Source organism: Fukomys damarensis, unplaced genomic scaffold (genome assembly GCF_012274545.1).
Source record: "Fukomys damarensis isolate Sample0158 unplaced genomic scaffold, DMR_v1.0_HiC HiC_scaffold_14, whole genome shotgun sequence".
NCBI lineage: Eukaryota > Metazoa > Chordata > Mammalia > Rodentia > Bathyergidae > Fukomys > Fukomys damarensis.
Genome location: NW_022900926.1, coordinates 43614110 through 43686198, shown reverse-complemented (window position 1 = coordinate 43686198; position 72089 = coordinate 43614110). Strand labels below are relative to the sequence as shown.

Sequence of the window (72089 nt, the reverse complement as noted above, 5' to 3'; positions counted from 1 at the left end):
GCAGGTAGCTGGGCAGGGCATAGATTAGTTTCCAAAACCAAACATTTGGCCAAGATGGTAAATAACCTCAGAAAAAACCTTGAGAGAAGTGACGATGTTGCTCAGAGATACCTAAAATCCCTTGTTAAGAGGGTCTAGTAAAAGACTGAACTTCCTATAGACAAGCAAGTTAAGGACCATTATAATTTCACATTTTTATGGAAGAAGATGAACCAAAAGCTCTATTAATTGCATTTTTAGTGATCTTTCTATAAAACTTAAAATTCCATAATTGTATAACTAAGCAAATATTGACCACTCACAGAGAGAATGAGCCTCAAAGAAGATTCTATGGTTGATAGATTCCAGTACCAGAAAGTGATTTGTGGTAGGTCTCCTACAAAATGTCAGCATAGATTGGTGGTACCTCACAAACTCACAGGCTGTAGAGCTAGGTGCAGAAAGCTTGAGGCACACCAATGGACACAGAAACTGAGTGGCTAGAGTGAAATATGCCTATTATGGACACCATTGACTGACAATGTACAGCAGAAAACACAGGGAAGGATTCAGAATTCATAGATTAAAGATATGATAGTGGAAATAAAATAAGTCTTAGTAGTGACATATTTGGTAGACTCCAATACTGCAGACTGTGAAAAGAAACCACTAATTCAAACACAATGAGGAATTTTTTAGGTACTTTTCTCTTTTTTGTAATTGGTGTTTTGGGGTTTAGGGTGTTTTTTTTTCTTTTTGTTCTTTTTTCTTTATTTTGTCCTATTTTCAGACAAAGTGCACTTCATATCAAAATTGATCAGAAGAGGCAAAGAAGGTCACTACATTTTGGTTAAGGAAACAATTCAAAAGGAAGAGATAACAATTATAAATATATATGCACCAAACACTGCCACACACAACTTCATAGAACAAACACTACTAGACAAAAGAGCAGATAATCATCAACTCAATTTTACCATGGAAGACCTCAATATCCAACTAAAACAAATAGATCAACCAAACAAAAAAAATTTTAACAAAAATATCAGAGTTGAACCACACCTTCAAACAAAAATTGATATCTGCCGAGTGTTCCCCCAACAACAAAATATATGCTGTTCTCAGCAGCACATGGCATTTGCTCTAATATAGACTACATAGTAGGCCATAAAGCATGCTTAAATAAATACCAAAGAATTGAAATTATTTCATGTATACTATCAGGTCATATGATTATGAGACTAGAAATAAATGGCAAAAGATATCACAGAAATTATGGAAACACATGATATTAAACAATACACTCTTGAATAATCAGTGGATCACAGGAGAAATCATGAAAGAAATTATACAATTCCTAGAATCAAACAATAATGTCAATACAGCATGTAAGAACCTATGGGACACAATAAAAGCATTCTTGCAAGAGAAGTTTATAGCTGTGAATGCACATATTAAAAAAAAAAAAACAGAATGATCCCAAATAAATAACTTAACAATGCACCTAAAGTTCCTTAAAATACAAGAACAATCCAAATCCAAAGTTAGTACAAGGAAGGAAATTATAAAGACCCCAGAAGAAATTAATGAAATTGAGACTTAAAAAATAAATGAATGAATCAAAGAAAGATATGCTTCTTTTAAAACATTTAGACAATCTTACCCAAAAAAGGAAAGAAAAAAATCCACATTAATGCAATTAGAAATACAAAGATGAAATCACAACAGACACTACCAAAACCCAGAGGATTATTAATTGATTCCCAGATACATATGAAGTGTCCAAACTAAACCAAGAAGATATAAAAACCTTGAATAATCCAGTGTTAGGCAATGAAATTAAGGCAAAGATAAGAAACCTACCAACTACCAGTAAGAAAAGCACAGGACCTGATTTCACTGATTAATTCTTCCAGAATCTAAGGGAAGATAGAAGGCCAATACTCTCAAGTTTTTAATGAAACTTAAAAGGAAGGAGTACTTGCAAAGTCATTCCTGGAAGCTAGCATTACTCATTACAAAACCAAAGAAAGACCTAATAAAACAGGCTAATCCCTTAAATGAATGAACATAGAAGCAAAAATCCTAAAAGAGATTATGGCAAACACAATGCAACAAATCATTAAAAAGATTATAGATTATTACTAAGTAAGCTTCATCCCAGGAGTACAAAGAAGTTTCCATATATGTAAATCAATAAATGTAGCATACCACATAAACAGAAGCAAGGACATAAATCACAGGATCATCTCAACAGATGCAGAAAAACTTTGACAAAATTCAGTATTTTTTATCATTTATGATTTTAAAAACCTGAGGTAAATAGATATAGAAATAATCTTATAAAGTCATTTATGACAAACCTACTGCCAACATCATATTAAATGAGGAAAAGCTGAAAGCTTTCCCTCTAAAATCTGGAAGAACTCAAAGAGGTGTACTATCACCACTTCTGTTTAATATAGTACTCTACATTAGCCAGAACAATCAGGGAGGAGAAGGACATAAAAAGGATTCATACAGGAAAGAAAGAAGACAAATTATCATTATTTTCAGATGATATTATCTTACACACAGAACATTCAAAAAACTCCACTAAGACTCCTAGACTTAATAACTAAATTCAGCAGTGTAGCAGGATACAAAATCAACACACAAAAAATCCATAGTGTTCCTGTACTCAAATAATGAACTCACTGAGAAAGAAATTAGGAATACAATAACATTTATAATAACATAAAGAAAAATTAGATAATTAGTAATTAACCTAACCAAGAAAGTGAAAGACCCCTACGAAGCAATGAAAACTACAGTACTCTAAAAAAGATTAAAAAGGACATCAGAAAATGGAAAGATATCCCTGATCCTGAATATGCAGAATAAACATCAAAATTGTTTTACTTCCACAACTGGTATAGAGATTAAATGCAATCCTAATCAAAATATCTATGACACTGCTCACAGAACTAGAGAAATAGTCATCAAATTCTTATGTAACCAGAAGAAACCCAGAATACAAAAAGCAATCGTGGGCAACAAGAGAAAAGCAGAAGGCATCACAATCCTGGATTTAAATTCTATTACAAAGCTATGATGATAAAAACAGCATCGTACTAACACAAAACAGACACGAATAGAAGACACTGAAACAATTTTGGTCAAATTCAGCCATCTGATCTTTAACAAAGGGGCCAAAAACATACACTGGAGGAAAAATAACCTCTTTAACAAATGGTGCTAGAAAAACTAACTATTCACATGCAAAAGATTGAATCTAGACCCATATCGCTCACGAAGTAGTAAGCTAAAATCAAAATACTAAATACTAAAAGAGAAAAACTCTGCTGGAAGATAAAAATAGATAAAACTATTGAAGACATAGGTGTAGGCAAGGAGTTTCTGAACAGAACTTTAATTGCAAAAGAAATAACATCGAGAATCAACAAAGGGATTATATCAAATTAAAAACTGCACAGCAAAAGAAACAACCAACGAAAGTATAGAAATGACCTACACAATGGAAAAACACTTTTTCAAGCCATTCCTTGTACTGAGAACTAACATCTAGAATAATTAAAGAACTAAAAACATAGGACCCTAAAATAAGAGACCCATTCAAAAAATGGGTACCTGAAATGACATTTCTCAGAAGTAGAAATATATGAAAACAAATTCAATGTCTCTGACCATTAGAGAAATGCGAATTAAAACAACACTGAGATCCCATCCTACTCCAGAAAGAATGGCTGTCATCAGGAAATCAAATAATAGCTAACGTTGGCAAGGTCGTGGGATAAAGGGACCCTTCCACATTGTCGGTGGGAACGGAAACTAGCACACCCACTATGAAAATCAGTATGGAGGTACCGCAAAAACTGAACAGACATTCCTTTCAAACCAGCTATCTTCTTCTAGGTATCTTCCCAAAAGAGTTAATGCAAATATGTAGTAATAAAATTAAATTTTAAAAAAGAATGTTACTAACTTAGACTATGCCTCATTTTTCTTATTTAATAATGAGGCTAAAGTTTCCCACCTCACAAAATTATTATGATGCCTAATGAAAAAATGCATGTAAAAATTGAAAAGTGTCCATTCTATGGTAACCACTGAACAAGTGTTAGTTTTCATTACAAAAGGCTCTGGAGAATAATCAGGGCGCCCTTATTTACATGTTGTAAAATACCTTCTACCTTTTTCTGTGTGTGTGTGGTACCGGGAATCAAACTCAGGAACTTGTACTTGAAAGGCAGGGGCAGTGCCACTGAGCTAAATCCCTGGCCCTTACATATTGTAAAATAGGAGTAATGGTATTATTACTTCACTGGTTGAAACTCACTCCTATATAACAAGAACTGTAATTTACCCATGTTATTGAACCCAAATCATCCTATATGATATATCTCACAAAGATAAGCAACATAGATCCAAAAGAATAGATTTGTCTCTTTTATTCTTAATTTGATTTTCTACATATTTTCTAATATAATATCCAGAAAATTTGTGTCTCATATGCATACTCAAAAGTAAGAGGCAGAAGCAAACTTTGCTTTCTTAATAGATCCTACTTGGGGTTTGAGGTGACCACAGAAGGTAATATGTCATTTAATAAGTGGTCTGTGGGAAATCTGGGGTTTTTTTCTTTTCAGATGTTGAGAAACCCAGGAATTGGAATCAACAGCAACCTAGAAATCCAGGAAGCTCTAGCCTGATGATTAGCAACTTAACAAACAACACTTTCCCATAAGCATGTTGTCCTTTCCAAGGGGGCAGTCACGCTCATATCCTACTCCTGCACTCAGTATTCAAAACCCTTCCAGAACTGTGCCTCCCAGACCTGGTTTCTGTCAAAGCTATTAACATGTGGTTGGGGGAAATGGTTACAGGGCTTCTGGTGTTGTCACCACTACAAACAAGGTTTTGTCCTTGTCTTTAGGCCATACAAAGGGCTGTGGTGTGTCACCTACAAATAGCATGCAAGGAAACCACAGAGATAAACAGTAGGGTCGAAAGTCTGAATTTTGTGACAGCCACAACCCCAGGAAAACTCATAAATCCATCTTTGGGCAATGCTTTGATTTACTTGACTTTGAAAAAAAATACTCAAGGGATTCCTAAGCAAAAACAAGGTGAACATGAGCCAAGAGCCCAAAAAGAAAGAATAAATCTCACTACATGCTGTGATTTCTGCTATCACTACAATGCCTGTGGAGTTTAAGAGAATAGATAAGAATTTTTCAGACATAACATCTTTTTTCAAATTTTTATTGGTTCTACAGATTAATGGATTTCCTTCTGGTAGGTTTGTACATACACGTAACATACTTTAATCATTCTCTCCCTCCCTATCAACTCGCCTTGCCCCACTCTCCCCCTTACTTTCACGTTTGAGGGGGAGTTCAATGTTTATTTTCTGCTCATATCTGTCCCCTCGATCACCTACCTTTGCTGCCCCTCCTCCTTGATTCCCTTCTTCATGTCTAATTATAGTCTCCCTTCTACTTTCTTGTCTCTTTTTTAGATTTTACATACCAAGGAAAACATTTTAATACAAAAATAGTCTTCCTTTGGCCCCAAAGCCTTCACACTAAACTGTATCACCAGCCCTTTTTCTATAATTTAGTTTGATGCAGTATCTTACTTAGTTGCTAAGTTTTCCCTGGCTGGACTCAAACTTGCAATCATCCTACCTTGGCCTCCTGGAAGCAGGTCAATGTTTTAAAGCACACAGCTTTAACATGTACCACCAGCTGAACATGTACCACTCCTGAAATTTATTGAACTAAAAATGTTTTTCTTCCTAATTATACCAAGGAAGTAAATTACAGTGAACAATTGGGTGGGGCAGGAGGAAAGTTAGGTGTTAAATCTGTACTTTTCTTGACTTTTCACAAATGGAAAAGTGGTAACAAACCACATATCTAGTAATATAGAGATCCTTTGTTTAAACCTACCATGTGTGTCTGTGTGTGTGTGTGTGTGTGTGTACAAACTAAGTGGATAAAGCAATTTAATAACCATGTAAATTAATACAGAGGGGGTGCTTCCCTGGAAGGAAAAGCTCCTCTCTATGAAGCATATGAAGGCCAGTGCTGCAGAGGGAAAAGAATTTACCAATAGTGAAGGAAAATAGAAAAGTTAAAGTTTATCGGTACCCTGGAAGAGCTGCAGGTGAGTTCAAAAGAGAAGCATGCCGACAGGGAGAAAGCAGGGACCTTTGTACTTGACTTTAATGTGAAGAGGGGATCTGGAAATGTCATCCCAGGGACACTCACCAGGTCACAGTGTTTCTACTGTCCATCCATCTTAGTTCTAAGGAGTGTCAGGTATCGTTGGAAGACAGGCATAATGTCTTTGTTTTACAGGGCACAGCTAGAAAGCCTTAGCAGAACTAGAAATAGTCTCTCCCAGTAAAACTGATTAACAAATATGTACAGAATGTTCTGACTCAGGTTAGCGGTCAAGGGGATCAGGCTAAAGTATATACAGTGCATATATGTTTGTACTTGAAAGGGAGTTTTCACAGCATACTGGGACTGGAAACGAAATAGTATTCTTTCAGATATGATGCCACGCACCTAGCACTGTATGCACAGCTTTTGTGCATAGTCAATGGACGGAAACGTTAATGTTATACTACAGGCTCACCTCACCGCTCAGTTTCTTCTAAGAAACAGTAGTAAAACAACCATAATTGCCCACACTTCCTTCACACATTACTATGGAAACATCACATTGAACACCTGCACCCTCTACCTAGCCCATTTCTCTTACAGGTGAAAACAAGCTGGACCCACGGGTGAAGAACACAGCCTGCTCATTCTGCTCAGCAAGGTCTCAAAACACCTGGTTCCAGAAAGCAGCCATTTGCTTCCTTCCAGCTCTTGTTAAGCAATTTGAGACTGAATGAGTGTCGTGCGCCATCTTGTGAGCAGGAGAGGTTATGCAATTTCCTTTCTTAAATGTAATTTTTAAAAATTGTATTAGTACATACGTGTTTGCAGTATATAATAATTATATTTATCATAGGGATTGGTACATGTATATAACACATCTTAACTGTTTTTACTTCCCCTTTCCTTCCTTCATGCTATTTCCTAAATGACAGATAGCCCTGGCACAAGCCAGGAAGGCAAGCAGCACTCAGGGATCCAGCCTCTGGTAGTTCCACGCACAATGTGTTTAGAAATGTGGGGTATGGAGGTCCTCTGTACTCTCTCCCAAGACCAGCCCTGGGCCATAGAAAGAAGCAACTGAAATGGGTCTTTACTCAACAAACCATGGCATTGCTGTAAAAGCAAAACGAAAAATTAGAAACTTGGTGCTGGTGAACCACTCACCTAATTCCACCAGGCCACACTGGCAAATAAAAAAGACAGACCAGGTGATCCATAAGAGTCCATCTGACTCTAACAATGTGAGTCCACCATCAGAAAAAAAAAGCCTTCTCTGATATTAACTTGCCTTCAGATTTCTGATCCTTTTGCACACTATCACTGAAGTTTCCTTGTGAAATACAGCCATACCATTGTCACTCCTATAACAGAGTACACAAAACTACTCAAAATTGGTCCATTTTCCTACTGCTTTTTGTCTACAGCTGTGTTCACTGGTTCACTCTAAAGAAATGTTTGCTATATGTTCCCCATTGTGTTCCCACATCAACACTATCAGAGCACTTGAAGCTATTTCCTGTCCCCTTAACATATCATGCCCTTGCCTATGTTGTTCCCATGCAAGGAATTCTCTTCCTTCATGGTCCTCTAGATTGACTAATCTTCGTCTCAGTGAAAATGTCATCCTTCCTGAAATTTCCCGGCTTCATTTTCTGTGTTTTCCTATCATTTCACACCTTGATCACAGTATTTAGTACCCTGCCTTAAAATTACATGTGTACATGAGTAATGAGCTGGTCTCTTGATACACTGAGAGGTGTGATTTTTCCTCCGAATTTCTCATCCTTCTCCTTCCCCCACTGTCCAGCTTGAGGGCCTTTTCCATGTATGGCCCAGGGGATGGAACTATTACTGCCAACATGACCAAAGAAAGGAAGATTCTTTGGACAGAATTGGACATCCAAATGGACTTTTGAAGCTCATAGAAATTTATGATAGCCACAAAAGTTTTTACATTTCCAGAGCCTGACCTTTTTAAATACAAAAGTCAGTGTTTATACCTTAAGCAGAAGATTCTAAAGTGAAACGAAATAAAGACTTTGCCTCCCCAGTCACTCTCATTCTCCTACCAACCAATGAAAGAATTAGAAATGTGAGCGAGGCTCCTGCCATCCGCCCATCCTCGAGCCAGGTCACAGATGGGAAGGGGAGCTTACATTCCACTTCCTCTCTGGAACCTGGAAGGTGGCAGCAATGCAGAACTGCCCTGAGCCAGCAACATGACAGCAGTAAAGGAGAAAATGTGGTGTGCTGGGTCTGAGCAAGGGAGGCAGAAGAGGACCTCTGAGCTTCCCAGAGAGGAATGAAGACTGAAATCTGGAAGCTGGTGTGCTCAAAAGAAGCCTACAGAGGAATGAAAGAAACACTACCAGTGACCCCCAAAGGACCCAGAAGTCATCACAGGAGGATGTAAAGTGACCACATGGCCCCAATGGCTGGGGTTTCAGAGATGGCAGCTGCTGACACTGGCCCTGTTGTGTATATTTCCTACTTTACTCCGTAGCTCCAGTGGAATGTAGCCAGGATTTGCTTTGTAAAAGAAAGTATCCAGAAGGTTCAAACATTAAAGTGTTACTTGGGAACCTGAGTTCTGTTTACACCATTTTCCTTAATTCTTCACATAACTAACACTCAGGTACCATTAACAATAAAGTAACTCTAACACCAGTGCTCCAATGAGGAAATACAAAATGCAAATGACAAGTATAAAGGATTTCAAGATCTTTAGGGCTGGGCTATAAGATCTTTTAGTACAAGCTGAGACTGGAAACAAGCACTTCAAACATTTTTCAGTTAATAATATTTTATTACATTATTATTGGATATATTAATTTTCTGCTAACTTTTATATAATTAATAGATCATAAATATATGGATAATTCCTTTTCAAATATAAATACCTACTACTTCAGACCAATATCGTTTTAGCAAATGCTTCCTATAGATGTTTTCGCCAGATCCTTGTCCCCTTTCTTACCATCCCACCCCAGCCTGCCCAGCCCCTTTCACATGCTCATGCATTATGATTATATTTTCTGTTTCCATTTCACCAACAGAGATCCCAGGGAATAGCACTAGATCACAAAGGTCATGATGATAAGGAGGTGGTCATCATATAACATGATGGGTATGGGCTCCTTCATGCTCCTCCATCCACTTTCAGCGTAGAAAACTGGAACGTGTCTGAAGCATCCTAGAAAAGTAATACTATACCTACTACAAAGCTTTGAAAATTCCACGCAGAGCTTATTAAAGAGTCTTAAGAAATGGAGAGAATGGGGAATCAGACAGGACTTGTTGCAGGGCACTGGATAAGAAATGGCACTGCTCCAGCTTCTCCAGCTGAGTTGATGTGCAGCTCTCAGGCCGCATGGTGAACGATGGGGGTGACACAGGTGCAGCCAACAGTCACCAGAATTTTCTCCAGCTGGAAGGAGTGAGCGCAGCCTTCGGGCTCCCTCCGGAGGACTAGGATCTCTTGCTGGATGGCAACAGAGTTCATGGAGCTGTCTTCCTGCCCCTGGGCATTGATACAGCCTGCATGTCTGCACCGGGCCTCTACGATCTCAGTGGGGAAGCGGTGGGGGTCCCGGGTGATGCTGCAGAGGGAGCAAGCCGAGGCAGAAGGGTGAGGCAGGGGAGGGAAGAACAGGGGTCACAGCCCTCCGGGCACTCTGGAGATACCAGGCAGCACAGGCACTGGGGCCACCCTCGGGAAGTTGCTTAACTCCCTGCCTTTCAGTTTGCTCAAATAGAAAATGCGTTCTCATATATCACTCTCATGGAACTGTTGAGAACGGTAATACAAATACCTATAAAATACCCCTCTAGACAACGTTAGCACCCAATTAATGTTAGGCCTTTTATGTTTATTTGCTTTATTGTGATAATTAGTCCTCATCCTTTACCTAAAGACTGAGCATCACCAGTAGGTCTTCCAATAAACAATCTATGAAGCCAGCCTCATGGAAAGGAAAACCAAGCTATCTGCCAATCTCACAGCTTCTCTTGACTACTCCCTCAACAGTCAACCCTGCATGGTGGCATAAAAGCATGGAAGCCGATTAGCTAGTTTGCCACTGTATAGACTCCTCTCATAGGAGAAGTTATGGAGCAACTCCAAAAGCATTCTTAATTGTCCCTAAATCAGTGCACTGATTGGTTTAGCATAGTTCTGGGTGTAAAGGATGAGAAGGCCCACCCTGGGTATGGGTGGCACCACCTAAAAGGCAGGTAGCCTGAAAGTGAAAAAAAAGGGATATAAAGTCCCACTGCTTTTGCTTTGCTGCTCCTGCTGCTGCTGCTTGCTCTTTGCTGCATTGTGCCTTCCTTGTCATCCTATGGACTGTTTCTCTTCTGTATGCCTCTCTGCCATGCTGACCTGCCTTAAAGCCATCCAACTATGGACTAAAACCTCTACAAATTGTAACCCAAATAACCCTTTCCTCCTTTAACTGGTGAGTGTCAGGTATTTTGTCAAAGCAGTGAGAAAATAACCAAGACAACGGTTAAGATAAATTAATATATTTTCAAAAGAATATGAAGATCTGTCATCCATACACTTACTTGTAATCCCACGGGGAGCTGGAGCGGTTCCGGAAGTCATGTGTGTTGGGAATGCCCTGCTTTTGATTAAGGATGCGAGTGTCAACCCTCACAGTGTTATCCTCCAGAGGAGGGCAGTTGCTAGGCTTTTGGAGGCCAGTATTGCCCACTCTGAGGGTTTTCCAAGCTGCCACATCCCTTAGGAGGACGATCCCCAGCATCAAAAGCAGTAAGGACTTGACCTGGAAAAGGAGAAGGTTTGTAGTTGCTTAGAGACACTGCTGTCCTGTGCTGCAAGACAATGCATGCTCTTATCATTCTGGGTCCTTTAATCAAACTAGGGCTTCACTCTAGACCTCAACTGGCAATAGGACCAGTCATACTATAGCAGGGTGCCCAGCTGAAAACTAACCTCATTAGCCTGGTGACTGAAGCCCTCTCTACTCTAAGATGCCTAAAGAGAGACAGATAGGTATCAAAGTCTGGGCCTGGGTTTAAATCTTGTCCTGGCTTCCCTGGTAAGCCCTTGATTTCTCTTCTTCCCAACTACCTAACTACACTTACTTCATAATAATTCTAAAAAGATTAAATGGAATGTTTAAGGTAAAGCACTCACAAATCTAACAAGAGTGGAGGATTAATGATATATTTTTGTTTTCATTCCAACCTCATGTCCCACAAATCCCCACAGAATCCTTCATCCCAATCATTCCTCCTCCTAGAGTCCCCCTGCCCCTCCTCTGTCTGTCAGATTCTACTCTTCCATCAAGGCCTACTCAGATGTGCTTCAATGAAAAATATGTTTACTACTTATCACTTGTGGCTTTCACCATTTATCACTCAAACAGCATTTTCATATTGCCTAGAAATGTAGAGTTTGTGTCCATGTTAGATTTACAGACAATGGCTTGTAAGTTCCTGCAGGACAAAGTGGACAGAAGGGGTTCTCCACAAGCACTTTCTGAATGAATGGATGAATGAATGCATAGAAGGATGCAATTAAATGAGCAATATAGTGCACAGTAGTTTAACTCAATGCCTCAAGAAAAACATTATGCAAACCCAACTATAACAAAGTCTCAATTATCCACGGTAATTGAAAGAAGCAGGGGCACTAATGTTGCACAACGGACAATATGGAATCTATTTCTCTTTAGCTTTGGAATGCGTATGTTTTATACTAACGTTGAAACACTAGTTTATCTGGTGTTACAGGAATGCACCAAGGAAGTGCTCTGTGAAGACCCGACCAAAAGAAGAGTTACAATCCTTGCCAGCTTCCCTTTGTCTCAAGCATTCTTTGCTCACTCTACCACCACCACTGACCCTTACTAGGGATGGCTGAAGCCCATTGTAATAAAGAACAGGAGCTGAAGCTGACTTGCTTTCATTCTCTGGGCTTGAAGTGGTTCAAGTTTGTGCTTCTCAGCTAGGGGTGATAATTATACATGCTGATAAGAAGGCCCTCCTTTTTTTTAATTTTGCAAATGCTGCGAGCAAAAAAAAATGTTAAGTACAAATAAAAAGGTCATGGTGTCAGCTTGCTGTACAGAGGTAGCTGACACTAAAAATAAGTTGAAAGCAAGGCCAACCGAGATAAGCTAAAATGAGGTTGATTTGCCTTCAGATAATCAACAGATATCTACATCCAGTACTTGACTGCAGTGTGGTAGCTAAAGGCTTGGTGCCTAGAGTCGAATGTCCAGGGTCTGCCGCTCACTTCTGGGACTTTTCCCAGGAGTGACTCAGTTTCCTCCATGAGAAAATGTGACGATTAAATGAGATGTGCACAAAAACACAAAGAGCCTTGCCAACCCATGATAAGCATTGCATATGGGTGGCAATCACTGACATTATACTAACACTACACAGTAGATAAGATTCATGTAACTCTGACTTGACAAAGTGCTATGAAGTTTCAAAAAAAAAAAAGGCAGCTTAAATTTGAAGATCACAAGATTGCTTCCCGTGCCTATCAATCACTTTCTTAGGTTTCTCAAGTAAATTCTTCCTTTGAGTTTTCTCTTTCCTCTTGTGCATCATGTTCACTAAACCACTTCTGATTTTCATTTTCAAGGTTTAAAAGTAACTGTGCCAGGCTGGGGATTTAGCTCAATGGTGCCACTGTCTTGTAAGTGCAAGGTCCTGAGTTCGATCCCTGATACCAAAAAAAAAAAAAGTAACTGTGTCTTCAGATCATGTGATTTAGTAAAAATTACCATGCTTCTACCAAGTCATTATTATTTTCACTTACATATTCTTCGAGTATTTTAGAAAACACTTTCACAACTCTTTAAACACCGTATTCTAACAACTGCTTTGTGAAGTACACAAATTTAATCTCACCTATCCACATTAGGTGAAGGACTTGTCTCAGAGGCAAAAAGCACCTTGACTGGGCTCACCAACAGCCTATGGCATTCTGGAGATGGACATCTAACCTATGTGTCAGCAGCCAGTGCTATTGCCACTGAATGTCATTAGTTATTATCAACATTAATCTTAGCTTTTCCCAGTGGAGGAGCCAAGAATTTTACACAGTGTGAGGGCTCTATCAGAATTGCACTAGTGTAGTGTTGTAGGTAACATGGTCCTTTGTCAGAAAGCCCAGTGCTGTCTGCGAGTCACTCTGTTGTGTCCATGGAGCTCTATTTGTTATGCAGTTCAGAGCAGGGAATCTGATAAGGATGCCTCTGCTTCTTCCAAGAGAAATTCAGAGCACTGTGTAGGCTTGGATTTCATATGCCACTTATAAAACAGGTAATCAGATAGTCCTCTCATCCTGAAGAATAGGAAGTGGAGGAGAAGCAGCAGCTGCAGGTGGGCTGGAACAGGACACAAATCCTTCTACGCTAGCTTTGTACCTCACTCCAACCGAGCCCCACTGAGAAACACCTGAACATTTGCATCTCTGCTCAACAAAAGTTTGTGCTCTCCTCGTATAGGAATAAGCTACAGTGCTTGGCCAGCCCCTAGGTTCATGAAAATCTGCCTTAACTACTTACTGAAGATGCCCTATCAATAGCATTGCCCAACTTCTGATCCTACTCCAATGCCCCTTGCACTGTCATGTTCCTTGTTGTCAACCCAACAGATTTCTCCAGAGAAACAAGAAATATAAATGGGTTCGGAGCACAGCAGTTTTACTTGAAATGTTTTAAATTCAGAAGTCTTGCTTCTGAATCATTCAAAGAGAAGCATACTATGCTTGGAGCCAGAACATCAAGATTCCTATCTTAATTATTTGGTTTACAGTATCCAGTGATGTTTAATAATCACTTAATTGAGCTCCTCTTCCTCTGTGTAGAAGAAAAAGTAATCTCTACTTCAGTGGGTTGATCAGTTTCAGAGGTAATAACAATGAGATTCATAATTAACACTTACTGAATGCTCTCTTTATCTGTACCTGTTACTGTATATTATAATAGCCAAGTTAAGTAAAAGCTAAGCATGCACAGGTTTTCCATAATAGATTTGCTTATTCTCAGTCATATCAATTAATCCCAAAATGGAGAAGCAATAGTTTTTTAACTGTACATTTGAGGAAAATGAAAAACAGAGAGGGTAACTAATCCAAAATTCCATGTGTCGAGCATGGGAACCAGGTTCGTCTGACTCCAAAGCCTATGCCCGTAAATACTGCACCTTGACACCTTCCCTGTAATCTCTAAAATAATATATAAACACAAAACCAAAGTGTTATTGTTGTCATATGCCATGAACCTTACATGAGATCCAAGGTCTTTTAAATTGTATAGCTTGTAAAAGGAGCAAAAAGACGGATTACATAGGCAAATAAAGTGATGTGTGATTTCCTAAGCCTTGTTTTCATACACTTCTATATTAAATTCTTCCCAAGATGTATATGACTAAGGTTAGGCAAGAGCCCATACCCAAGGAGAAAAGGGTAGATTCCCATCACACTAGCACCCGTCTTGACTCTAAAAAGAAGATGGTGGCTAGCAGAGATATGGGAAATTCCCTTTATCTAGGAGCTGTCCAAAAGCTCACCACTGGGTGGTTGTACGTCTACCATCTAGGGAAGGCAGCAGTCTTGGGAGTGTCATTAAACCCCCTGATGGCCCAGCTTTCTTGGGTAATATATGTACATGTACACAACCCCTCAAGGGCCACCATAAAAATAAGAGTTCATGGCCATCTGGCTCCATGTTTGGCCACCGGAAAGACCATCCGTGCCTCCCATCTGTGATAGCAAAGATTGCACATGCTACCACCACCTGGGCAGCAAACATCAGGCTAGGAACTACTTTTTGAACCCCATTATAACATTTTTGGTCATTTTTCTTATTCTCTATAAGCAAGAGTCAAAATTAAAAGTCAGCTTTTTTTTTTCTTTAAATAAATACTTTTAAAGATTCCAATGAAACCCACCTGCTTTTGTGAAATCCTAGGCATAATTACCCTTAAGGTAGAATTGTTATCACTACTCACCATGGTTGGGTTGTGCAGGCTTTTCATTGCTACTTCCCTCTGGTGCATGCTCTGTGCAAGAAGGTCGTTCTGAGTATGGCTTCCTGGGTATGCCTCTGTGTGTCAATGAGAATACCTGTTGGTTTTATAGCAATCAGTGCCCCTGTTTCAATTGACCTGTTTACTGTCTTTAAGTTGTGGTTGGCCCAGCGTCACTGACGAATGCAGTTTTTTTTTTTCTATTCCACTTCCTGAAGGGGAACCAAAGAGGGACCCTAAAAGAGGATGACAGAAAAAGGATCAAATCTTCCTGTTCTTCTACCCTACTTCTACCCCAATTACCCTCATGACTATGAAATTCTTAACTGACTACAGAGATGAACAAAGGGATGAATTACTGTCATGATGTTTAGGCTCTTTCACGAATTGCCTTCACCCTTGTCACGCACTGTATGTTCTACTTTCCAGTCATGCAACATGAACCATGATTTAAACAGGAGATAAGTCATTCTCACCAAGACTCAATATTAAACAAGAGGACTGTCTTTAATTCCATTTTATGGATGGGATAACAAAACCCAAAAAGAGCAAAACATCATTGAGAGATTCACAGATTATATCCCCAGGTGGTTTTGTGATCTCCCTGAACTAATTTTCTTTAACCCTGTGATTAGATCCCAACTAGTGCTTTGTAGTCATTATTCATATAATGGCTATTTACCCTGGCTAGCCCTGCTTAAGGATCTTTTTTTTTTTCACTAAAATGAATTATCACACAGAAGTCTTTAAATGCTCTTACTTGTGATTTGTGAATTTTTGAATGATTCTTTCCTTTTTCATATTAATTTGAAGTCAACACTTATTAAGTACATGCTCTATACAGATGTTATACCTTAGGGATATACAGATATTTTTTAAAAATGACTTTCTAAATCTCTGTTAGGACCAGGTAAAATTACAGATGCTCTAATTTAAAACGCAGACCATTCCAGCAACATGGTTATTTTCCTCTACTATAATATGCCTGAACAACTGCCTTCCACTTCCTCTAAGAAAAAGACGAAATTGTCCTTGGGTTCCTTGGAAGGAACTCCAAAACTGATCAAAATTCTGTGGTCCACATTGCTTCTTTCATGCCTGTGGAGTCTGTGCAGACTTTGCCTCTGAAACAATCAGAAGTTTAACTGCTAAGACAACTTTCTCAAGTCATCTCCTCAGGCATTGTTCCTTCCTCATTACAACTGATTTCGTATTTATCTATCTTGTACTAACTTAGCTGTTTAAAGGTGATTCTTCTGATGCTTCATCGATTTGGGGTAACTTGAACCCCTCATCCATAATCTCTACAGCCTCTTTCTCTAAATATATATCCCCAAATATACAATCTAAATGTAAACAATGTATTTTCTTTTTTTAAAACCATATATTTTCTATGCAAACAGATTCAAGATTAGTCTGCTTGCCAACACTTTCTAGCCAGACTGAAATCCCCAAGACCACCTTATAGAGAACTTTAAGGTCTCATCAGATATGACCTTCCGTGTACACAGTGAAGCTAGCTTCATGAAATCACAAAGCACGCTTTTAGCTTACAGCTTCACTTGTGTCACTCAGGCTACAAAAGCAAACTACGAAATAGACCTTTAATTTGGACTGCATTGAGACGGTTGAGATGCTCACTCTCTCCAGTGATCTGTGCCTTTCAGAGCCATCCTTTGATGCGTGGAGGAGTACACCAGCTATCTCAAAACAAGGAACAAGTAAATCACATGAACTGAGACTACTTTATTGAATGTGAGAAATTGATGGGTTGCAAAGGAAACAAAATAGCTTCTTGTGTAAGAAGGGAGCAACACTGACCTTTACAATAAGTCTTCACAAAGTTTCTCCTCTTGGGGCAAAAATAACTATTTTATCAGGACACCAAACTAAACAGAATCAACAATCAACATATCCAGATCATTAGGTCATCTAATATTTATTACTTCTTATAATGTAATCATGTGATAGCACTGGGGATATAATAATGAAGATATGATGCTCATACAGCTGAGTGTGGGGACAGTTTACAGACTGGCCTCGTAATCCCCCTGGATGACACTGTCACCAGCTTTGAATGTGAGAGTTGTCATTCGGCTGTCCAACACTTCCAAGAGCCTGCAGAACAAGACACTGGAAAACTCTGTAATTCTAGATATTATTTGCAAACAGATTTGTAGATGGTAAAATATTACAGCTGGTCAAACACTCAGATTTGTAAGTTTTTTGTTTGTTATTTGTTGACTGTGTTGGGGCTCGAACCCAGGGCCTTGTACAAGCTTAGGAAAGAGCTCTGCCAGTGAGTTACATCCCCAGTTGTTTTTCTGTTTTATTTTGAGACAGGATCTCACTGAATTTCCTAGGCTGGCCTCACATTTGCTATCATCCTTCCTCAGAGTCCTGAGTAGTTAGGGTTACAGGTATAAGAAGCAAGCTTTTTTTTTAATGCCTCGTGATGCACTCAGAGCTATGCAATTGAAAATTATGATGAATGTTAAATTTTTTAATTTATTTCACATTGCATTAATAGCCCTCACTTTGAACACAAAATATTCCCCCTCACTTTGTTTTTTTTTTCTTTTTATTGAGTTTATTGGTACATTTTAGGTGTATAGTACAGTTACATTCATTATTGGGATTTTGTACCTTACATGACAGGTCTTGGTTCTCATTTTTTCCCCTTGTCCCTGCCCTCCCTTCACCGTCCTCCCCTTACATTCATTATTGGGATTTTGTACCTTACATGACAGGTCTTGGTTCTCATTTTTTCCCCTTGTCCCTGCCCTCCCTTCACCCCGTCCTCCCCTCCCTATTTACAAACACTTTATTTCCATTTTTTCATTTTCTCATTTAGCTCAGTGGTTCCACCGCCTGCTTCCCCCTCACTTTAAATACAAACTGTCATTCTTGCCACTTTCTGAAGCATTTATAGAAGCCCTTTTTTGTGTCTTTAGCTGCAACATGTGACTGCCTCAATGTCTTATATCAAATCAAAACATTTACTTTCAGCCGAGCGTGGTGGCGCACGCCTGTAATCCCAGCACTTGGGAGGCTGAGGCAGGAGGATCACTGTGAGTTCGAGACCAGCCTGGGCTACCCAGTGAGTTCCAGGTCAGTCTCAACTACATAGTGAGCCCCTATCTCAAAAAAAAAAAAAAATTGTACTTTCATGGTCATTTTGACTTTGTGGAAGAGTCAGAAGTCACACAATGCCAGTTCCAGTGAGTATGAGTTATGAGGACGCTAACGCTTTTACAAGCCTGTCTTTCCAATGGGTGGCACTCAGAAGCTACATTCACCATATTTTTTTCATTAATTTTATTGGTACATTTTAGGTATACAATACGGTGTCATTCATCATTGGAAATTTGTGCCTTTACATAATATATTTTGGTTCATGTTTTTCCCCATTCCCTGCCCTCCCTTCAACCCCTCCACCCCTATTTACAAAGACTTTGTCTCCTTTTTTTTTTTTGCTTTCCTCATATTTGTTCCTATTTTTGACACTCAAGAAAGAGGAGAACAGTAGGATAAGCCTGTTTGAAGCAAGGAGGAGTATTTTGAGGGCAAAATATGTGGCAAAATTATTGTCTACACAATAAACCTTAAGAAGCAGATCTCGAACCTAATAAACTTGTAGCTCTAGAGAAAGAAACTGGGAAAAACAGAATATTAGCTGCATGTATTAGATACTATTTTCTGCTTTTGACAGAGAACACAAGAAAGACATGAGCTCAAGAATGAGTTGACAGGTTTCCTAACAAAACAGAAAGAGAATTTTTAAAATCCAAAAATCTAGCACCCTGAAAGATGAAAGAAACAACTGTTTCTATCCGCCAAAGTAAAAGGCAAAATTGTAAAGCTTTTGAGAGATAAATACCTACTAAAACTTTTCAACCAAATAAATGTTCTAAGGGTAAGAATCAAAATGAAGCATGAAGTAAGTCCTTTTAATTGGATAAAAGGACTCAGAACAAAATGTAGTTTAAATGTGGAACATAATTCTAGTAATCTCTCATTAAATCAAGAGATGAATGAAGAGTTATAGAAATGAAAGAGCAAAGAAATACAGCTGTTCTGGGAATTGTGCCTTAAAAAATGTTTGACTAAGATAAGAAGTTTTCAAAGTTTTTGAGAGAGCTCCCAAAAGTAATCAGGAACCAATCTTCAGCCCCCAGTCACTGAGGAGCAGGAACTAAAGCCCAAGAAAGGTTTATTAACTGACACCTTTTCATATGTGACCAAAGAGGTTACTAGGAGGGGAAAAAGAATTTAAACTTCCAAGGAAGTAGATCCAGAGTCACAAAAAACAGAACCAGGGTGCAATCAAAGGACATTCAACCCGTCTGGCTATGAGGCTTCCACAATCCAGCTGAGCAGGATTTCAGAGCTAATGCAAACCAAAACTCCTCTGCACCTCCCATTCTTTCTGTTTCCAAGGTGAAGTACTTAATGTTATTTCCCTACTTCCACGCTACCCACCCAGACCTTATGTAATGAACTGTTTGTTGTATACCGCCTGGAAACCCTGCATTTGACAGAGATGCTCTAATTGGAGGGAATATTTGGGTCTTCCTTGGCGAGGGTGTAAAGATGTTTCATACACAAGCACTGAGAGCCAAATATACGGTGAAAAGAAAGTTGAACAACAGTAGGCATTAATATGAGCACCAAAATGCTGTTTTGCTGTACCTCCAGCAACAAAGTATAATACTTTTTATGCTTCCTTACTATGCAGCTTGCTTTGGCCAATAAAATATGAATGAAAGTGAAGTGAGTCACTTCCAAGCAGATGGTAAAATCCATATATGATCATTCACCACTTTTCCTGCCTTTGGGACTATGGAATTACGTGGGGAAATTATAGCATGGTAAGAGGGTAGCACCTCCATCTCTCAGCATCTCTGATTGAGCTCACTGAGCCCTCTCCCTGTTGACAGTGAGGCCTGGCATTGGGCCTGGCAGCAAGGATGGGAAATGAACCTCCAGTCTTGTTAATCCCTGGCACTAGGAGATTATTTGTTTCTGTTGCATATCTGAATCTAAACTGACTGGTGTAAACATTAAAGAAGTCTGCAAGATTTTCTCTTTCTTTGTACTTTTCATCCGGCTCTGATCTCTCATTAAAATGGTTAACAGTGTTATTATATACTAGGTTTAAAGGGTATTCTAAAGAATTAAATTCAAGGGTGGGGACAAGGGGAAAAAATGAGAACCAAGACCTGGCATGTAAAGGTACAAGATCCCAGTAATGAATGTAACTGTACTGTCTACCTAGAATGTACCAATAAATTCAATTTAAAAGAAAAAAAAGAATTAAATTCAAAAAATAAACAGGCTCTCAGTATCTTATTCACCAAACAAAAGCTGTTTGTATGATTTATTTTAATTCTAGTCTTATGTTCAAATGATAGTAAAACACTTCTTTCAAGTTTCCCTGGACTCTATATGTTAGCAAATTGAGTATTATTAGATCATTAAGGCTGACTCAACGTATCATGGCTTCTATTCTCAGCCTGTAGCTCTTTTCTCTCTCAAACACAAAAATTCTTTAATCTTATGAAATATGTGGTGTTTTTCTCTTTTTATTTCCTAGAACAAGATGTTTATGTCCCATTGCCTTTCATAATCCTACCTCTCTGTAACCTACTGAAGAAAAAAAGTGTGATAACCTGACAGCACGTTACTAAGCAACTACAGACCCCACAAACCCCTTTTTCCCTCTCTTTTCCTTTTAATGACTGTGGGAGCCCGCTGGCATTTGACATTGGAAAAGTAACTTCTTCTACCATTGAGGCATTGACACAATCTATGACTCTATTTGGCTTTTCTGAGATGAGGGTCTCAGCTATGCAGATGAGATTGGCCTGGAGCTCTCTGTGTAATCCAGGCTGAGCTCACTGTATAATCCAGGCTGGGTATATGGGATTATCCAGGCTGAGTTTATGGGATTACGGGTGTTGACCTGGAGCTCACTGTAATCCAGACTAGTTTTATGGGATTACGGGTGTGCACCACCACGCCCGGCTCAAGGACTTTGTTAAGTTTGACCTTTGATCTCCTCCCTAATATTGCTTGATGTTTCCTGTTGGCTTGCCTTTAAAAGGAGCTGTTTCTGTGTAATAAATTGGACCTCTTGTCTCCACACTATTGAGTGTGCTGTCCTTTCTCAATCCTCACTCCCCAACTCAGGTACTTTCGTGTTGTGACGGCCAGACCGCCACAAATGACAACGAATATTTCTACTTTTAGGATCCTCTGAATTAAGTTTTTCTTACTTGAGACAAATATTCAAATTCATTAGAATCTCCACAAAATCACACCATAGCAACTTAATCCTTCTTTTAAAATGTAGTGATTATTTGCTAGATGAAAATGCAGCACTAGTTCTCATAGCTCACTGAAAAGAATGTTTTGTGCTGTTATTTCTTTCTTCTTTGTAAGAGAAGCTTTTGTCTATGTCCTGTACTCTGAGTAACCACTTTGAAGATAATGGTGCACAGTGCATTAACTATTGTTACACTCTTATTATTTTGTTATGAAATTTTATTTTCATAAAATAAAAAAAAAGAAAATGCAGCATTGGGGTCCTCTTATCAGTGATATTTATGAGACGAGGAATTGTTTGGGGTTTAGGTCAACAAAGAATAAAAGTTTCCTGTCTGAGTTGCTTCCCCATTGCTGGGACAAAATTACCAACTACAAAACCTTGAGGAAGGAAAGGCTTATTGTGGCTCATATTTCAGTCGGTAGTCAGCGGGCTCCAAAGCAGGATGGCCTGGAAGGAGAGCTGCTCACTGCATGGTGGCAGGGAAGCAGAGAGGCAAGGGGGGAACAGGAAGGAAGGTGTCCTCTTCTGGGTCCCGCCCACAGCGACCCACCTCTGCCAAGTAGACCTCACGTCTTAACAGCAAGTCAGGTATAATGTCCCCATAATTTTATAACCTACCAAAAGCTTCTGGGGATCCAGATATAAACCACAATGCCCTCCTTCTCCTCTTTCCCCACTAATCTCTGTAGTCTCCCCTGCCGTCTCTCTCCCTGTCTCTGTGTCTGTCCGCCTGTTCTATGTCTGTCCTTCCCTCCCTCCTACCCTTTCGCTTCTACCACTTTCTCTTTTTAAAAAGAGTATACTTCCTGACCTGACTTAAAAAAAAAAAAAAAAGAATTGCAGGGTGGGGAGAGGGGTTGGCATCAGAGAGGATCAGAGGCAGAAGCTGAGAAAGGAAAGGAGAGAAAAAGAAGACTTAGGAAAGGAAGTTCCCAAGATTGCTACATGAGAATCCTGGGTGGAAGAGGGCTTAAGTCACAGGAGAAATATCCACATCAAATGAAGGACCCTTTACAACTGATCTATTCTTTGGACCTGAAGCGGCTTTTGCACATGAAATTTCTCCATCAACAAAAACATCATTTATTAAATAACTACTCTGTGCTAAGAGGAAAAACAAAGTTCATGATAAAAAAAAAAAAAAAAAAAAAAAAGGGGCTCAGTTTGCCCTGAATTTCAGAAGAGATTTTGAACTTGGTCTTTTGAGCAATGCTAGAACCACTAAGACTTTGGAAAAGGAATTGAGGTTTTCAGTTGTACATGGGATAGTCATATCAGGTCCGGCAGAATTATGACTTCCCAACTATTTACTTGGAGATCACTATGATTCAAGGGGATGTGATTAGGTGTCAAGATGACAAAGGATGGACTTGTGATGGTTCAGCCTGTCAACTTGATTGAACTGAGGAATATCTAAGAAATCAGCAAAGCACACCTCTGAGTTACTCGAATGTACACTCGTGTGGATACACATTACTCTGCTTGTGTCTGTGTCACAATGACTGTGTTTGCAGAGATGACTGTTATGTGGGGCAGAGGACTAACGGGGGAGACCTGCCTTGAAAGTAGGTGGCACCCAGAGGGAACAAACGTAGAAAGAGGAAGGGTCCCAGTAACTTGTTCTCTTCCTCTCACTCCCCATCCATGTCTCCATCCCTCCGTTTCTCTCTCCTGGCTGCTATGAGGGGAGCAACTCTGCTCTGCCATACACTTCCGCTGATGTTCTGCCACATCACAGGCCCGACAGCTGACCGGAGACGGAAACCTCTTCAACTCCGAGCAGAAATGAACCTTTTCTCCTCTACCTTGCTTTTTCTCAGTTATTTTGTTGCAGTGATGAAAGCTAATACAACTACACAACTTTTAGGTTTTGAGTCTAGTATTCAAATTATTTCCTTATCTACATTGGCCTTTAATTCTCTCATGACTTCTAGGTCTAAGGTAGCATTCTCCATGTACAAAAAAGGCTTATGATGTCTACATAAAGTGACCAAGACGATAGCCTCAGGTGGGAGGCAGCAAGCGTGGGGTCCAGCAAGTTCTGGAATAAGAAAGCAAGCACTACCCCTGACCTACCAGTCTAGGAGGACCCGGCTCAAAGTTTTGATCCCAGGACCAACAACATCTAACTTGTTGGCCATAATGAGCTTATTTAAAACACAGTCTTGGACCCACACCCTACACAAACTAAATCAGACTGTGATTTCACAAGATCCCCATGTGATTCACATTACATGAAAGTCTAAGATGCACTGCTTTAAGGAACATCAGGAAAAGAGCTACAAACCTCACAAAATTGCAGTGGGCTTATTGAATGCAATGTTTTCTAAAACTGAGAAACTGACAATCAAATATCCTTGAAAGGCTATTGAGATAAGAAGGCAAAAAATTTAAATCTCAGGGCTTCACTTCCTCCTAGCTAAAACCATACCTGCTCTATACTCTGGAAGTTTCTTTGGCAAATGTGGGTATGAAGAGAATAGGAAACTGAGGCTGTTCTGGGTCAAAATTCTGCCAAGGCTTCCCTGGCATGGCCTATTCTAGTAACAGTTACAGCTCCACAATGTATCATGCACACATTGACTTGGCAGCCAGGCCCATTTCCTGCATTGAGGTGGATGGAATTAGTCAAAACACCACCAGAATGTGATGCCTGGGGAAAGCCCAGCTGAGTGTCTGCTAAATACTGTCGAACTTTCCTGGCTTCCTCCCACTGAAGTTTTTCCTAAGCTTGTTTCTACCAGGGTTATGCAGGACCAAGGATCAGCAACTTTTGCCCCTGTACTTTCCCCAACAATCATACTGACAACCAACAAAGCTGTGGGGTCATGAGTTGGGCTGGCAAGTCCCAGGCCAGAAAGATGACCTTTCATCCATTCTTGGCCCTAGATTAAATTACCAATCCCTTACACATTGGCTCAAATCTCTTGCATATTTTGACCTAATTTATTAAAGCATATTCCTTTCCCAAAACTTCCATGTAAACTATCTTAATAATGTTTTTCATCACTGAGACACCAAACCCACAAAGGAAAGGTTTATCTAGGCTCACAGTAAAGGTTTCAGTCCAGTCTGCTGGCTCCAAAGCAGGACAGCATGGCAGAGGGGCATGGTGGAGAAGCCGCTTAAGGGAAGAGCCAGGGAAGGAAATAAACCTTTCCAGACCATGCCCCTCTTCCAGCAGACCCCATCTTCTAACAGCAAGTGAGCTATAAGCTCTCATGATCTGGATGAAATGATCCAATCACTTTCTAGAAGTCCTGCCTATGAGCACAAGAGGCTCAGGGGGATAAATAGATATAAACTATAACATAAAGCAAACTAGGTTTTCAGGTTTTGCTCCACAAAGTGTTATCTGTTTCTGAATCCTCTCTCTCTGCTGGTTAATTTCTTATTCTGGAATGACCACTTCGGTTCTCCGCTCATCTGAGTTCCATGCAAACTTCCAGCCTCATCCACACCATCTATGAGCTCCTACTGAAAATCCTCCTGTGTCTTTCCCTCTTCAGAACTCTGTTTGCTCTTATGCCATATAATTTATCAGTTAACTAGAGACAACCTTTCTATTGCCCATTTGAATGGCTATTTGTACAGTCTTTGGCTTTTTAAGTTTTCAAGTGTTTGTTCCTAATGTGTTCTCTGGATTTTAAACTCTCAGACGATGATCTGTCTCCCCACCCCATTTAGACCTCTGGAAAATCATTCTATCGATAGCTGATGCTCAATAAATATTCACTTCATTTGATTTTGTTGATATTATTTCCTCTTGCATCCACTTCCTTACTGGCTTCAATTCCAAATATATTATGTAAGTAGCCAAATTATTTAAGGTGAGGATATTTTGGAGAATACTGACAGTAATATTTTCAAATATTGGGGAAGTTTTTCAAAAGGGAGAGGGACTGAACTGTCATCAGATGGTCACACAAAGGATTGTTGAGCATCCGGCAGTGATGGTCCCGAGGAAGTCATGCACAGGGGTGGCCTTTTGAACTCGAACACCTCCAAGGTCCCTTCCACTGTAGGACCCTATAGAAGCGAACAGAATACTAAACTCACCACCTCAGTCATGCCATGGAAGTAGGAGCACGTGCACATATGCAGGTTCACATGCACGTATGTATGAAGCAGGGTTAAACAGCTCTTGTCCCTGTCTTTAGGTTTCCTCCCTTTTTGTTGAAAAAATGCATGATTCCTAATGCTAAAAATTCTGTGTCATGACTGTTTCTCATGAAAATCCTGATTAAAGCGAGAATGATAGGTGGAGGAGGAGGACCAGAAAGAGCACTGAGACAACCACATTTGTGAGAAATGTGTCACTTTCACTCCTGCCTGGATGTGACTCAGAAGGGTGATTCTTACATTCTCCTAATTTGGGTAGAAATGCTACAGGACAGGATGAAATGGGCCTCCTGCGAGGGACAGTTCTGCATCTTTGCAAAGGTGACAGCCTGAAGGATCCAGGCCAGGGCAGGACTCATTCCGCTGTTCTGTGCTGCATTTGATGGAGGTTAAGAAATAGGAAGATGGGTAAGGAAGGACATGGGAAAATATAAAGACTCTGAGAAGGTTCTTGGCACTGCAGACTTATTTAAACTGGGGAAAATGCTTCTTGTAGAATGCATGTGTTGGTGTTTCAATTATGCAGATTTTATGCTAGGAAAACAACTCAGGAGAAAGCCCTAGCTGTGGCACTTGACACCCTACAGAGCACCCCTGGAGCTGGCACCCCAAGTTAGAGTCTTTCAGGCAGGCAAAATAGCTCACCTTTGTTGCCTGCTCCACTAGACGTCAGGAACTGCCCAGATCTTTACAATCAAGCGGTCTCAACCCCGATGATGGAGGTTGAATGTCTTTCCTACAGGCAGCCACTGTGCAGTTTGGCTCCAAGCCTCTTGGTGTCTTGTCTCCGTTTACAAATAAGAGAATGTCTTTCTCCAATTCCAGGGCTGTTTTTCTCTGACCTAGCACTAACATATTTTTCTGGGACAAAGGAGGGAAATGATTACCTCAGTAGCCTACATGTTAAAATCAAGCCATATAGTTTAGTTCACAAAGCATTTTCAGAAACATTTTTTATTTGGTTCTCAAAGAATTCCATGAGGAGATTATGACAGATCTCTGCAGCACAAATTAAGAAACTTGAGATTTACAGAGTTCATGAAATTGTTCCAAGTACCACTACTATGGCATTAAATAGCAGAGCTGAAACCCCAGATCTTCAAGCCCAGAGAAGGAAAACTGCATTCCTCAGAGGCAGGCTGGAGAATAAGAGAACACAGTTGCCAGAACAAGGTGGAAAGGCAGGGGCTACCAGAGGATCAAGCTTGTAGAAAGCAGCATCTCTGCCTGCTCTCTGTAATGGTGGGAAACAAAACCAGTCTTTGCTTTTTAAATTCTGAACCCTTTGTATGTCATATCCTATATTATTTTTGTACTAAGATAAATGAAAACAAGATCAGGCCAAGTGGTTTCAATGACAGCTGTTAAGATACCTTCCTCTATCAACTTCTCACCTCTTGTCTTCAATTACATAGTGAGGGGAAGTTATCTTTCCTGTATTTGCTACATTAATGATAGGGATTTTTTTTTTTTTTTAACAGGATTTCACTATGTAGCCCAGGCTGGTCTCAAATTCGCTGCTATGCTCCTGCCTCTGCTCCTGAGCTCTGGGACCACAGGTGTGTGCCACCACACCTGGCAGGAGAATTTTTAAACTACCTCAATAACTGAATTTCAGGTACTACTGAAGAACAAACACCAGTCATTGTCAGACGGGGTTCTTTCCCCTCAGGGCAAATTCTTGAGATGACTCAGAGCTCAAGCAGCTCTGGAAGGTCTTTGATTTTATCTCGGAGCACTAGTACCCAGACGGTCATCTTGTCCAGCAGCTTCACAGTTTGCTCATTGCAACATAGTAGGTACAAATCAAAGCAGCCCTAAATGTAAAAGCCAGACTCCACCACCCACTAGCTATGCGATCCTGGGAAAATTATCTAATCTTCTGGACCTAGTTTCTATAAAGCTGGGATAATAAAAATCCTGCCATAGGAAGGTGGAGAAGATTTAATGAGGTCACTTTTATGGTGTTTAGGATACCGTAACATGGCCACTCCTCACCTCACCACCTAAGTGCATGAAGAAGTTGTTTCTGGGAATCAGCGTTTGCCTGGGATCCTGGAAATTGAGACACATCATTCCAGGTTGACTCTAATTTGCTGAGTATGACCCTTTAGAGTTAAATGTGATACATAACATTTGCACTTCAGCAGTCAGATCTTCAAAGTCTAAAAAATATTGTTTCTAAACTCCTACATACTGCTGATTACAGTTGGTACATTAGGGTGATAAGATTATTTTTTGTTCTTTGTTTTTCCAAAGATTCCATTGTTTTGTTAGTCGTGGTGTTTCCAGCCACTTGGGCCCATAACTCAGCTGTGTTTACCCACTCCATTTAAAGGAGGCCACATATTTTGGTTAAAAGGGTTTATTCAAAGCTATCTTGAAGATGGAGGGGCCCATCTGCCTCAATCACCATCTCACTGTGTACAGGCGGGTAAGGGTCCTTTTATAGTAAGGAACAGAGGGGAGAGGGTTCAGACACACATCTCAGAGTGCCTGCTGTGAAAGGAAAACAGGCTCTGGGCATCATCAGCATCAGCATATTCCATCACTTCTTTTGGGATGAGGAGAGAGGAGAGGGCACTGGATATGTGCTCAGTAGGAAGGAACTTGGAGGAGGTATTTCTCTAAAAGAAAAAAATCTAACTTTCAAAGTTCCACTTTGCAGTACCAGTTACAATAGTACTTTCAGAACGATGGAGCTACGAACACAGTTGAATTCCAACTGTGTGTCTTGTTTGGGGAGATTCTTATTGGGCTTTAGTACAGCTTTAACTCCAGGGTCCATTCACTGAATTAGAAACAAGCAAACTCTGCAAGCTGACCTTTCTATTGCAAGGTACTCGGCAAGGTTAAGTAGTTGTACTTAAACATAGAAGGCTTAGTTTGCTGCAAAAAACTACCTGCTGGGAGAACTATTACGAGAATGGTAAATCTCAGCAGAGGCTAATATCCATCCTACAAGCTGTGGGACGATACTCAGGACTTAATAGTAAAAATATTCAGGAAAAGAATGTAGAATCTTAATTCTCTCCCTTGAGGAAAGACTGAAGAGAATAAGCTAGGATCGCACGCTGGTTAATAATGGACCAGACAGAATCCAAGACTCATCACTCAGGTGTCAGACCTGAGAAAGAAAGTAAACTAGGTAGAGATTTCAGTAAATTGAAATTAACTTTTTTCTAAAATCTTTCTAGGGATTTAGTAAAATCCCTTGAGATCACTGGAAAAATCCTTTTTCTTATTTTCTAAACAACACAGTATAATGATCACTTACATAGTACTAACATTCTACTAGGTATGAATAATTCATATTAACAAAGAATATGGGAGGATGTGTGCCGGCTGTATGCAAATACTTGGGCATCCTCTGAGGATAGGACGGGATGACTAACAAGGTGACGAAAGACCCGTTCTGGCCTGCATGTGGCTGACTCAGGTTCTACAATGATGCCAGGACTAATGCTCCTTGTGAGAAGTGACAGTGGGCATTGAGTCATATGTACAATTACCAGAGGGACCTCAGAGACCGCCTAGTTCAACACTCACTTTCCAGACAAAGAAACCACACACTACCCTCTAAGGATGTGGCTGACCTCGCCTAGCACGCACGAAACTGAATGACACCACATCGGAAAAGCAACCTGAATGCACTAGCGCAGGGCATTACTGTTTGCCAGCTGCCGGCTCTCTGGTGAGTTTCCTCTGCAGCCTGTGCCAACCATCCCACCTCCCCCTTTCAGAAAGAAGTGGTGCTACCTGGCCCCCTGAGGGGAGAGGATGGCAGGGAAAGGGTAAACGACACAGAGCTGTTCCTAGTACTGAGTATCTTGAGGCAGCCAGCGTATAGGTGACAGTGGCAACCTTACCCCACTGAGCAGCCCCCCTGGACAGACCTCACCTCAAGAAGTCTGGGATCACTTCAGACAGCAGCATTAGTGTGGATACTCAGGAGAAATGAGAAGAAAATAACCAGCTGATTCTTTGGTTTCTACAAGTCCCGCTCCTTTCCCCTCCATGTTTTCTGAATGACCCTACTTTATAAAGCTGTTGTAGGAAAGCAGAAGAATCTGCTGACACAAGCTTTAGAGGATGGTTTTCCCTGTGAGAAGTACTCAAGTCCATGCCACACTGACTGGAGAAGAGGTGATAGCAAGGACAGCGAGGAGAGGGAAGAGGTCAGGGATACCACAAGAGTGAGGGTGTGCTGTAGTCAGGGTTTAAAAGGGAACAGATTTAATACAGGACACATAATTTACAGGATAATTTTATAATATTCACCCAAAGAGTCAAATGCAGAATGCAAGAGATCTAGCCACATACCAAGACCTGAAAGATCCAGCTAAGGGCCTGGATGCCACAGCAGTGTCCCACACAAGTCCAGCAGAAGGCCCAGAGTCCAAGGCAATGTCCTCCACGAATCCAGCCAGTGGCCTACAGCCCACGGCCACATCTCATGCTTGTCAGTATGAAGGCTGCATCGGGAAGGCCCAAAGGACAGTGGTGGAAGCTAGAAAGCCTTTGCCATCAGGATGAAAGATCTGTGCCACCAGGATGAGGGATCTACACTGGAGCCAGGAAGTGATGCTCAAGGCAAAGATCAAGGCTCCCATGAGGAGAGCACCAGCTATTCCCAGTGACAGTGAGGCCCCGAGCTCCTTTGACAACAGCCAAGTTCGAATCAGGAAAACCAGCCATGACAAGCTTCCAGAAAATCAATAGCCAACAATCGTCCCCTTCTGTTCTCTTTTTATGCCATTGGCAATAATCCTCAGGTGGGTCTTCCATGCCTAAACCACACTGATTCAGGTCAGCTGGTGCTTTCCAAGTTGACCACAGGGTCAATCAATTTATTTTGGGGTTTTAGAGGGGCACACGAGGGACTGACCCGAGGGCCCTGGGAACGCTAAGCAAGCACTCTACTACTGAGCTGTACCTCTATCCCCTATTTGTTTGATGAAAGCATTGTCTGAAGTACTTATCAAAATGAATGCTCCTTTTATTTCCGTGGGTCCTGGGAACTGCAGTAGTAATACTGCTACCACAGAGCAGTTACATGCGAGGCAGGCACTTGTTACCTGCTCTCCTGTTCAGACTTCATCTCAGACTCATCCTGGAAGACAGTGATTATTCCAAACCTGAAATAAACAGCAGCTCAGATTTTACCAGAAGTTACTTGGTAAGTCAGAGACTAACAATCTAGCAACTCTCACCAAATGGACTATTTTGAAAACTATCTTTTCATATTGACACTTCATTTGTCCAGGAGAGTTAAGGAATAAGGTACCATGATTTTTCAAGATAGAAAAACTTACTCCTCTAAAACCTACCAATTATTTGCACTACTTCACTTGGTACAGCTACTTGTAAGCAAACTTCCCCTCTAGAATGAAGCTTATAGGAAACAGTATTGTTTTATGACCAGTTTGGGTCAGTGTGTGGCAGTGGTGATGCCTTCAGGGTTGCTGGACTGTGGGCTGAGCACCTGCATGAATCGCTCATTTAGGTTCCTAAACCAGGTCCTGCAGAGAACCACTTGACAATTACCAAATTCTTTCATGTTGCTTAAAGTTGGGACACTATACACGCAATTCCTTAAAACTAATATATTCACTGAGTTTCAGAAGAATTTTTTTTTCCTTTTCGGTACTAGGGATTGAACTCAGGACCTGGCGTTTGTGAGGCAGGCACAGTGTCACTGAGCTAAATCGGTGGCTGAATGAAGTTATTTTAACACAATCAGCACCTACTATTGTACTATTATTGTGTGGTTGGGATGTAGCTCCGCAGTGCAGCACCTGCCTAGCATTCACAAGACCCTGGGATTGATCCTCAGCACCACAAATAACCAAAATAGAAAAAAACCACAATAACATCAATTGTGGCAGCTGAACATACTCTATTCTTTGGCCAGCTGGAAGAGGATGGAAGTGGTCAACAAGGTAAACCCGTGCTATGGTTTCAATGCCCCACAAGCCTGTGCTCAGAGGTGGCTGAATAATGAGGACACTCTATACTTGTCAGTAGATTCGGATTAATCCAGAGCTAATGTGCTGGTGGGGTGGGGTCCAGCTGGAAGATGGGGCTCACCTTGGGTGTGACCTCGAAGGGTACATCTCCCTCCCAGGCTCCTCCCTTCTACTTCCTGACTGCCGACATGAGCAGCTTTGATCCACCCAGACCCTTCCTGCAGACTATGGACTGAATCCTTTAAAGGCTAAAATAAACCTCTCCTGCTATAAATTGTGTATGTCAGATACTTTTCCTGTGAGAAGACACTGACTAAGACACCTGTAATTACCAAAAGGATGGGTGCACTTATTTTCCCCTTTGTGCCTATTTCCTCACAGGAAAAGGATGATCTTTTGGAACAGATCATCAGCAGACACCCCTAAAAGCCCTAGCCTCTTTTCATAGTAGTATCCATAAGCAGCCCCAGCCTTCCTCCTGATACTCAGGGTATCCCTCAATTCCTGTTACTGTATTATACCCTCACTTGGTACCTAACAAACTTTATTTTATGCTCACATATTACACACGCATGTTCCTAGACCACTGTAAGTGGCTGTGAGCTGTACATCCTACTGTGGATCCACTGCTAGAACTTGCACCACTCTGACTCACTGCCAGATTCAAGGTCCAGTTCCTCCTCCCGGGACTAGGGCCTCCTCCTTTGAAACTGTGTTCTAGATTACCCTGAATAGGACTTGGACTTCACATCTGTGAAAAAAATTACCAAGATGGAACTGAACTCCCCAATAATCTCATCCTCCCTTAAAAAAAATCTCTTTGTCACTATAAGCCAAAGAAAACCTTCTGCTTTGTGATTTCAGGTTGAAGGGCTAGCCCCAGCAAAAAAGGAGAAGTACCTCAACATTCTTACAGCCGAGAGCAAGCAATTCTCAGAGCCACATCTGCCACCCAGGAGATAGCCTCCAATCTCTATGTGACCCAGGCCCCCATAAAGTCACCTTTTTTTTTGTTAATTTAAGTAATCTTAAAAGTTCTTTGGAAGCTGTTCAAACCACACAACAGTAGTAGTCTTGTTCTGGCCCTTCCACAAACTTCTATACAAACAGGCTAATAAACCCCAAAGGCTGGACACTAGGTAATTTCCAAAGTATCTTATAGGAGGGTCTCTTTACGGGTAAAAACACATGATTTTGAGAGTATGTGACAAAACTCATCATTTTTCTACGTTGGGGTTTTAATCCTGGCTCAGAAAGACCAGTCATTTCTCCTGGACTTTCACTCACTGGCCTCCTGTGATCATGTAGCTATTCCACATCAATGGGGTTTGGTTTGCTCAATCAGTGGTGATAAGCGCTGGTGTTGCTGAGGGAGAAAACACATAATCCCCAAAGAATTCACAGCAGGCTGCTGCCACCTTGTGGTGTCTTAGTGCAAATGCAGTAGCAGCAAATCCAGCAGCAGAGCTTTCCAGAAAAACGAAAATGTGTATATAAAAAAAGCACAAGGTATTAAGGCATAGTGTACAAAGCAGTTCCATTTATTCAATCCCCTAAATAGTTAGGGCAAAAACACATATTAGTCTGCAAAAAAGTTTTGTTGGCCTGCATAGCCTGAGTCAGCACCTCTACCAGCACAGAACTCAAAGCCTTTTCCAGACCAAAGTGCTCAAGAGAATTTTTAAAAACCCATAGAAAAACATAGAAAAGATAAACAGAAACCCTCTGTGCCCACAAACATACTCCAAAGTCATGTTTACATAAAATAACACTGGATCTGTTGGGAGATGGGGAAAAAAATTACCAAGATGGAACTGAACTCCCCAATAATCTCATCCTGGGTGTACGACCCAGTCCTTCTGCCACGAAGATGCAGAGACCCAGTCCCTCCCCACTTCCTGCTCACCTTACCCCATGACAGCTTTCATCACCCACTCCCAAAGCTGCCAGCAAGTCCCAACCCATCTGCATCACCTTCTGCTCCTCAACATCAGTTCAATTAAACACAGCTGTTTGGGGAAGGAAGGCAAAGACAAGGATGGGGGAGAGGAGGCGCTCAGAGAGGAGCCCTCAGATAAGGAAGACGATGCCCTCAGACACCATGACCTGGTTGGCATCCTGCATCTTGTCCAGTGCAGCCTGGATCTCCTCTGCAGAGAAGGGCTCTTCCTTGTCCCGGTTGACGGATTCCGTGAGGTGAGTCAGGCCCACGGACTGTGCATGAGCTTCCCGGAACACATCCAGGAGGGCTACCTTGAAGGCCTTCAACCTGCCCGCGACGGGAGAAAGGGTGGACAAGGTTAATCATGGCTAAGGAGGCTAAGGAGGCTTTTACAGACAGAAAAAAACGTTTTCTGAAACTTTAGTAAAAATTCATCTCAAAACAAATGCCAGAATTTTTAAGAAAAAAAAAAACTGTTTTATGAGAAGAATCCAAGGTTGTAGGACGATAAGAAATTTTTTTCCTGACCCCACAAGAACGCAATAATTCAAATTCCCACCAAGACAGTAAAGCAGATGGTAAAATGCAGAAGACAGCTGGGTAAAAACTATAAGGATTTTTTACTATCCTTGCAGGCTTTCCCATAAATCGGACAGTATAATCAGAGTATAAAATGTTTTAAAATCTTAGCGCAGTGATGTTGAACCTTTAGTTTCCAGTGATAACAGCCAGCTGCAGTATGGCTGTAGCATGTGTGCCTTGGGTTCGCCACTGGTGGCCCTTTAGTCTGAGCTCTGTGGGTGCTGCACTCCCTCCCTCCCTCTCTCTGGGGCCAGTCCTTACCTTGGCTGGAACTGACAAAGTACAAGGGAACTTCCCCAGCTCACCTGGACTCACTCAGCTCCACCTTCTGAGATTCCTGGGTCTCCTGCAATTCTGCAGTCTTTGAGGTCTCCTGAGAGTCTGCAGTCTTCGGGGTGTGCACTTCAGAGGGTTAAAGGTTGCGGAAATGGGGATGACAGCAAGGTCAAACTGTTTCCAGTAGCATCAGAAAAAGCATCTTCGGCACTCTCCACCCCTCACTGAACCCGTGAAACTCTCGCTTCCACTGGTTCTTATAAGCCAGGAAGAACCATTAAGAAATGGAAATCCCCACTGGGATGACAGAGATTCCCTCAGGCAAGAGATCTTCATCACAGGGGTACTTATATTTAGGTTTTGCAGAAGATGGCAGTTTTTCCAGGAGGCAAACAATGAACAAATCCTATTTTCCAAAATTTTCACTGTGGGTTTTCCCTGAAGTTAGCTTAGAACAAGCCTCTTAGACACAAGTTTCTAAACAGGAAGCCAAACAGGAAAATACAGAGCATAGAAAAACTAAAAAAAAAAAAATCAGGAGTCAGAGCAACAACCTCTTCAATCAGCTGAGGGACACTTGCTCACCTTGAGGCATTTCCTCCTCTGTGTCACTGAAGTCATAGGGGTCATAGGAATCCCCATCTTTGGCATCCGACTGACGAGTCCTCCTCCTAAAATACCCACACAGCAGCTAAGAAAAAAAACACTCAGGGGAGGCCCACCCTGTACCTCTGATCTCCAAGACAAGGGCAAGAAGCCTTCTACAATCAAAGTGAAACACCAGACCTAGGCCTGTACAAACTGCCACTTTTTTCTGAAAGACATTCTCCAGATTAGAATGAACACAAATAGGCCTATACCTGTGGCTCTTTTTCCCCATCACCCACCCTTATAAATCCAATCATAGGAACAAAAGGAAAAAACAATCTCAGGAATTTTGAAGTGTATTATTCAAAATCTTCACTGAGTAATTTCTGCTCCTGCTATTTAATATGCCTTTAAAGCAGGAAATGGGATCCAAATCATCATACTAAATTCAACAGAGGAATTCATTACCTCCTTCCTTTGCTCAGGTTATCTTCATCCTCAACCCTGAAGGTCCCTGAAAACCTCATGTCAACAAGCAGCACCAGACCTACCTTCCACCATCTCCAAGACCCAGCAAGAGTCCTTCCATCTCGCTTTGCCTTGCCCCACCTTACCTTTTCCTCTTCTGCTCATGGTCCTCCTGGCTTTTTTCTTCTTCATCCTCTGTTTCTGATTCATCCTCACTTCGCTTCTTACGTTTCTTTTCCTTCTCCAGAACCTAAAAATCAAGGCAAATGTGAGCACTGGAGGGGCCAAATATGGCAGGGAACTGAATTAAGAACTCTGAATAAGAGCCCCTTTATACCATCAGTGGAAACGACTGCCATATGTCTAGTGACTTGCCTAGCCTCTCCTATCCCCAGCTTCCAGGACAGGGGCAACGGGAAAGCCTGAAAGGCATCTTCCAGCCTGAACCACTGGTAGTATACGCATGACTATATCATCAGTGGCTTGTATCACTGGTGGTACACACAGATCGGCTCTACTCACTTTTATTCATCTTTGTAGAAATAAAAGTAATATTTTATTTGTTACTTCATTATTATTAAATTAAATAAGTTTTACAAATAAAGTTAATAAACAGACTAATCAATAGACAGTCATGGTAGTGAGGCCTGAATTCTGGCCCCATCCTGAACATGTTAAAAAATGGTGGGAGGTTTCTCACACAGTCCAGTACTCAAAAAATGTTTACCAAGTAAAGAAACAAATGAGGTGTCCAAACCATAATGGTAAGGTGGAAACAATTCATTTCTTTATAAATCAAGCATTTAATTGAAGTTTAGGACAACCCCAAGGCTAGCAAAGAGGAAAAGCTTATCACACCCAAACTAAATCCCCAAGAGCTACAATTTACCAGGTGGGGGAAAGGGGTGGGCAATGAAGAAAAGGGAGTCAAGGCACCAAGATCTGTGGGCTCTAAAATGACAGATGCAATGTCACAAACAGAAATCAGGGAGGAGGAGGGGTAGTTCAACGTTTTAACATCAGTGTGTGAGGTGCCAGGGGAACACCGGAGGAGAGTGCCCGGGGAAGATACACGGGGAAGGGGAAGAGGACGATTACCATCGAGGCAATTACTTTGGAAACAAACTTTTTTAAGATGCAGAGGAAGGAGAGTGACTGAATGTGTGGCACATCAATTAAACCAAAATCTCTAGGAGTCATCAGTATTTTAGGTTACACAATATCAGGGTATATCAGGATTAACTGAAACCTACAGTACACAAGCCCCATCATAAATAGGCAAGGATCCCACTCAGAAAATAGCGATTCAGAGAGAAAAGCACCCTGATTTGGTGACACCCACCTCGTGAGAACCACTTTCTCTCTGGACTTCAGTATCAGGTGCAGCCAAGGCTGAGAATCACTGCATGTTTAGAGGAAGGAGCCGGGCAAACTGAACACTGGCAGATAAATGCAACTTTCTGCTTTGTTTGCTGTGTAGTGCTAAGGATTGAACTCCAGGCGTCAAATGTGCTAGGAAAGCAAGCTTTTTACCAGCGAGCCACATTCCTCGCTCCACTGTTGCTACCTTCTGCTGAAAATCCTAATGCAGATGTCAGCTATGGAGAACTGAGAAGCCAGCACACCGTGACTTACTAAAAAGAGCCTCTCACACCCAGCCATCTGCATCCTCACCTTCTTGAAGTAAGCATACTGGACCAGCTCCACGGCTTCCTCAGCATCCTGCAGGTCCACAGTCTTGCTCATGCGAGCCTTTGCATGGGCCGTGGCCAATCGAATCAGAGTCTCCAGTGTCCGTGCTGTAACCGGAGATGTCTGGGGAAGGAACAAAAGATTATTTACACAGAATTCTTTGGCCAAGCCCACTATTTCTACTGCAGAGAAAGGCAAACAAAGACACTACCAGAAAAGCTCCAGGAGCCAAGCAAAGAATGCAGAGCTCCCTATTCTCTAGAATAGAAATTCAAAGAGTAAGAAAATTGATGGAAAAATGTATGTGCGAGTGCTGGTTGTGTGCGGGGGCGAAGAGGCGAGCAAGGGAGGTGAAAGTTAGGTATCCAACAGCTGGAAAGATTAAAAAGTTAAAAATCATACAAAAGCGACAGGATAAAACTCCTTACAGGCCTCCCATGCACAAGAAGTTTGCTTTAATATTCATTTAATATTTAATCCTCTTAACTCAGAGAAGTTTTACAGATCAGAGAAGTTTTACAGATAAGAAATCCAAAAGCATCACATAATTTGTCCAAGGTTACACCAAGGGGTGGAGCATGAGAGGCAATTTGAGGACACCTTTTTAAAAGTTCGATATAATCACTGAAGTCCAGAGAGAAACTGGTTTTTATAAGCAAAGGGTACACCAAAGTAGGGTGCTTTTCTTCTTAAAATGCTATTTTGTCTGAATGGGATACTTGCCCTAGTAAATCATAATCTGTATTTACGACTAAGTTTCTGTACTGCATATTTCAGTTAATCCTGATATCGAACCTAATTTTACGGATAAGGAAACTGACCTGCAGTGAAAGAATTAGTACAAGGTTCCAAAGTTAGTTGCAGGCTTGGGATCAAACATAGAGCAAGTTCTTTCCATCAAGCCTCCCCATCTCCCATATGTGACACTTCAATATCCTTTCCACTTTGACTTGAAAGTTTTCTAAATTTCTATTAATATCCACACACCAACATAAAAAAAAAAAAAAGCCTAACATTTAAATACTGTACACTCCCCAAATCTTTCAATGATTTCAAAAGCTACCAGAGTTTGAAGGTTACATACTCCATTACAAGTTCCAATCTCTGAATCACCTGAAGACCTGGTGAAATCCTACCCTGAACTAGTGGAACCAGAAAATCCAAATCAAGGGATTCACTACTAGGCTCGGTTCTTGGTTCAGTGAAACATGTTCTTTCATACTGGAACAGTTCATGTGTGGAGACAGTTAAAAAGGTGCTGCGTAACGTAAAGAAGACAAGCGGCAGCCATGCATAGCAGTTGTGAGGAAGCAGCTTTGTCTAAGAGCTTACTCTCCAATTCCACCAATGTTGTGAGCATGCTGTCCCTGGGGTGTTCCCAGCAGGAACACCAGAAGACACAATGGGTGTGAGGCTGGGCAGATCACCTGGGATTATGTCTAAATCTAAGAGCCTATCCAACTTGGGTCTTGCTGCTGTGAAATCCTGTAAGCACAACGCTCCCAAGTGATTTAGATACATTCAAGGGCAGTTAAATTAGCTCAGTAGAAACTGCTTTGAGTAACCATCATGGTCGCCTTACTCCTAGTTATCGTCAAAGTCCAGACCAAACATTGCACACTCTGAGACTCCTTCCTGACATTCATATCCTCCCAACCATGGGACTAGGAAAAATCAGTTATCTTCTTCATCATCACTCACATTCATGCACTCCTTTACAAGTATCACACTGACATATATATTTATAAATATGTATTTGTGATTTTCCTATCTTTCTCCCTTCCCCTCAACTCAAATCTGAGCTCTTTGAGGATAGCTGCTGTTATTTCCACCCTGTGTGAGTGACTAGAACAGTTCCCAGAAGTTACTCATTTGCTGAATGATATGCATGTTTCTCTGGGGTCCTTATTTCATTTTCCTTTGTAAAACGAAATGATCAAAACTGCATCAATAGGAGCCCTTCAGAACAAGAAATAACAAAATTCAATGCTTCCAAAGCTCCAGATGGCAGAGATTCCTGCCCCAGCCATGTGGCTAAGGGTCCTCCAGGGCCATACTGCCCTTGGGCACTCACCCTGGCAGTATCCGAGCTCATGCTGTCCTGGCTGCGCAGGCGCGAGTACTCTTCTGCAATGTAGGCAGCAGACCCCTGTGTCAGGACGGGCTTGATGATTTTGGCCACGTGGATGTACTTCTTCATGAATGCTGCACTCACCATCTTCTCCCTGGACATTCACACACAGTGAGTTCCACTTCCCTGACACACCTGCCCACCCACCTGGGATAGTGGCTTTGCCTCTTCTCAGAGAAGTCAGAACCAAACAGCAGAAAAGAGATGCCTGCCACGTAGAACCCATTTTCACAAATATTGTTTATATGGAACACCGACAAGGCTCTTTCACATGATTTACATTTAGGTGTTATTTTTAAGTTAGTTTAGGTAGGAAGTAGAGTGTAAGTCTTATCTCTTATTTTATAAGTAGGACACCTTATGAGTTAGGGAAGTGAATGAGGACTCAGATTCTGTTTTCTGACTCCAAATTCTGGGTAGTTAAATAAAACAGCTTTGAGGATTACGCTTCTTACTGCACCATAGCCAAAAACAGAAACTCATGATCCCACATTTCATGCTTTGAGCATTAGATCACTGGTCTCCTTCAACTAAATCTACCTGCAAAGTTTCTAGTGTGACCCTTCATCATAAATTCCTCACAATGACATGACAAGTACAAATAAGAGCGATGACACACATCCACCAATGGGCACATCATCAAAACCTTAGAACATCTGACCATGGACTGAATCCCCACAAAGAACTGGCCAGGATACACAGAACTGGTGTATCTGTGGACCCAGAAAACAGGCCCACATGGTTATGACCACTATGCCCTTGGTCTGAGCATAACTAAACTCAGACATATGTGTGTCCTAACAGGACACAAATCTCAAGTTCCTTCAAGGCAGAGATAAAAGGAATTCTCACTTTTTCTTCTTGGTCCCATGTAGAAGGTTGTCATGCTTCTCATAAATCTGGGTCTCTTGCTGTTCATCTTGGTTAAAGTTGGGATCATCTGTGGCCAGGATATCCACAGCACTACCCAAGGGCATAGCTGGTAAACACAAGACAGGAAAAAAGAGAGGAAGAGAGTTTAACCTAAGGGAAACTGCTTCTTCTATAGCACACAAAGGTGAGAAACCAAGAAAGAAAAAAGCAAAGACCAGAAGAAAACAAACTCATAGAAATGATAAATGAAGGGAACTGTGTGGCCCACAGAAGATATTCAAAGGTATTCTAGAACACAAAAACAGACAAACATGCTTCTTGGAATAGCCTCCAGAGAGCAAGGAAAGGACGTGGGTAAGCAAGTGAGGGCATCCACAGCATCAACCAGGACACTGAACCACTTCCCCTGGGGTGGTCCTGGGACAATAGTATCTGTTTAGGATCTTTCCACAGCACTGTTCTTCTCTTGGCCTCACCATCGCCATCCTGCTCCCCGGGTGCTCTATAACGGTGCATCCTAAGGACATGGTCCGAGATCTCCCGATCCTGCTCAGGATCCATCTGATCCAGCATGATGAAGAGCAAGTCAAATCGAGACAGCAGTGAGTCCTGAAGTCCAATGTTCTCCATTGGGGTCTTATACTGATCATACTGGGGACACAGGAAAGAAGGAAGTGGAGGCAATATTAACAGAAAACGAAATGACGCTGGATCGATTCTGAGAGTAGGACTGGAAAGTTAGATTATCAAAAATAAAACAGATAAGAAGCAGTGAAAAACTAAAGATTTTAAAGCTATTAAAAATACAAAAAGCTCATAGGTAAATGGATACATATTGAGGATATACTTCTAAGTGAAATAAATAAGTCACACATGTAAATACAGAATAGTTTCTCTGGTGTGAAAAACTATAATAGTACATAAGATCCTAATGAGATAAATGACCATGTGAAATAGGAAGAAAAGGGCTGAAGGTGTAGGGAAAGTGGGAAGGGTAGGGGAAAGAAATAAGAGAAATAATAAGAAATAATAAGGGAAAAGAAAAAAATATGAGAAAATGAAAAAATGGAAATAAAGTATTTGTAAATGGGGAGGGGAGGAGGGGGTGAAGGGAGGGCAGGGACAAGGGGAAAAAATGAGAACCAAGACCTGTCATGTAAAGGTATAAGATCCCAATAATGAATGTGACTGTACTGTACAGCTAAAATGTACCAATAAACCAATTAAAAAAAATACACAAAGCTCTCTTCCACTTGCAGCCTTTCCCTAGCTGAAGCCCAGGTAACCTGGTCTAACTCAGCAGCACATCTCCTCACACAGGAGCTGCTCAGACTCTGTGTGGTGTCACACTCAGCCTTCTTCCCAAGCTTGATTTTGCTCTTCTCATTTCCAAGGCAGGATCAACTCTGAGAGATGATTGCTCCTCCCCTACACAACATAAAGATAGGGCTAGCGGGTAGGTCACCGGGATCTATGGAGTTTCCCACTGAGAGGATAAATCTCAACTAAAGACAGCCAGTGACCTATAAAGGATAACGTCTTAGCAATCTAGGGAGCTTTTCCATGGGACTTAAGGACATATACTTTATCTTTCAATTTTGGACCTGTTGGGTTGATGTCTACCACTCATATACACTTCAGAGTCAAAAGCATTTTAACAATCCGTGGGTAAAATAAGAATGATTTTGGCCACATTTCAGATGCTGCCATTTTCCTAATCATTCTTCAAGATCAAACATACATCACCATTAATTTAAAAACCTATGGTTCTCAGCCCAGGCTACACATTATAGCCTTTCTAAATCATAGCTAATAACAACTCCAACCCAGAGATTTCAATTCAGAAACTCTGGGCCAGGAACCATATACCTGCATGTTTAAAGAGCCACCATGTACTGTGGAATTATACACTGCCAGTGCACTGCTTTAGCTGTGAGTCAAATCCCAGCCCTGCCATTTTCTAGTCTGTGGCTCTTGAGAAAATTATATAACCTGTGCTTCCAGGTTCTCATCCATAAAGTATCTACCTTGCATTACAGTAGGAAAGAAGGTGACAAATTTAAAGCATACAGAAGTACTAGTGGGCTGGGGATTTAGCTCAGCGGTTCGGTGACCTGCCTTGCAAGCGCAAGGACCCGAGTTCAATCCCTGGTACCACAAAAAAAAAGAAGTACTAGTTAATGGAAATAGTATTATGATACAATCTTTAAAAAGGGCAACTGTCAATCTCTGCCAAAACAAAAATGCATGTTAACACTTAATTCAGTAATTCTACTGATTAGTATTCAGACTAATCAAAAGTATTTTAAAATACAGCGAAAGGGATATTCACGACAGCTTTATTCGTAATAGCCCGGTTTGCGGATGGGGGAGACAAATGCCCATCAAATGGAGAACAGTTAAGTTACTATGGGTCTATACCAGGAAGGGCAAACCTATGACATCTATGCCACAGCAGGCATGCAGAGCCATCTCTGTGGGCAAGCGAGCCATGTCCCCCCAGCAGTGCCCCAGGAGCCAAGCCTCAGTTAACAGAGCACACAGGGGCCGAGAGCATGCTCAGAAAGAAGTGGCCCAGTGATGACAGTGCAAGCAGTTTGCGCCAAGTGCCAAAACTCTCTTAAAAGGTTCGCCACGGTCAGGCGTGGTGGCACACACCTGTAACCCTAGCATTTGGGAGGCTGAGGCAGGAAGTTCACAGCAAATTCAAGGCCGGCCTGAATGACACAGCTAGACCCTGCCTCAAAAATAAAGAATAAAAACCCAAAGTTCACCATCACTGGTCTATCCAACAGAATACTGGAAAATCATTTTTAAAAGAAAGGCAAAACTCAGAACTGCAAGTGGAGTAAACAGAAAAGATTATACCCAGGCATATCAGAGCCATGCTAAAAACAAAGATAACGAGGTAATTCTTAACAAAAAGATAGCATATTTGCTGGTACAGTACACCCTTAAATTTTTTGTTTTTTTAACCTCCAAACAGCAGTGATACCTCTTAGAAAAGGGACAGCAAAGAAGAAACAAGGTTTTTAATTTGCACATTACATCTTGGTTTTGTTCAGAAATTCTCCTGTCCTGACCATGTCGTAACTTTGAATTTAATGGCAATAGTTTCCTTGGATTCTGAGACCAAAGATCACTTTGTCTCTTTTGTATTTCTAAAGAAGTTGTTTATGAACAGCTTTCTAGAAGAGTCTGCTGTGTAAAAATGGGTCAGGAGCCAGTGCTCCAAACTGAAGACAGTAAGTTAATGAATTTCTTTTAGTCTTCAGCCCATTCTCCTAGAATAAACTCAGCTCAGTTATTCAGCAAAGTCAAATGAAGTCAAGGACAACAGTTGAGGGCCTGATTCCACTCACCCTGCCATAGACAGGGTTCGCAGCTGCCAAAACACTGCAACGGGCATTCAGCCGAGCATGGATGCCAGCCTTGGCGATGGTCACTCGACCCTGCTCCATGACCTCATGGATGGCTGTGCGGTCCATGTCCGACATCTTGTCAAATTCATCGATGCAAACCACACCTCTGTCAGCCAGGACCATGGCCCCTGCTTCAAGGCGACGCTCCCCTGGGAAGAAAAGGGGTAAAAAGTCAGGTATGGCATAGGTCTCACTTTGACCCCTAAAAGCTAGCCTCTCATAAACTTCCTTATAGAGTCTCTCTCTCCATCCTCACCCTCAATTGATGCTTAACTAGACCTGTTTTCACCAGGCTTTAAAAATCCTTCCTCTAGTTGATAATAGTCCAAACTTCATTTTTATTATACTTCCAAACTGCTAAGCTTCCTGCTTTGAAATTCTTTCAAATCACCTTCTAGGAAATATTCTTGTCACGTGTCACTCAAAATCTTGAATAATTCACTCACCATTGCAGGTACTCAGTCCTGTAAAATCTAGCCCAACTGCCCTTTCAACTGCATCCCCAAACACAAGCCAGTACTTGAAACAAACTCAAAGAATCTGCTCAATGCCACCCTGGCCTTTTCCAACGACTCGGACACCCTTACCTGTTTCCTGGTCTGTGGTGACAGCAGCCGTCAGACCCACTCCAGAGGATCCCCGGCCAGTGGTGGGGATAGCGCGGGGTGCTGTGCAAAGCACATACCGCAGAAGCTGAGACTTGGCAACTGATGGGTCTCCTGTGGGATGGGAACGACAAGGATTCTCTAGGAATTCTCTCCGACCCCACCAAGTCCTGCTTGTCCAGCACAGGTCTTGGCACAACAGAGACACGTACTAACTGGCTGATTTTTTAAAAGATGCATTTTAGCCTTTTGCAAGCTGGGCGTGGTGGCGCTTGCCTGTAATCCCAGCACTCGGGAGACTGAGGCAGGAGGATCACTGTGAGTTAGAGACCAGCCTGGGCTACACAGTGAGTTCCAAGTCAGTCTCAACTACATAGTGAGACCCTGTCTCAAAAAACCAAAAACAAAACAAAAAAAACCAAAAAACAGTTTAGCCTTTTGCTCTCTGATGGGACTAACACTGCCAGGTACAGAACACATAATTTACATATTACAGGTCCTCACAACCCCACTCTTCATTGTTAAGAGCAAGAGTCTCAAGTAAATCCCCAAGAAGACCATACCTATCAGAAGAATATTGATGTCCCCACGGATGTGGCTGCCATTCTCTAGGTCTCGTTCCACCCCTCCCAACAGCAAGCAGAGAATTGCCTTCTTGACATAGTCATGCCCATGAATACTAGGGGCCAATGACTTGGCCAGCTGGTCAAAGATATCCTAGAGGAGAAAGAACCCATGGAGTAAAGTGCCGAGTAAGCACCAATGAGGTTTCCCAGAGCTCCACTTTATATTTTTGCTCAGAGAAAATGCTTAAATATATAAATGTAAATGTTTTTAATTGTTAAGGTGTCTGCTATTAATCACTTTAGCAGACCACTGTCAGAGCAGGTATCAAGGTATCCCAGATGCCAAAGTTTGTTTACAAATTTAATCTTCAAGAAAAAAATTGTTCCCGAGTTCAAAACCTTTTAGGCTTTATAGGAATGTACACTGCATTTTACCAGTAACCTTTACAACACATTTCTACATTTTGTTCAATTCTAAATGGAAACAGCCTGCCTTTAAGGAGGGGGGTAGCAGTTGGAGAACTACAACAAAAGTAACCTAACATTTTAAATTTAAGTAACAATGCTGATATCTTTATTAATAAACCTCCATGGTAACGCTGATATTCTATCTCCCATCCTAACATTTGCATTAGGTTCACTTAGGAGTCCAGCAGGTGGCTAAATAGAAATAATACAGACCAAATAGCAAGCAAATTCATTCCTTTACTGATTGGAACAAAACTGACAGAAGCTAGCAACAAATACCTCAGAGGGAAAAAACCTGGACCCTCCTCCTGATTCAGTACAAGACAGCCATACACTCAAACAAAACTCTTGAAAATCCATTTCCCACCCTCAAATCCCTAAAAGACGCCCAGACCTTGGAACGAGTTTTACTGAACTTCTTGATCTTGGCGATATCCTCAGCAGAGAATGAAGGCTGAATGTCCTTGCTCATCTGCTTCACATTACAGGCAATCAGGACAGTTCTGGGACAAAGAGGAGGGCAAGAGGAAGAAGCCTGTTATAGTACTCAGTCCCCAAAAATCAGAGGCCAGAGCTTCCAGCAGCAGTAAGTCATTTAGGCTATTAAACCAGACCATCAAATCTGGGGGAAAAAGCTGTTCTGAACTCAACAACCGAGTCTCAGTCCATGACCCAAATAGGCTGAGGACCCCACCTCTGAAATTCATTTATACCTGCTGACTCACAAAGATTCAGATAGAAGAAAAAACGGGAAGGGTCTGGGAATAAGAAAGAAAAGTCCCAGGAGGCTATAATCATAGCATCAGTAACTCCTGCTCTTGGCCTAAGATGGTTTAAGTGTCACGGCTTTTACCTAACAAACGAGAGGTAGGGAGGCTTCCCACCCCAAAGGCAAGTGTACTCTGTCAGCTAGGGCTCTGTGAAATATGGCAAACTGCAGGAAAAATAATTCCAGAAACATAACCTACCACCAGTATTCCAAACACTTCATGGCAGTCCTCTTACCTGAAGGTCCCTGAGGTATAGCCTCCTTTCTTTCCAGGAAGGCAACGGTAGGTCCCGACCACCTGGACTCGGTCACCAGGCTTCACTTTATCCACCAAGTCGTCATCCAGAATGACATCCACAGAGCGGGGCAGCTGGCCAGCTGGTGCCTTCTCTGGCATCTCCTGGATGGTGATGGTCTGATGGTCCTTATAGACAGAAAGGCCATATTCTGTCTCAAGGGGGTTGTTCTCCTCATCCTAGAAAATGGCACACAGAAAAAGTTATTTTAGTCTGGTCTTGAAAATGCCACTCATTTAGTATAGGAAATGCAATTCAGCGATGACTTCATGAAATTTTAGAATCTAGGAATAAAAAAAAAAAAATCCAAGTATCTTCCCCAACTTCTTCCATACCTATCTGTGGCTCAGTAACTGTCAATGGAAAGGACCACACATACTCAGATGGAACCACAGCTGTATTAACGTTTAAATTAGGATTCTTAGTTGTCACCTCCCAACAATACACCCAGCCATAAACCCATCGATGGACTAATTCAGGATCACACACCATGACCCAGTCACTGCCCAATAAAAAATTAATTAAGTTAGGATTCTTACTCCCCCTACTAAAGGTGGTGAGTACACGGTTACACTCGACAGTTTTTCCGCTCCTTGGTAACACCCAAATCAACATTCACCCAAAGCCACTGACTGCAAAACTCATAGCAGCCCTATTCCTAGTACATTAAATCCTGACAAGGAACACTCAAGTTGCAAACTTTCACAGATATGAACAGACCCTGCATTACACAGGTGCAAACAAATCATGAAAGCAGCTCACATGTCTGGCAGACATTGTCACAGCTGTGCTGCTGTGTGCTTGCTGTACAGTGTGACAGCGTATAGGAGGACAGTGCTTAACCAGAGGCAGCATGTCCGGAAGCAAGGGACAAAGTGGTGGTGATGTGGACATTTGGTTTTTTTATGCTTTATATTGTATATTTATGTCAAAGGTATGTAAGTCCCATTTTGTTAAGACTTTTGAATGAATCTGACTTACAAATGTTTTCTCAAAATGGAACTCATTTGTAAGTCAGGGACTCACTGTAAGCAGAAATCCAAAGCACCCCTGTCACCAGTAGTACAGTTAAATAAATGTGGTAGAGTCACATAAATACTACACAACAATCTGCTGTTAGGCATTATGATGGTGCTGCCCTGTGACTACTGGGTCAGTAAAATCCCATTTCCTGGTTTGAATGCTGCTTACAAACATACACAACTTGTAAAAATGCATCGAGTTATACACTTATATTACAGCAGCTTATATGTATCTTAAATTTTGTAAGAAATTGTACTGATATTTGAAGTTTTAAAAACAAAAGAGCTATCATTTACTGAACACTTGCTATGTGCCAAGAACTTATTATTTTATAAAATTATCTCATATAATTATAAAAATCTTATAAAACAGGTATTTTCTACATTTATGGGCAAGGAAACAGACTGGGAGAGGTTAAAGAAGTTTCCCAAGGTCACATAGTAAGTAGTAGGGCCAGGACTCATGCGAGTGAAACTCCACAGCCCAGGATCTTAAGCACCAAGGCAGATTATTTCCAGGAGACAAAGCCCAGTGCATCTCTTCTCAACCAAAGAAACTGGCCACAGAAATCAGCAGAAGAGTACTCCTTGAAGAAGAAATTATAAAAAGCAGAAACTTTAATAACAAAGACAGCAGGGTGACAGAAAATGTAACTGATAGCCAGGTGTGTTGGCGCACATCTGTAATCCCAGCACTGAGGACATTGAGGCAGAAGGATAGCTCCCGGTTCGAGGCCAGGCTGGGCTACAAAGAGTTCAAGGGCAGCCTGAACAGCACAGCAAGACCCAGTCTCAAAAAAAAAAGAGAGAGAGAGAAAAAGAAAATGTAACTGGCCTCAAGAAAAATGGGTCTTAGTTCTTAAGAGCCATCAGTCACTGAAACCAAAAATAAGTCACTTAAATTTCAGCATTTCATCTGGAGGTAGACAAGAGAAACAAGTATATTTTGGTTATAATACTGAGATAACCTTGTTTCAATTTTTTGTAAGTTTGATTTCCCTTTGAAGGCAATCTTGTCAACTGGCTCTTATTTACACCTGTTTCCCATGGTCCCTAGGAGTACTTGTATTATGGGTACAGTAGCACTCAATTAAAATTTGAATGGGGAGTATCTTTGACAGAATGAGTGCAGACATCAAGTAATCAATTTTAATGATCTTTTGTCTCATTAAATAAGAAAGCCTTGCATTGCCCTCAATTCAGATGGATCTGAGCAGTCTGAGGCCCTTTCTATGCCAGCCTTCTCCCAAGTCCAGTGAAACTTTTGCAAAGTTTACACAATACCATTAATAGAGTACATCTCCCATTTTACTTTTAAAAAGCAGGTATATCTGGTTATAATAATTTTGCTAAAAATTCTATATCTATGACTGCTTTCCCATATCCTTCCATAATATTTCAAGTTTTGTAAAGTAAATACTTATTCTTTTTAGTTTGGTTGATTTTTTAAGACAGGGTCTCACTATGTGGTTCAGGTTGGCCTTGAACTCAAGATGATGCCCCTGCCTCAGCCTCCGAAATGCTAGAATTACAGGCTTGCACCACCACATCTGGCTTATTCTTTAAAAAGAAAAATTACAGAGTTTCCACATTAAACTTGAACTTATAATCAATCTTTCCTTTGAATCAATCCTTACTTTGCACACTACATACTTCCAGAAGAAAGACTTCAGATATTACACAATTACTTTGATCAAAATAGACATTTTTGGACTGAGGGACATAGCTCAGCGGCACAGCACTTGCCTAGACCTAGGTTTGATTCCCAGCACTTCTAGGGGAAGGGGGATACATAGGATAGAACAGGTATCTTTGACTTCAACCCCTAAGTAGGCCCAACTAATTCAAAGCCCTTACCTTGGTAGGATAGACAGAGCTGGATGGAAAGGCTACCAGGTTAGTGAGATCAGAATAACGGCGCTCTATAGTCTTCTTGGTAGCAGGACAGTAGTGGACACTGCGAACAACTTTGGGACGAACTAGAGAGCCTAGAAATGGAAAATGTACTTATAAAATCATCCAACAAGATAGTGACAGAGTTGGCCTCTAAACCCAAACAAGCCAGTGATGATTCCAAATACTGTTTTCCCAACTCAGTTAAGCTTTTTCCATACCACCTGTCAGTCATTCTTATATTCATATATAGAACATTTCAACCCATGTAAAAGTTATTCTTAATCCTAAGAAACAGGAGGTGTTCAGTATTAGAATGCAATTACTAGGAGCCAAGACTCATAGCTCTGAGCCAAATTCATTATTCTGCCAGCTCCCAGTACTCACTCAAAGTCTCCCTAATCATTGTGCATATCTGAGCTCCTCCAAGTCTCATGGAACAATTTCAGTGCTGCACCTTGCAGAAGTCACAAGCTATCCAGATCTACTCCGCCTCTCTTGCTTTCCCAGCCTCAAGTCTATCCTACTTCCATTTCCTTAGTGCCCTGTCTACCCTACTCACATTTAGTGACAATGCCCTCCACACAGACTACACAGCTGAGGAAGCAGGAAGTAAGAGTCCGGGGAGAGACATGCTTGGAGCCAAAGCTGCCCTCCAATCCTATATAGAACTCCTCATACTGCTTGGCATAGGTAGCATCAATGGAGGCCACAAAATCCTTTAAGGCTCGCTGGAAGGCAACCAGCTCCTCAAAGGCATTGCTCAGAAGGCTGCGAATGGACAAGAAAAAAAAAAAAAAAAAAAAAAAAAAAAAAAAAAAACCAGCAACCCTCAAAACAGAAGTAAACATTCCTAGATCACTATGTTCAAGGAAAGAAAATCCAGCTCCTATTTTCTCCTGCAATCCTGTAAGACCAAAAAATACATCAGAACTAAGGACATACTCCAAGTTAACTTATCAAAGACATAAAAATATTTAGCTAAACACTAGAAGGAAAAGCACGCCACATCAGGAAAATACCCACAACCTTTTTTAGAAGTGAAAATAAAACACAGATGCAGGTGAGGCAATGAGGCCTTCTCTTTTAAGAGCCAGGATACCACCACACCACCACCACCACCACCACCACCCCACCCCCACAACCCTTACTACTCACCGGTTTGCCCTCTTTTCATTTTTCCTGCGTAGATCATTCACATTGACAATCAGCCGGTATTGGTTGTCACTGATCAGGTCTCGAACTTTGCTCTGATAAATTCCCTGGTCTTCCTGCAAAACAGCCACCATATGTCTCAATAGCCACAAATTTTAAAACCTGTTGTTTGTTAACAATAGCAGCTCTCACTGCAAATCAAGTAAATAAATCAATAAACTAAGTAAGTCTATCTTTGCAACAGAGCTGAATTCCAAGTAGGTGTTCATCGATTTCTTCCTTTCATTAACTGGCCTCAGACTCCACCCCCTCAGGAGCCTGTAAAGAATTATGACTGCCTCAAGGTCCATGTTCTCATCCTATTGGCATCAACAGCTCTTCTGTAAGCTGTCATTTCTCAACATTTAGTGGGAAATTAAAACGAGCTCATAAGAAGGCTAGCAGGACAATGCATAAATTACTAAAATGTAAACTTAATTAAAAAACAAAAGACTCCCTTAACTGTCGTACTATTTTGCTGTATCCTAAGTTATACACAAATACATACAACAAAAGAAGTAAGCTAAGCAAACTTAAAACTCAGATAAAAATTGTTTATTTACAATCAGATTTCCAAGATGCTGTATTATTAACATTTTGTAGCTTTAAATTCGGGGCTGCACACAAAACCCCCTTTCAGCTCCATATAAAAAGGTTTTTCTAAGGCCAGGGATTTAGCTCAGCGGTTCCGTGGCCTGCCTTGCAAGCGCGAGGACCCGAGTTCAATCCCCGGTACCCCAAAAAAAATAAAAAGTGGTTTTTTTGTTTTTTTTTTTTACCTATATCTCATTTGGCATAGGAAAAAAAGCAACCAAATTAGGAAGTCACTGTCCTCCAGCAGTCTTGTCAGTCACCAAGGAAAGCACTCTACAAAGAGGACCACAGCCACAATCGCTCTGCAGTCCTCCCCACCTGCCGAGTTCAGACATGGCCGGCGGGCTGAAAGGCCGAGGCAGGCTTTGACCTTTTGTTGGCACTTGCAGAGGCCTGTCGCCCTGGGCACCACCGCCGTCACGTGTACTCGGAACAGTGGCAGGGAGTTCACCTGTTGAACACACACAAGTGATTCTCCCCTTCGCGAGACGAGACAAGTCGCCTGATCCGGAGGAAGGCAGGACGCCGGCCCGGCTGCAAAGCTGGGTGGAAGCGGTGCCCGGCCGGCTTCCCTCCGCGGGTTAAAAACTGTCCGCAGAGCACAATGCTCCCGAGCCTGAGTCCCGGCGCCCCTCACCTCGTCATCCAAGAAGTCCAAGTAATCTCTCTGAGCCTCTCGCAGCTCCACGTCGTCCAGCACCACGGTCCCTGCCATGCCTGCTGCCAAGACGGGTACCTCCTCCCTAGCGCGAAAACTTCCCAATTTTTCCCGCCACCAAAGTGTACCCAGAGGAAGAGGCGGGGACTCCTGAAGCAAATATGTAATCTTACTGGCTAAATTCTCTGACGCCAGACTAGCGAGTGCCCAATGTGGAGATTCGATTTTGCAGTTTTTCTTCCTGGTTTCGCGGGATGGCGGGAAATAGGCCATCCGGCGTGCTCAATTTCACTCCTCCCTGTCCCACCGGCACAGGAAAGCTGACCAACGGGGCAAATGGGTGGCTCAAGGCCCCTGTTCATTGGGCAGCTGGAAGGAGCGATCCGGCGAGACGGTGAAGCTCTTCATTCTGGGAGTTGTAGTCCTCTTTTTCCGGATGTTTGCCGGATTTTTCAAGCTGTAGTTCTTTGCCTCGCAGCAGAATCCAAATTAGCCTAGTAGTTGGACTTTTCTTGAAAGGAATGAAACGTCAGAGAACTAGGTTTTATAACGCGGAGTGGAGAAAACATAAAAGCAAATCGTTTTTACAACGTATCCAAATCCTAACTTCTTTATAATGGCATCCAGGAGGGAAAGGTGGATTTTGAGAATATGTCAGACGGAAAATAGAATCATTAGCATCTCAGAAAGAGGTTATTTAGTTCAGGACTCTTTTGCTATCATAATACCGTTTCCTAAAGTACACTATAAAAATATAAAGCCGCAGAGGAGCGAAGTGAAAGAAAAAATTTTTTCAGTATGTGCTCCCCACACGCAGTCTCTCTCGTGTTGTTGTACAAAATTCTGGACCAAGTTATTACACCATCTTAGCTGGAAACGATTAAATGAAAGACTTTCTCGCATTATAAAAAGGTCACTGGATCTTTTTAAGTAACTTGGTTTACTGAAAGATTAACACAAGAGCAAAAAAGTGTTTCATGCTACCATTGGTTGAGTATGAATCAGTAAATAAAAAACTGTAGCAAGTCCGAAATTATAATTATTAAATCATTAAATAATAATTATAATTATTAAAAGTTCAATTGCATGTCCAGGCTTTTGTTTGTTTTTAGTCCTTTGAGGTTGAATTTTTTGTTATATTCTTATTTTTGAGGTGCAATTTGCATACAGTAAAAGGTACAAATCTGAAGTGTACAGCTCAATTAATTTTAACTTAGGTATACACCCTGTAACCACTCAGTATTCAGTAAAGAACATGCCCACTGCCCCAACATGTCTTTTTAATTTAATGGATCAGGAAAGTAAAGTACCAGATTGCCCAGAAAACATTTGGTAACTTTTTCTTTTCATAACTCGGAGATCAAACTCGGGACTTTGCTCTTGCAAAGGTAGGTGCAATGCCAATGAGCTAAATCCCCAACCCCAATTCAGTACATCTTGATGAAATTTCACCGATTATATCTGTGTTTGGAGGTCTCAGGGACTCACTGTGTGCTGATAAACATTCTAAGTGTAATCACCCTACGCATAATACATATGCCATTTTTTTGTATGTGTATATATACTTCTAGTTATCATTATCCCATTTTTAGTTACTACATGTTTTGTGCCACCTAGTGAGCGGATTAATCTGAGTCAAAGAAAAAAATCTCACTTGGCCACTTGCTTTCGTATGGGTTAAAAGGCAAAGGGTGAGGGGATTCTTAGAACAAGGATCCTGTCTGCAATTATATAGTACAGTAAAAGATAAATATTAACTCATCACTTGATCATAACTCTCATTATATGAATATTGGATGCAATACTGATGATAATCTCTGCTGTGGAAACAACTTGAAATTCACACTAAAAGAATAAGGAAGCTTAGTTCATACTAAGCAAAGAAATCAAGTCGTTTTCGGTTAAGTCCAAAAGAGTGACAGTCTGGACACCATATCTTTTTTTCTGGGCTTCACTTCCCTCATAAGAAAAATTAAATTAGACAATCTCTAGTAAATCTATATTACCATGACATTCTGTAAGCCTATGTCAAATTTAGAATGTAAAGACAAATTCCATTTAATGAAGTAATCATGCCATTGTTCTTGACAGAGACTTGATTTTTCCCTAATGTCACCATCTTCAGCCATGAAGGTCCCAGGGATACTTAATTGATATTTCTCCCTGCTTTTATGAAGACATAAAATCATTAAGCAGAGAACGTATATGTCCTTGATTATCTCCCACTCCAAATTGTCCAGAGAGATCAACCAGGTTGTTCTAAAGAAAAATTAGGAGTATCTGTATATATCTTACTCAAAGTCTAGGTGACTTAGCTACCCCTACTACCTGTCATACTTCTGACTCAAAAATGAAACACATAAATCTAATTCTACATTTTCCACATTTGTTCAAATTTTTGCTTTCCTTTGTGTGTTTTCTGGATTCCACCTTAAGTCTGTATGTGTAGACCCAAGCTGATTGTCAAGGCTAAACAAATAGGAGGGGCTCCCTCAAAACCTGAAGTTTAAAGCAAACTAGAGGAAAACAAAAATTGCAAAAAATATGTAACATTTCCATTTTCTCATGTCCTCAAAAAGTACTCAAAGGCACAATAAAAAGCTCATAATAAACATTACTCATATTTCTTAAAATACAAACCAATAAACATTATATGTTGAAAAATCCTTCAAATGATAACCTGTGGTTAATACTTTGTTTTAGTTATCATCAAATGCAGTATTGTTACCAAGTGGAGGGTCCCACTGGGCTTCTTGCCAGGTACTTGGTGTCCAGAACAAATAACTGGACAAAATGTACCAAAAAGACAGTAAAAGTGTAGAAAAGTCAGGGCAAGAATAGAAAAGAAGTATGCTCTTCAGACAGTGTACCAATGGGGGAAAAAAATGGCTTGCAGCAGGACACTCTTGAGGACAAAGGAAAGGGGTCTTTTGTATCCAAAATCCCCAGGTTATCTTTCTTTTACGTAAATAAAGCATTGAAGAAACGGGCCTATTAAGTATTCAATTGGCATCATGCCTTCTGTAAACTGTTCTGTCAGAAAAAAATCCATTTGATTTCCTGTTACTTGTAAATAAAGGATAAAAGTTAGCATCTTTTGATTGATTAACCCCACATGCAAATGAAGGATTGAAAAGAGCATCTTCTGATTGGTCCTGCAAACAGCACCAGATTAAAAGAAAAGAATGAAAATAGAAATTTTTTTATTGGTACAAAATGGCACTTCTCTGATTGGGTCTGTGTACTGTAATGATGGTGTCACTGTATTGGAGTGTCCCTCCCCGAGCAGTATCTCTCACCTATCTTATTGTCAATCACTTGACACTTACTCTTGGGCCACGGAAGACTGAATTTCATATTCTCTGTGTCTCCATGTGCTAGGGAAGTTTAAGAAATAACCTACCAGCACAGGATGGCCCCAGTCAAGTAGGTTTGTTCCTATGGTATGAATTAGACAGAAACTTTTCCAGATGCTGTAGTCCAAGTTGTCAAACACCAAGACAGGCAAAGTTGGTTATTCTGTCTTTTCTACTTATCAGCTGTTTGACTATAAGCAATTTACTTACCCCCTCTGTACCTCAATTGCCTCACCTTTCAAATGAGGTTACAAGTAACATCTAGCTCAAAGAATTGTTTGAGTTTTCGGTGATGTAATAACAAATGTAAAATATTGGGAAAAGTTCCGGACATGTAGTAAGCATTAAATAAATGTTAACTAGTGGTCGTGGTGGTTGGAGGGGCGTGGGGATGACAGGATGGGGAGAAAACTGTGAGGAACCATTTTAGGGCATTCTGGAACAATTCAGACAACCAAATTCAAGCCCCTTTCTGCTTCCACCCAAAACTTAAAATAGAACCAACCCAAGTACTTCCTTGAGTAAGACATGGTCTGCTCAAAATCCAGTCAGCTAAGAGTAGCACACTCACAGACAAGGTATTGTTTGGCTCCAATTCTCCCAATGTGGAAAGCCACCAGATGCATTTCTTCCATGCTTAAAGGATATTTTGGAATAGCAAACGGTCCTTGGAGTCTACCTCTTCTATGTTACCATTCTTTCCTTCCTAGAGTCCTTCAGGTTAGAAATGCTAAAAGAGCAGGAAAATCCAGGAGCCAGAGAGCATCCTGATTTTTCCATGAGATTTGACAGCATAGTTGGCCTACCAACAGTTAGTGATTCATTGTCATTCACCAAGGTTAATTTCAGCAACTTGATTGCTTAGTCCTTGAGAAGTCTCCCCTTTCTCAGCTACACAAAGCCTTGCTGAGAATCTATTTGAAGAGCTCTGCTTCAGTGCTTAAAGCTACAAATTTGCAGAAGGAAATTATCAAAATCTAATTAAGTGAATACAAAGCAGTATATGAAATTGTGTAATAATAACTCCATTTATAAATCTGTTTGCTTTTGTCATAAGGATGCATTTTAAAAGACCCAGTAAGTTGATGTAACAAAATGATAAAGAGACTTAATCAAACATTGGTTGATTGTCTGTATACCTAATGCTATCCAGAGACTTTGGATGATTGTTGACCAACAGAAATATAATGAAACTTTAAACCAGGTATGGTGGTGCATGTCTGTAATTCCAGTGCTCAGTAGCCTGAGGCAGGAAGATAGCTACAAGTTTGAGGCCAGCCTACACTACATAGTGAGTTCAAATCCAGCCTAAAATACATAGCAGACCCTGTCTCAAAGACAGACAAAAAAGATACATTTTAAGCTTTTGGTAGTCATATTTTAAGGGGTAAAATTAGTAATATGTTTTACTGAATTGAAAATATTACTATTTTGACATGTAATCATTAAAAAAGTTGCATTTTGTACTGTTTTAAAAATTCAGTGTGTATTTTATATTTAACCATATCTGAATTAAGACTAGCCACATTTCCGGTGCTTCATCGCTACATTTGGCTATTGGCTACTATTTGAGACTGAATAGCTTTAGAGTATAAAAATCTGTCTCTTGAAATAGCTTATGAGTTAACTTGTTTATTGCTAAGTTGTTTGTCACTGTGACCAAAATACCTGATATACATAGCCTAAAGGAGAAAAGGTTTTAATTCATGCCAAGCTGGTTCCAAGGCAAAAAACATCACGGGGGAAGAAAGCTCCTCACCTGGTTTAACAATAATGAGGGAAGAAGCAGGAGGAAAGATATGTCCTTCAGAGTCTCATCTCGGTGACTCACTTCCCCACTAGCCCCATAGAGATAAGCAAAGTACCCTCATGATGCCATTGCCTTCCAAAAGCCCCACCTCTGAGTGCATGAGAATTTTAGGGAATGTTTTAGATTTGACCCATAACAGCTTGAAATAAGAGCAACCATTTAAATTGGGTGTGGGATGTCCCCCTGAAACCCCAGCACTCAGAGGTAGGGCCAGAAGATTGGAAGTTCAAGCCCAGCCTGGGAAACTTATGAGGCAGATTTGAGCATATTAAATTGTTACAATTGTGAAATATAATTATTGAAAGAATAAATGAATAGACTGGTTAAAAGCTTAGGAAATTATCTATAATGGATCAGAGTAGTGGAAAGGAAAATATAATCTAAAAAAGAATTTGATATTCCTTGCTTAAGGTTTATATTTTATATTCCAATAATTGCAAAATGGTGGGAAAAGAGGTAGGTAAACATAAAGCATTGATTCAAAAATCAATATTGCTAGTAATGACCATTAACATGAGACTAGAAACTAGATAAGAATAACTAGCATTGTCTAATAGTGATAGAGATGTTCTACACCTACTCTGTCCAATATGATAGCTGTTAGCAACAAATGACTACTGAGCATTTGAAATGTGACTATTGCAACTAAGGAAATGAATTTATGCAACATAAATTAATTTAACATAGTAGCTAGCAGCTACCATGCTAGGCAGCACATCTTTAGGTAACACTAACTTGGCAAGTGACTAGAGCTGATCAAAGTTTCACATTCCAAGATATTTGTATTATTTGGAAAAAGGCAGATTTTGAAGGAAGTTATTAATATTAAAAATTGAAGGGCAAGGATTAGAAAAATTAAAACAGAATATACACTTCCAAAGCAGTAGAGTAGAGGCCTGGAGTTTACCTCAGTGGTTCCACCACCTGCCTTGCAAGTGCAAGATCCCAAATTTAAAAAAAAAAAAAAAATTCCCCAGCCAAAGTAGTACTGTAGAAAGAATAAGAAAGACACTATCAATAATAGAAGGCAGGAAAAGAAATGGAAAATAAGAAAGCAGGAAAGCCTGGTAAATAGCATAAGAAATATAACAGAAATAAGAAATAGCCTGGTGTGTTGGCACACACCTGTAATCCCAGCACATGGGAGGTGGACGTAGGAGAATTTCCACAAGTTTGAGGCCAGTCTGGTCAACATAGTGAGTTCAAGGACAGCCTGAACTGCAGGGGGAAACACTTTTTCAAAATAAATTAGTTCATTCTTATAATAGAGATACCATAACGAGGGAACACTGAGTGAAAAAAACAGACAGCAAAGATATGCAAGTATTAGACCTTTTATGAAAGGTTTCAAAACAGTTATTAACATATAGCTATGATATAATGGATATAGAACTTTTTTATATATAAATGACTCAAACCCACTTCAGGATAGTGGCTTCATTAGGAAGAAGGGCAAAGTAAGGGGCATGAATTATTAATTGCTCTCAATAATCTTCTTTAAAGTATTAGATTTTTAAATTTTTTATTTTAGTTTATCAGTACATATGTGTAGTACACAATGTTTGCATTCCTTGTGGGAAGTTGGTACATGGATATAAAACACCCCAAATTCCTTTTTTTTTAATCCTTCATTTTTGAGACTGGGTCTCACTGTGTAGGCCAGGCCAGAATTAAAGTCAATATAAAGCCTAGGCTGGTCAAAACCTTGTGATCTTTCTGCCTCAGCCTCCCAAGTGCTAGGATTACAGGAGTATATCACCATGTCTGGCTTAATAAACTTTTTAAAAAATATGTCAAACAAATGTGACAAAATATTAACATATATAAAATTTAGGTGGTGAGTATGGCTTTGCAAATGTTTTGTTTGATGTTGATAATAGTTGCAAAGTCTTGCTTTTCATAATAAAAACTAAAATTCAAAAGAAAAACTTCAGGTCAAATCATTCATTTTCTTGTTGTTGGGTTATTTTTATGATGAATTTATTTATTAGGAATTAACCTGGATTTTTTTTTTTTTAACCACGGATCAAACTTGGGTCCCTGCACTGGCGAGGCAGGTGGTGGAACTACTGAGCTAAGTCCCGGGCCCTAACCTGGATTTCTTATTGCTTGAGAAACTTCCATTCACAAAAAAATAAGCTAACATCATGAGCCCTTCTCACAGCAAAGGACTAAGGAGGTGAGTGTTCCTGTTCCTCTGGGAAATGTTTCCTCAAAACAAGGGTCAGCAGCTTATTTAACCCTGTGTTCTATTAGTGTGACCAATGAGCACCCTTGAGCAACATTGGTTGGCAATGAAGGGAGAAGAAAAAGAGAAAGAAAACAGTGAAAAAGAAGAGGGAGGACGGAAGGAGAAAGGGTTAGATAGACAGATCTCAGTTGCCTTTTCTCAAGGGAGCCACCAGCAACATATCCCCATAGAAGGAATAGTACCTCATCTTTTTGCTTTTATGTTGGGGACTTCTTTATTACAATTACTGTTTATAGATCTGACAAAGAACTGTGTCACATTCTGCTTCTTACCCTATGTGCTTAGCATAGTGTCCATTGTAGAGCCAGCCTTAATTGGTTGAATTAAAACACTGAATATAGAACTTCAGGCCATAAATGATTTCTTGGCTTCCTTTATGGTTTAGATCTAAAATGTCCCCTCAAAAGTCTCACGTGTAGGGCCGGGGATTTAGCTCAGTGGTGCCACGGCCTGCCTCACAAGTGCAAGGTCCTGAGTTCAATCTCCGGTACCAAAAAAAAAAAAAAAGTCTCAAGTGTTTGAAAGGTGATTGGATCGGGGAGTACTATACTCACCTGCTGATGAGTTCATAGCTGACTGCATTAGGAAGAGGTGGATCACTTGGAGTGTGACCTGAAAGGTTGGTGCCTTAGAACTGGCTGACAGTGGACTGAACCCACTGAAACTGTGAGTCAAAATAAACCTCTCCTTTAAGCTGTAGATGTCAGATATTTTGTCCTAGCAACAGGAAAGCTAACCAATCCATATGGGCCCTCTCTCGGGACCTCAAAATTTGAAACCTTTAAGCTTTTTCCATCTTTGGCTCTATGCTGTGCCATCAAACCAGCTGGATGGCCCACAAGGTCCCTTGTCAGGAAGTTGAGGGAGACAGGCTAGAAACAGTGTCTGGAAACAGGAACTCTTGGGTCGCGGGAAAGTCATAGATTCCTGAGCCTGACTTTTTTATTAACCTATTGAGAACTGGGGCAGGGAGCCATGTTGGCAAAGACAAGGGACATGGTTGTGGCAGTCCTGATTCTAGAACTCGTATCTTTCCTCTCCCTATGTTCCAGGGTGACATTTGGAGCTCCGGGAGTATTTTCCCACACCGGCCTTTCTCTCTAAAGCCAGCCCAGGCCTATTTGATAACAATCTTCTTTTCAAGGGAAGTCAGCTGAGCTTACAGCCATGGGTGGGACTATTCTAAGAAAGAAAGCAGTCTCGCCTGGCAAGTTTTTTCTGTCATCTGTGCTGTGGCACTGTATATTCTCTTCAGTTGCTACTCAAGGGATTTCCCAACAAAGATGTAGAGTGCAACAGGTCTGCTGGAGGGCAGCTGACCCCACCTTCAGTCTGCTCCTCCCTGGTCTGCCAATTCAAAATTGGTTGGCCTTCCAGCAGTGCTGTTCAGGAGCCATACTGAAGTGCCTGAAAGTCAGGAGGAAGGCTAAATGATGCTTGGATATTTGCTAAATCACCATAATACCCTGCAGTGAGGGAGACACATGGCTACCTATAGCTTACCTAGAGGAATTCTACATTTGCTTCAAGAGAGGGCAAGACTAACAGGTCTGTGCTTTTCTCTCCTTGTCCAGAGATCCAGGTGGCTGTGACTGGTGAAGGAGACTCCTCATGTGGTAGCCAGTCTCTGTGGATCCTACACAAGCCTGGAATCTCAGGGTGGGTCAGCCTGCGTAGACAGGAGCCAGGGGAATAACTCTGTGGTTCTGTCCCTCCCTGCTATGGGCTCTAGCATGAGCCAAGCAGTGGCACAACACAAGGCATATGATGTTAGCCCACTCAACTGTCTTTGAGCCTGCACAGCATCTCCTAGGAGTTTCTGCTACAATCTGCAGAAGATAAAGGAGCACAAAAAGCAGCAGCCTCAGCAAATTCTGAGGCAGTGGAACCTACCCTAGGGGACCTCTCCTCCATGACATTACCTCCCCACACATTGCCAGACCAGCCACTCTCTGAATATAGAAACATGGTAAGCCTAACCCTTCTATCACCTGCTGGAATTGTAAAGAAAGAAGAGAAATCCATTGAGCTTGGCACTCACCTGTAATCACAGCACCCTGGAAGGCTGAGTCAGGAGAATTATGAGTTTGAGCCCAGCCTGGGCAAGCAAGGGGCTTAGTGGGACCCTGTCTCAAAACAAAAAAATAATAAAAGGTATAGGGATGTAACTCAGACCGATATGCTGAGTTTTTGTTCTTTAAAAGCAAAGAATGAATTCTAGGGACAACAGAGGCTAAACATAAGAAGGATTTATTGAGAGAAAGATAGTTTCTATCCAAGAGAGACAAAAGGCGTCCTGAGTGGGTGACCAGGGACTCTGCTTCTCAAGGGAGTTTTATAGAGCAAAACCATGAGGTGAGTCAGGCAGAAGAGAGGACAAAACTATAGTCAATGATTAAGACTACACGTATAGTTGCTTAGGTAATATTGATCCAGTGGATCAATATTACAAAGTGGATATAAGGTGGGACAAAACTATGGTCAACCAATAAGATTACAAATAAAATCACTTTAAGTAATATATTGATTAAGTCACAGGCATACAAGGAACAACAAGGACCTTTCCAGGAAGGGATGGATTAAAGTCTTGACCACCCATTCAGATGATTGATGCCTATTTAGAATACCAATTGCTGTTGTTCAACCCTAGGAGAAGTATTTGGGTATAGTCAGTTCTCTTTAGCTTGAAGCCTGCCCTTCATTCAGTGCACCTCCAGCCAGTTGTTCTCATCCTCTGCACTGACTTCTTTGTGGGCCTAGCCCTGTCTGACTGCCTACAATACTCCTACCTGACTTACCAGTCCACAATAAAATGACAACCTAGCTGACGCCCTCCAAGGAAATGTTTCTGTTCTAATTTCTTTGCCTTGTGATTTCCTTTGATGTAAGGCATCTTCATGATCAGTCTTCATCATACTTCCCTTAGTCATGTTTTGTAAGCCTGAGCCAAGTGAGTCGGTTTTCTTCCTCCTTAGCTATTCATTCAGGTCAACGTCTAAATGCCAGGTCCTTCCACAAAGCCATTTAAAGCTCTCCTAATGCTTCATGAGAGACACCCCCGGTGGAGGGGGTCCATGGCCTTCCTATGAGCAAGTCCTCTTCTTGCTAATAAGATGCTTTCTGTCAATTGGTTGGGGGACGGAGCAGGGAAAATGAGGGCTCTCACAAGTGGCTTTAAAAAGCAGAAGTGGATGAAGACAGCTTAAAGGCTTTATTTTTGCTTTTTTAAAATAAATTTTATTTTATTTTATCCCATTCCCTCCTTCAAGCCCCCTCCCCTCCCTATGTATACACACACACACACACACACACACACACACAAAAGCTTTATTTTTTCCACCTAGGTTTCGCAGCTTCTCTCACAGAATATGCTCCACAGATCACCTTTAGTAGCAGCTCTGATCTGTCCGCTCTCCCTAAGTCTTGTTCTTCCACCTGCATCTTATTCATCGTTTGGTAGCTTCCCCTCACCCCCACAAAATTGTTTTTATAAACTTGAAAACCTCCGTTTATCAAGGCCTGCAGTACATCTGGTGGGACCCAGATGAACCAAGGACCTACTGCAAATGCCTCACCGACCTGCCTCCCTCGTTCACCACTGAGACTAGCTAGTGGCCAGCTGTCCCCAACCCATCTCATCCCGCCTCAGCGTCCTGATGGGCACCAGCAGTAGGTGGCATGAGCTGAAGTTCTGGGAAGTGCACACCCCACCCTATGCACATTCCTCCACCCACCTTCCTTTTTCAAAAGATTTTCTAGCATACACAAGTATCAAGACGAGCCCAAGGAAACCCAGACTGCCTTCCATCTGGATTCACTAATTGTTTCCTTTGGACCCACTTTCAGGCACTTTTACTTCCCAGCAAGGCCTCTTTCACTTCAGGCCACTCAGGATCTCTCCTGTCCTCCTCTGAGGGGTCTGCACTTCCAGATGCAAAATAGGCTTTGCAGCAAAACTGCAAGTGTCCTCCAGAGGTCACTACCTATGACTACAAGGGTCATTTTAGACCCAGGACACATGTGCCACTGACCTTTCTGCTCCTAGCAATGGAGAGAAATGAGTTGATCAACTTGCTCCAGGCTGCGGCTTAGCTGAAAGCACATGCTCAAGACAGAGTAAGCATGATCTTCAAGGAAAGATCCTGGGTGAGGATGGGTCGTCATCTGGCAGGGGACAGACACCAAGTTGCATGCTTCGGCTTGGGAAAGCTAGGATGAAAAAGATAGAAAATCAGAAGAGAGAGAGAGAGAGAGAGAGAGAAGGAGAAAGAGTGGAAAAGAGGAGAGGGAGGGAGAAGGAAAAGGAGGAGGAGAGAGGAGAAGAGAGGGCAGGGAGGAAGGGGAGAGGAGGAGAGGGAGAGGGAGAACTCTGTGTCAGGGCATCTCGGCTACTGCCTAATATTCAATAAAGGCACAAAATCAATGCTGTCCTTTCCTGGAGCCTACTCATATCACATGTTAACAAATAACACCCCTTTGTGCTTTCACTAGGCCTCATAGACATTCATTTGTATGCTTAGAAGTGAAATGTGGGAAGCTTTCATAAGCATAAAAGGAAACTCCCCCATTTTATGTTTGTTCATTCTGAATCCACAAAGTCATGTAGAGTAAAAAGGAGGAAAACAGAGAAGAGAGAAGCAAATTCAAGGAAGCTTCAAAGCAAGATGCATCACAACTTCTACAGAGAGCCTGTTAGCCTGTTTATTCCTTCAGCAGCTATTATGTCCCTCATATGCACCAATGTTCTACGTGCCAGTAGGTTATGGCAGTAAGTAAAACAGTCAAGACTTATTTTCTTGGGGAACTTACATGCTAGTGAGGAGAGAGAAACAATAAATACATATGATTTTTTAAAGAAGTTATGGTGGGTGCAGTGGCACACACTTAAATAATCCTAGCACTTAGGAGCCTGGAGCAGGAACATCTTAAATTAGAGAAGGAGGTGGCCTTTAAAATGAAACGTGAGAAGGGAGATGGAGCTGGACTAAGAGTATCTGGAAAAGAATATTCTATACAGAAGAAACAGGATGTGCAAAAACATCGATGCCTCTTTGTACCATTGGCCACAGGCATGGATATCTCAATGCCTTCCAAGGGGTAGCCAGCATACTGTTTTATGTCTCAGTGGAATGGTCCCTGATGTTCAAGTCTATTTATAAGGTGGTTATGCATCTTGCCTAACTGACCTGATTACCTCATGTATAATTTAGCAATCTTCCCCTTTGATAGAGCAGATGCCCTCCCCCACACCCAATATTCATCCACTCCCAATTGCCTTTTTTGCTCTTCTCTCACCTGCAGCATTCTTTTCCCTGTTTTGTCCTTTACAGCTTAAAGTTCCATCTCCCCCAGTGAAAATGTTTCTTCAGCTGGAGCTGTTCAGTATCTTGGCTGCAGTGGTGGACAGGCATTACTGCAGAGGTAATAAGATTATGTAGCAGTCAATACACATATGTGAATGAGTACAAGCAAACTGAGGGAATATGAACAAGATCAGTGGGCTGTAATAACATCAATATCCTGATTTTACTATAGTTTTACAAAATATAATCACTAGGAAAAGATGGAGGGAGTATTCAGAGTGTTTATTATTTCTTACTACTACATGTAAATCTACTATTACACATATTTTAAAAATTGAATAACCAAAACAGTATATATTTTGGAAACAATGAAGTTTAATATTCTTCATTAATTTCAAAAAACATTTTTCTACTTATTATGCATCTACCCGTGTATACATTTCCAACTTGTTCATTGTGATAAGCAGAATGCATTGTTGAAATAAAAACATAAGTCTTTTACCTGACCACAAAGGGAAGTTAGCTTCCACTAGAGTGATCTTTGCTCAGAGAAAAGTTGTTGGTACAGCAGTTACTTCCCCTTTTTTATGTTTGTAGATTGCCCTTGAAGAATATTGCCCAGGACTTGCATCTCTCATTTGCAAAATCAACTTTCTTCCCTTTTTCACAAAACAGAACGGGGTGTACCCATCTAAATGTTCTGGCATCTCTCCCTGGCTCCATGCTCCCTGAAAAACTGCCAATAGTCTTCTCATATATAACTTCTATTGAGACCCCAGTCGGATTTTGTCCAAGCTTGGAGACATAAGCACATTCAAAGCCAGCATTCTCTTACAATGCCCAACACATTCTAGGCCTCAGCGTCCCCCTCCTGATATTTGGATGAAAAACAGTGAACATCACAGTGTTTGGAGCTGGGAAGCTGGTATGTGGAAGCAGAAGCCAAGAAGTCCTGCATGCAGACGCACATTCTATAACTTCTGAGCTATGATCTATCCAGGTTATTTGTTTCTTTGAACTTTGAGGTGCTCAGTTATTCATTTCTAGGGTCTAGTTTATTCACTTCTTTGAACTTCAGTTTGTTCATCTGTAAAGCGGGAAAATAATAGCTATTGTTGTTGTTAGGCTGTCAGGTTATAGTGAAGATTAAATAGTATCAGTCAGAGTGCTGAGCACAGATTGATATTAACAACAAAGCAGATGAGATAAACAGTTCTGCCTCCTCACAGATCTCTGGACTGATGGGATTCCAGAGTTGAAAGGTACTCAGTGAGAGCAGTACTCACAGACCAGCGTGTGTCAGCATAAGCCAGGTCCTCTCTCACTGGTTACCAATACAAACTCTGCTCTTGAGCAACATGCCTGTCTCTTCCATGCTCCATCAAAAGGCTTTTCCTCTGTGTCAACTACTTCAAGTCATTAATTCTTAGAATTACAATGGAGATTTTGAATCTCCATTTTACAGCTGAGGAAGTTGACACAGAGATTTTAAATAACTTAGCCAAGCCTACATGTTTAGTAAATGGAACACAGTCCAGATCTATCTGTATTTTAAGCCCCTGATGTTTGTCTGCAATGTTATACCACCTTTTTGCAAAGACTCATTTATTTTTCTTAAGCATCCCATTCTTGTCTTTGTCCACCATGACAGCTGTTCTGGAAAGCCGTGTCCCAGTTTAGTCCAATCCTTTGCCATGACCTGAACTGTGCCTGCGGAAAAGTCCTGTGTTGAAGCCTTTACTCCCACTGTGATAATATTTGGAGGGAAGGCTTTTTTGGAAGATACTTTCAGGTGAGCTGAGGTTGTGAGCACTGGAACCTCACAATGAGATTAGTATTCTTATAAGAAGAGATATCAGAAAGCAAGTGCTCTCCTACACTCCAGCACATAAATGAGAGGTCATGTGAGCCCACAGCAAGATGGCAGCCAACCACAACCAACACAAGAGGCCTCAGAATGAAACCTACCTTGCTAGAACCTTGATCTTAGACTTTCAGCCTCCAGAACTATAAGAAATACATTTTGCTGTTCCAGCCAACCAGTCCACAGTATTTTATTACAGCAGCCCAAGCAGGCTAAAATACCTTTATTATGTCTACACTCCTTTCTCTACAGGGCATTTTTCAAATTGGAGCTGATTAATGAACTTGCCTGCCAGCCTGCTCTATCTTTCCAGTGCTGAGTTTTCTGTGTGCATGGTGTCTCGTGTTTGGTTTCCAACAATCCTCTATCTTCTGAAAATGTCCCCTTGTTTAGTCTCTGGTGCCATGTAAACAGACCTGTGTTTTCTCCCTCAATGGCTTGACATTGGTCTTTGTAATATCCGCCTCTCACCATAGTGGGTACTCCAAACTTAAAAAGACAACGATACTTTTGAACTAAGTCTCCTAGTGCCTCAAATTGACATACTAGTTTCTACTTTGAGAAATTTTGAGTCTAATTTAGGTTCAGACCAGTAGCAACTTCTTACTCCCACTATTCCCTAGGATCTGTAGTTGATGGCCAGGCAAAGTAGGAGGTCCTAAGTACAGTACATTGAGTCTTCCTGTTCCTGATACCTCTTTTCCAGGTATCTTTCTGACAATTTTTGTTTAACAGTCAAGCCCTTAATCCTAGGACATTGTACCCATATAGGCAAAGTCCTCAGGACCTAAAGTCTTCCCATGATTTACAAAAATATTTGAGACCCAGAAGAAAATAGATTTTTTTAAAAAATCTTGCAAAATGAGCATGATATCACTTGCCTGTAATTCCAGCATGTGGGAGACTCAGGCAGGAAGATCACAAATTCAAGGTCAACCTGGGCTATATAGAAAGACCCTGTCTCAAAAACAAAAATAAAACATCCCTTGCAAAATCAAAATTAATATGTGTCTTTAAAGTCCAATAATTTAACATTATGAAAATTAAATAGCTATACCTTAGTTACTTTTCTCTCACTGCTGAGACAAAATACCCAACACCCTAAGTTAGAGGGGAAGGGGTTTACTTGGCTTACAGTTTGTAGAGGCTTCAGTCCATAATCATCTGGCTCCAAGGCAGGGATGGCAAACAGGCATCGCATAGAAGAAACAAAATGGCGCCCACAAGGTAGCAAAGGCAACAAGGGACTTTGACAGTGTCTTTCTTCTCCTTTTATCTTATTCAGACTACCAGGATTTGGGCGGTGCCAATCCAGTCACTCACATGTAGTGGTTTAGTAATCACATGCCCTTATTCCTACCATCACACACTCTAGATTCTCCCACCTCAGAAGAGGTCCCACCTACAACTGCATAAGACTTTGGGGAGACATCAAGACACAAGCCATAACACGTTATCACCTGCCAAGCAGGGTGTTTACATACCTGTAATCCCACTACTTGGGAGGCTGAGGCAGGAGGATTGCTTCAAGTTAGAGGCCAGCCTGGGCTACATAGTGAGCTCAAGGCCAGCCTTAACTATATAGTAAGACCTTGTCTCAAAAATCTGGAAAAAAAAAACCAAACTACAACCCAACCCAACTCATAGATGGTGACATAAGTGATTGATATTCAGTGAAGCATGTCTTTACAACATAAGAGAAGTAGCACCTGAGAGTAAGAATGTCTGGGACCTACCACAGTCTCGACTGCTCTGCTTAGCTATGCATGATTGGATAGCAGATTCTAATTTCTCATGTACTCTTGATGTCACCGTAAGATGAATCAACAGGTAGTCCAACCCTTCAGTGTACTTGGTACCTCCTATGTGTAAAGTACTGTCCTTAGCACAGGGTGAGAGTGAGGCACAATATACAAAAGGTGAAATGGAGTCTTTGGCTTGAGTTCAAGTTGATGAGAAGTGGCTTCACCTGTCCCTAACTTTCCTTGCCTCCCTTGCCCTCTTTTAGTTACTCAAATTCGCTCAGCTCTGTCCTTCCTACCACAGGCCTTTGCAGATGCTGTTCCTCGGAATATTTTTCTTGCCATCCTTTGCATGGCTTTCTAACTCCTGCCATCTTCAGGCAACTGAAAATACCCTCAGATAACGTCACCTCCCCCTGCCTCCTCCCTCCACCCCATGTAATTTAGGTCCCTTCTGTGATTTTTTTCATAGCTCCTCTATATTCTTCTTTCTGTTTTTTCCCTTTGCAGCACTTAATATGTGGAGCCAATCTATGTTTGCCTTTTTATTTACAACTTATCTTGCCTCATAGAAGAAAGAACGAGGGTAGAAACCAGGTCTGTTTTGCTTACCTCTATATATCTCGGGCTAATCACACCATCTGGTAGTCAGTAAGGGCTTATTAAGCAGTTGTCTAACAAATAAGAGAGGAAAGATGTACTCTCTGACTGCAGTTAAACAGCAGTGGGGAAATGCCTGGATCAAAGGGAAATCTGAAGCCAGATGTGAGGAGTGGGAAATAAATTGTAAGGTAGAGAATGAACTGGGCAAAGAGCAGAGAAAGTGTTCAGGGAGACTAGTTAGCAGAACCTCGCAGTCATCCAGTGTGAGACGCAAAGGGCTCTTTAAAAGCAGGGATCCTAATTTTTATGCTTTTATATCCATCATCATATCACATTAAATTCCAAGTACTTCAGACTTTGAACCATAGCTGACATAGATAAAAAAAAATAGTATCTCATGCATACATCTGATAATATTTAATTGGAAAAAGTGTGAAAACACAAGCATACATTTCCTTTGAGATTTCAGAGCAATTTGAACCATGGGTTGATTCTTTGCATTTCCTGTCGTCAAGCTTCTGAGGTAACTAGCATGTGCGTTTACACTTCCTCTCACTAAATGGAGGAAACTGTTCTTTAGTCTCCATTGTTTGTGTTTCTTACCCAAATATTGCCACCATCTTTCTCATGTGCCTGACACAGCACCATCTGCCTCCGGAGCACTAACCTTTGATTAGGGAGGCTCTGGAAGCCACCAGATTTATTGCTCTCCTCTGATTATGTGTCTCCGTAAGTGTCTTCATCTTTTCTAGTTCTTTAAAAGTTCTCTGATTTAAGGATTCAATGAAGTGGGAATAATGCTTGTTCATGTGAGGCACGAAACTTACACTAAAAAGACCTTGAAGTGGAAATGAATCTGAAATACAAGTATCTACGCATTTGTGAAAAGTGACAAGGTTGTTCATATTGTGTGTGGGAGTGGATGTGGTAACAGGGATCAAACCCAGGTCCTTGTATGTGTTTTTGAATTTTTGGTTTTAAGATGGAGGCTTGCTAAGTTGTCCAGGTGGGCTACGAATTCTCATCCTCCTGCCTCAGCTTCCCAAGTAGCTGGGAGTAGAGGCATGTGCAGCTGCACCCAGCTCTGTGTCTGTATTTTATGGTGTGGAAGAAACCTACGCAGCTGTGACCCTCCATGTCCATTTTCCTCTGGGTCCATAGGGTAGAATCCTCAGGGCCATCTGACTTCTGGAACAAAGACTGCCTTTTCTGCTTTCTCTTAGTGTTAGTTGTGGAAATATCTAAGTCTTTTATGTGTCTATGGCAATATACTTTAACAAGAACATCTTATATCATCTTCCTTTCTAGAAGTTAAAAGCTACTTAAATTTTTTCAAAAATAATGCCCATTTCACTAAGCAAAATTTCAATATCCATTATACTTAAGTTTTTTTTTTTTTTTTTGGTACTGGGGATCAAACTTGGGTCCTTGTGCTTGCAAAGCAGGCAGCAGAACCACTGAGCTAAACCCCTAGCCCTATACTTAAGATATTACAATATTTCAAGGTATAATAATATATAAAATATTTTACTCACTTTCTAGTCCACTCAAGAACATTGCTTTTACTTATCTATAAATTCATTTGAAAATTATAAGAGGGCCGGGGATTTAGGTCAGCAGTTCAGTGGCCTGTCTTGCAAAAGCAAGGACCCAAGTTCAATCCCTGGTACCAAAAAAAAAATATATATATATAAGAATAGTGAAGATAAAAGCAAGTGATCTGATTTTGTTCTAAATGTTCAGTAATTTCTTGGTAAATATTTGCAAGAAAAAACAATTTTTTTTTTTTTTTGGTACCGGGGATTGAACTCAGGTCCTTGCACTTGCATGGCAGGTGGCAGAACCACTGAGCTAAATCCCCAGCCTTGCAAGAAAAATGTTTAGACCACTTAACATTTTAATAACCAAGTTAAAGCAAATAGTGTGTAATTAACTGTACCCATATTTTACATGATAAAGCTACTCAATGGGAAGTTTATCACTCAAGTTTCTCTGTAGTAAGCAATAGGAGCTAATTCCAGCTAACTGAAAGTATTAACTTTAAAGCTATTTAAAAAATCAGAGTTTTCCAAGATGTGAAAATCAAACTTAGTGTTCATATTGCAGAACTGGCATCTCTTAGGAAATTCTGGTCCTGTAGCCTTACAAGTAGAATACCCAGAGAAAACAAAATGTCCGGTCGGAGCAAAGGCACAATTTGGTGACCTCGGTGAGTCCCTGTGGAAATAAGGCTCTTGAGAATGAAAACAGGAAGCAATGGCCTCAAGGCTTAAATTAAGTGTACACGATAGATGGAGATGACCAATTTTCTTAATTTAATTCAAGTGCAAACACATCCACCATCTCATATATCTTATAAAACTGAAACCACAGGACATTTAAATAATGTGTATATGCTCTCTGCTATATTGTTAATACAGATTAACATGCCCAATATTAAATGGCCACCTAATTTATTTGTGCAGATTTAAGGCTCAAAAAGTTGCCTCCCCGCCCATCTGTCATAGTCACTGAAGTCGCTATTAAGAAAATCAAAAGGTTAGAGTGAGTTACTGGCAATGCTCAGGACAGAGGCAGGGAGCCAGACCTGGCATCTTGATGGAGAAGGTTGCAGTACAAAGCAGCCTGTGAATTCCTCCTCTGACCAGAGCAAAAAGCTCCTTTGTCCCCTCTGCAGATGGTTGCTACGAGTCAGTAAGATGCCTATGTCTAGCTGTTTTCAAGTTTAAAAAGATAGGGTGGAAAATAGTAAGCCTTTGGACCCCTATTCACTAGTGTGGGGCACATAGGTCCTCCACAACCTGTATCTCAGAGCATGGGCTAGAAATGTCTACACCTCTGGCCATGTGGGCTGATTGTTACTTGCTGCTTCTCAAAGAAGAAATACTGCCCTGATGCACTCCACTGACCAATCTCATGAATTTTAAAGCAGGAAGAAAGAATGATAATAACAATAATTTCTAGCATTTCTTGAGCATACATTATGTGCCTGGGATTGTACCAACCTCTAGATGCTTTGTATTCTTATATTTGGGGAGGGGGTTTGAGACAGAGTCTTGCCACGCAGTTAAAACTGATCTAGAACTCACTATGTAGCGCAGGCTGGCCTTGAACTCAAACGGATTCTCCTGTCTCAGCCTCCCAAGTTCTGGGATTTCAGGCGTGCTGGGATTACACCATGCCCAGCTTGCATTCTTTTATTCTCTTGAAAATTCTGTGCAAAAGTCACTGCTGCCTCTCCCTTGGGCAGCTGAGGAAATTGAACCTCTGAAAAGCTGCACAACTTCTTCAAGGATGAACATGTAAGTAGGGGGAGACAGCCTGGAACTAAAGCCCAGTGTAAATGACCACAAAGCCAAGGACTGAGCCCCTATGCCACACCTGGCACCTTTCTTGTAGGTTCTTCCAGCTACTTCTCTTTCATAGTGGGACAGGAGATTCGGCCACAGCCAGCTGGCTAGGCAAGTGAACAGTGACCTGCCAATCACAGTGATCCAGGACACACCCAAAGCCCTGTACCTGGGACCAA

General features: G+C 41.2%; 2 protein-coding genes across 3 annotated transcripts; both read right to left on the bottom strand.

Moving 5' to 3' along the window:
- Window positions 1-9094: 9094 nt before the first annotated feature.
- Il17f (interleukin 17F) lies at window positions 9095-26640 on the bottom strand. Of its 2 annotated transcripts, none has more exons than XM_010631093.2 (4): window positions 26269-26640; window positions 15153-15406; window positions 10722-10942; window positions 9095-9754 (listed from the first exon to the last, which is right to left on the bottom strand). In XM_010631093.2, the coding sequence occupies exons 2-4, from the start codon at window positions 15198-15200 to the stop codon at window positions 9517-9519; spliced, it is 507 nt and encodes a 168-aa protein (XP_010629395.1). In that variant the 5' UTR covers window positions 15201-15406; window positions 26269-26640; the 3' UTR covers window positions 9095-9516. The 2 variants fall into 2 exon arrangements, with proteins under 2 accessions (XP_010629395.1, XP_010629394.1); XM_010631092.2 differs by lacking the exon at window positions 26269-26640 and adding an exon at window positions 16773-16939.
- Window positions 26641-30997: 4357 nt separating this feature from the next.
- Mcm3 (minichromosome maintenance complex component 3) lies at window positions 30998-51932 on the bottom strand. The gene is made up of 17 exons (XM_010631090.3): window positions 51611-51932; window positions 50344-50456; window positions 49748-49956; window positions 49150-49280; window positions 46211-46449; window positions 45600-45708; window positions 44735-44888; window positions 44154-44285; window positions 43507-43715; window positions 40621-40795; window positions 40124-40250; window positions 39215-39365; window positions 37123-37263; window positions 35595-35698; window positions 34978-35063; window positions 34422-34518; window positions 30998-33861 (listed from the first exon to the last, which is right to left on the bottom strand). Exons 1-17 carry the CDS (start codon window positions 51902-51904, stop codon window positions 33663-33665), a joined length of 2670 nt encoding a protein of 889 aa, XP_010629392.1. The 5' UTR covers window positions 51905-51932; the 3' UTR covers window positions 30998-33662.
- Window positions 51933-72089: the final 20157 nt, after the last annotated feature.

Bases quoted from the DNA above. Each gene is read 5' to 3' on its own strand.
- Il17f (XM_010631093.2), bottom strand. From the start codon at position 15,200: ATGCACCAGAGGGAAGTAGCAATGAAAAGCCTGCACAACCCAACCATG. The intron at 10,943-15,152 runs GTGAGTAGTGAT...CTCCTTTTCCAG, and splicing joins GCCTGCACAACCCAACCATG to GTCAAGTCCTTACTGCTTTT. The intron at 9,755-10,721 runs GTAAGTGTATGG...CTCCCTCTGCAG, and splicing joins AGCTCCCCGTGGGATTACAA to CATCACCCGGGACCCCCACC.
- Mcm3 (XM_010631090.3), bottom strand. From the start codon at position 51,904: ATGGCCTATTTCCCGCCATCCCGCGAAACCAGGAAGAAAAACTGCAAA. The intron at 34,519-34,977 runs GTGAGCAAGTGT...AACCCTCTGAAG, and splicing joins AGAGGAGGAAATGCCTCAAG to TGCACACCCCGAAGACTGCA. The intron at 33,862-34,421 runs GTGAGCTGGGGA...CGTCGCGGGCAG, and splicing joins GTGGAGCTGAGTGAGTCCAG to GTTGAAGGCCTTCAAGGTAG.